The sequence below is a fragment of the Mytilus edulis genome, chromosome 3, assembly GCF_963676685.1.
Source record: "Mytilus edulis chromosome 3, xbMytEdul2.2, whole genome shotgun sequence".
Taxonomy (NCBI): domain Eukaryota; kingdom Metazoa; phylum Mollusca; class Bivalvia; order Mytilida; family Mytilidae; genus Mytilus; species Mytilus edulis.
The window spans coordinates 105251523-105315816 of NC_092346.1; the positions used below are offsets into that span (position 1 = coordinate 105251523).

The window sequence follows — 64294 nt, forward strand, 5'->3', positions numbered from 1 at the left end:
AAATGTACATCTTACAGTCATTTTTTATATGAAAAGTAGTTCATCTATTGATAATAGTATTGGGTAATCACTAGCCCAACCATTCAAACTTTACTTTGGCTAAAGAACCATGCATTAATATTAGATCAAGATCAGAAAATACCTGCTTGACATAAATGTACATCTTACAATCGTTCCATATATCAAAAGTAGTTGACCTATTGATAATAGTATTGGGTAATCATTAGCCCAACCATTCAAACTTTACGTTGGCTAAAGAACCATGCATAAATATTAGATCAAGGTCAGAAAATACCTACTTGACATAAATGTACATCTTACAGTCATTCCATATATCAAAAGTAGTTGACCTATTGATAATAGTATTGGGAATTCACTAGCGCAACCATTCAAACTTTACTTTGGCCTAAAAAAACATGCATTAACTATAGATGGAGTTCAGAAAATACCTGTTTAACATCAATGTACATCTTACAGTCATTCCATATATCAAAAGTAGTTGTCCTATTGATAAAAGCATTAGGTGATCATAAGCGTAATCATACAAACTTAACTTTGGCCAAAGAACCATGCATGAACATTTCATCGAGGTTAGAAAATACCTGATTGACATAAATGTACATCTTAAGTCGTTCCTTATATCAAAAATAGTTGACTTATAAATAATAGGATTGGGAAATTACTAGCGCAACCATTAAAACCTAACTTTGACCAAAGAACCATGCATAAACATAAGATCGAGGTCAGAAAACACCTGATTGACATCAATGTACATCTTACAAGCATTTCTTATATCAAAAGTAGTTGACCTGTAAATAGTTGTATTGGGGAATCACTAGCGCAACCATTCAAACGTAACTTTGGCCAAAGAACCATGCATAAACATTAAATTGAGGTCAGAAAATACCTGTTTGACATAAATGTACATCTTACAGTCATTCTTTATATCAAAAGTAGCTGACCGATTGATCATAGTATTGGGAAATCACTAGCCCAACCATTCAAACTTAACTTTGGCCAAAGAACCATGCATGAACATTAGAGCGAGGTCAGAAAATACCTGTTTGACATAAATCTACATCTTACAATCGTTCCATATATCAAATGTAGTTCACCTATTGATAATAGTATTGGGTAATCACTAGCCCAACCATTCAAACTTTACTTTGGCTAAAGAACCATGCATAAATATTAGATCAAAGTCAGAAAATACCCGCTTGACATAAATCTACATCTTACAATCGTTCCACATATCCAAAGTAGTTGACCTATTGATAATAGTATTGGGTAATCATTAGTCCAACCATTCAAACTTTACTTTGGCCAAAAAAACATGCATTAACTATAGATAGAGGTCAGAAATTACCTGCTTAACATCAATGTACATCTTACAGTCATTCCATATATCAAAAGTAGTCGTCCTATTGATAAAAGCATCAGGTGATCACAAGCGTAACCAAACAAACTTAACTTTGGCGAAAGAACCAGGGATGAACATTTCATCGAGGTCAGAAAATAACTGATTGACATAAATGTACATCTTAAGTCGTTCCTTATATCAAAAGTAGTTGACCTATAAAATATAGTATTGGGAATTCACTAGCGCAACCATTCAAACTTAATTTTGGCCAAAGAACCATGCATAAACATTAGATCGAGGTCAGAAAATACTTGCTTGACTTAAATGTACATCTTACAGTCATTTTTATATGAAAAGTAGTTCTCCTATTGATAATAGTATTGGATAATCACTAGCCCAACCATTCAAACTTTACTTTGGCTAAAGAACCATGCATAAATATTAGATCAAGATCAGAAAATACCTGCTTGACATAAATGTACATCTTACAATCGTTCCATATATCAAAAGTAGTTGACCTATTGATAATAGTATTGAGTAATCATTAGCCCAACCATTCAAACTTTACTTTGGCCAAAAAACATGCATTAACTTTAGATGGAGTTCAGAAAATACCTGCTTAACATCAATGTACATCTTACAGTCATTCTTTATATCAAAAGTAGTTGACCTATAAATAATAGTATTGGGAATTCACTAGCGCAACCATTCAAACTTTACTTTGGCCAAAAAAACATGCATTAACTATAGATGGAGTTCAGAAAATACCTGCTTAACATCAATGTACATCTTACAGTCATTCCATATATCAAAAGTAGTTGTCCTATTGATAAAAGCATTAGGTGATCATAAGCGTAACCATACAAACTTAACTTTGGCCAAAGAACCATGCATGAACATTTCATCGAGGTCAGAAAATACCTGATTGACATAAATGTACATCTTAAGTCGTTCCTTATATCAAAAATAGTTGACTTAAACATAATAGGATTGGGAAATTACTAGCGCAACCATTAAAACCTAACTTTAGCCAAAGAACCATGCATAAACATAAGATCGAGGTCAGAAAACACATGATTGACATAAAAGTACATCTTACAAGCATTTCTTATATCACAAGTAGTTGACCTGTAAATAGTTGTATTGGGGAATCACTAGCGCAACCATTCAAACGTAACTTTGGCCAAAGAACCATGCATAAACATTAAATTGAGGTCAGAAAATACCTGTTTGACATAAATGTACATCTTACAGTCATTCTTTATATCAAAAGTAGCTGACCGATTGATCATAGTATTGGGAAATCACTAGCCCAACCATTCAAACTTAACTTTGGCCAAAGAACCATGCATAAACATTAGATCGAGGTCAGACAATACTTGCTTGACTTAAATGTACATCTTACAGTCATTCTTTATAGGAAAAGTAGTTGACCTATTGATAATAGTATTGGGTAATCACTAGCCCAACCATTCAAACTTTACTTTGGCTTAAGAACCATGCAGATATAACGGGGCTTTCTTGTGTGTGCTCTTAGAACTATGTCATTCTTTCGGATCTACATATCCGGGATCGTAATCCATGTTGCCCGTTAATTTAGGGAACTAGCTATTGTATATATGCCACCATAAAGTCACTTTTAGAATTGAACTAAGTGCTATAAACACATGTTCTTAATTTATGCAAGCAAAGGCATTGATTAATGGTCTTAGATTATTTGGATAAACTATTGAAGTTCAACTGTGCAACTAATGTATCGTATAAAGTGTCACATTAAACAAGATGAAAGATCATTAAACTGATTAAGAACTGACCATCAAATCTTAGATGGAATTGATTACGCCACATCACTCCCCGCTAAACAAAATTCGTCTTCACTCGAATTAAAAAAATTCATACCAAAAATATTACACAAAGTAAAAAGATAAGGGGAGGAAATGTGAACATTAAAAAATAAACTTTTTCTTTAACTAAAACTACTTAAAAAAATCTAAACTAATAATAATGAAAAAAAATAATGATAATTGCTATACCATGTAATTTATCAATTTACGTCGTGAATAGTTGTGGAAAACTTGCAAAAAGATTAATCTTAAAATCTAAATTTACAATTATCCTTTCAACTTCAAACTCTTGATATTTATAACTACAAAAGAGGCACTAAACAAAAATCATAAAAATATATAAAAATCATAAAAATATATAACACAAGTTTGAGAATTATTAATCTATTCAAATACATTATGGTAAGGTATAATCGCGAATTTTGACCGTTAACCCAAGCGTAAACAAAATGATTAAATAATTAAAAGCATCAATTAAAATCAACTAATCATTATCTCTGGGCAATCCAATACAGAAAATCAGCACTAATTAGCTGCAATTTTCACTTCTATGTGACCGTATCACCATAGAACTACAAACACTGTAAATCATCTTCACATGGACACTCCCATGAACCTCCAACTAGTATAAGCAATCCTTCTCGGTTAACTTAACTACACCTAATACGCCCACTCTCGTAATAACAAGAGATTAAAAATTAGCTTAATCAAACATATGTAATACAAAATAAAATCGTAAAAAAAATTATACAATAAAATACTAAACCTAGGCATACTACATTCTGAATGGATAAAAACATTTATGAAAACTTAAAGTTATTTACAAACATGAAAATATTGTCCACATGACTTCTTCCGTTTGAACGTGCGGAGCCACTTCTTCGCATCTTTCATCAGGAACTTGTCATTTATAACGGTTCTTTGCCGGTTTCGGATTGACGGATACGCCAGTCTACTCTGTTATTTACATTGTACATATGTACATTGTTACCAACACAAAGGTTTCGATATACACGTTACTGCTAGTCTGTTGTAACATCTCAGAGTCATCTAAGGTTTCTAGCTATAGTCATCGAAATTGTTCTCGAGTGTCTTCTCCATATGGTCTTCTCTAATGTTCTTCAATATAATACTCTCGCGTATAAACGTTAACATCCATGTTTGGTAAAAGCGTATCCACAAAACAAAAAAAAACAAATAGACTGACACAAAAGTTCACAAATATTTACAGCAAGTACTTACATTAATATGTATACAAAGTCATCCTAACTCAATTCTCCGTGGCATACATTTCTCACTTCTGTTATCCTATAGTTTCTCTTGAACGGAAGCCCAAATTGCTTCTGTTTTCGGCACACGCCATAACACATGATAACTTTGTAATTCGTCCAGATTTCAGACACATCATAACTCCGGTTACTGACATATTGACCACGGGTACCTCCACCAGATATGACGGGGCTTTCTTGTGTGTGCTCTTAGAACTATGTCATTCTTTCGGATCTACATATCCGGGATCGTAATCCATGTTGCCCGTTAATTTAGGGAACTAGCTATTGTATATATGCCACCATAAAGTCACTGTTAGAATTGAACTAAGTCTCCTTAATGTTCACATGTTTAATCTTATAAAAGTACATGTATATATAATATATATTTGAAGGTTCACAATTATAACTTCCAATACACAACGTTACTAAATTCTAGCTCTATAAAACAATATGTTACTTCAAGCTACTACTCCAATATAACTGACCAATACATAAAGTTTCTCACAAGATCCAGCTATAAACACATGTTCTTAATTTATGCAAGCAAAGGCATTGATTAATGGTCTTAGATTATTTGGATAAACTATTGCAGTTCAACTGTGCAACTAATGTATCGTATAAAGTGTCACATTAAACAAGATGAAAGATCATTAAACTGATTAAAAACTGACCATCAAATCTTAGATGGAATTGATAACGCCACACATAAATATTACATCAAGGTCAGAAAATACCCGCTTGACATAAATGTACATCTTACAATCGTTCCATATATCAAAAGTAGTTGACCTATTGATAATAGTATTGGGTAATCATTAGCCCAACCATTCAAACTTTACTTTGGCCAAAAAAACATGCATTAACTATAGATGGAGGTCAGCAAATACCTGCTTAACATCAATGTACATCTTACAGTCATTCCATATATCAAAAGTAGTTGTCCTATTGATAAAAGCATTATGTGATCACAAGCGTAACCATACAAACTTAACTTTGGCCAAAGAACCATGCATGAACATTTCATCGAGGTCAGAAAATACCTGATTGACATAAATGTACATCTTAAGTCATTCCTTATATCAAAAGTAGTTGACCTATAAATAATAGTATTGGGAAATCACTAGCGCAACCATTCGAACTTAACTTTGGCCAAAGAACCATGCATGAACATTAGATCGAGGTCAGAATATACCTACTTGACATAAATGTACATCTTACAGTCGTTCCATATATTAAACGAAGTTAAACTAATGATACTAATATTGGGAAATCACAAGCCCAATCATTCAAACGTAATTTGGCCAAAAAACCATGCATGAATATACCTACTTGACATAAATGTACATCTTACAGTCATTCTTTATATGAAAAGTAGTTTACCTTTTGATAACAGTATTGGGTAATCACTAGCCCAACCATTCAAACTTTACTTTGGCTAAAGAACCATGCATAAATATTAGATCAAGGTCAGAAAATACCCGCTTGACATAAATGTACATCTTACAATCGTTCCATATATCAAAAGTAGTTGACCTATTAATAATAGTATTGGGTAATCATTAGCCCAACCATTCAAACTTTACTTTGGCCAAAACAACATGCATTAACTTTAGATGGAGTTCAGAAAATACCTGCTTAACATCAATGTACATCTTACAGTCATTCCATATATCAAAAGTAGTTGTCGTATTGATAAAAGCATTAGGTGATCACAAGCGTAAACATACAAACTTAACTTTGGCCAAAGAACCATGCATGAACATTTCATCGAGGTCAGAAAATACCTGATTGACATAAATGTACATCTTAAGTCGTTCCTTATATCAAAAGTAGTTGACTTATAAATAATAGTATTGGGAAATCACTAGCGCAACCATTGAAACTTAACTTTGGCCAAAGAACCATGCATAAACATTAGATCGAGGTCAGAAAACACCTAATTGACATAATTGTACATCTTACAAACATTTCTTATATCAAAAGTAGTTGACCTGAAAATAGTTGTATTGGGGAATCACTAGCGCAACCATTTCAATTTATCTTTGGCCAAAGAACCATGCATAAACATTAAATTGAGGTCAGAAATACCTGTTTTACATAAATGTACATCTTACAGTCATTCTTTATATCAAAAGTAGTTGACCGATTGATCATAGTGTTGGGAATCACTAGCCCAACCATTTAAACGTAACTTTTGGCAAAGAACCATGCATAAACATTAGATCGAGGTCAGAAAATACTTGCTTGACTTAAATGTACATCTTACAGTCATTCTTTATATGAAAAGTAGTTCACCTATTGATAATAGTATTGGGTAATCACTAGCCCAACCATTCAAACTTTACTTTGGCTAAAGAACCATGCATAAGTATTCGATCAAGGTCAGAAAATACCCGCTTGACATAAATGTACATCTTACAATCGTTCCATATATCAAAAGTAGTTGACCTATTGATAATAGTATTGGGTAATGCATTAGCCCAATCATTCAAACGTAATTTGGCCAAAGAACCATGCATGAACATTAGATCGATGTCTGAAAACACCTGATTGACATAAATGTACATCTTACAAGCATTCCTTATATCAAAAGTAGTTGACCTATAAATAATAGTATTGGGAATTCACTAGCGCAACCATTCAAACTTAAATTTGGCCAAAGAACCATGCATAACCATTAGATCGAGGTCAGAAAATACCTGTTTGACATAAATGTACATCTTACAGTCATTCTTTATATCAAAGTAGTTGACCGATTGATCATAGTATTGGGAAAATCACTAGCCCAACCATTCAAACGTAACTTTTGGCAAAGAACCATGCATAAACATTAGATCGAGGTCAGAAAATACCTGTTTGACATAAATGTACATCTTACAGTCATTCTTTATATCAAAAGTAGTTGACCGATTGATCATAGTATTGGGAAATCACTAGCCCAACCATTCAAACTTTACTTTGGCTAAAGAACCATGCATAAACATTAGATCGAGGTCAGAAAATACCTGTTTGACATAAATGTACATCTTACAGTCATTCTTTATATCAAAAGTAGTTGACCGATTGATCATAGTATTGGGAAATCACTAGCCCAACCATTCAAACGTAACTTTTGGCAAAGAACCATGCATGAACATTAGATCGAGGTCAGAAAATACCTGTTTGACATAAATGTACATCTTACAGTCATTCTTTATATCAAAAGTAGTTGACCGATTGATCATAGTATTGGGAAATCACTAGCCCAACCATTCAAACGTAACTTTTGGCCAAAGAACCATGCATAAACATTAGATCGAGGTCAGAAAATATCTGCTTGACATAAAAGTACATCTTACAGTCATTCCATATATATATAAAGTAGTTGACCTATTGATACTAGTATTGGGAAACCACTAGCCCAACCATTCAAACTTATCTTTGACCAAGGTACTATGCATGAACATTAGATCGAAGTAAGAAAATACCTGCTTGACATAAATGTACATCTTACAGTCATTCCATATATCAAATGTAGTTGACCTATTGATACTAGTATTGGGAAATCACTAGCCCAACCATTCGATTTTGCTAAGAACCATGTATGAACATTAGATGATCTGAGATGGACGTCAGTAAATACCTGCTTCGTGTTGAAGGCCGTACATTGACCTATAATGGTTTACTTTTTTGATTGAAAGTTGTATCATTGGCACTCACACCACATCTTCCTATATCTATTGACATAAATGTACATCTTACAGTCATTCCATATACCAAAAGTAGTTCACATATTGCTTACAATATCTAAGAAACAGACTTATTAACCATGAATACTCGACATTGACCAATAAATCTTGAAAATGAGGTTCGCGTTAAATTAACCCTCCCAGACAGATATGTAGTAAAAATATTGCTTACAGTAAGAAAAACTTTCACTTTTACACATGAATTGTAAATAAAGCTGTATGGAAAGATTCAATGTTAACAATATATATGAAAGGAAATTTTAAATCTACATACATGTATGAAGCGTAAAATAAGAGCGCACAGGCTGACAATTTTTACCTGGTTAACTGACCATGGTTATTGTTATGTTGGACGTTGAAAGATAAATGTGGACTTACAATAATAACATACACTAAACATTAGCAATGACCCAATGTAAATGAGATCAAGGTCAAATTATTTCTCAGACGGACACGTCTATGATTATAGTTTATGTGCACCCAAAAAGTTAGTGTGTCTGTCAGTGATTTTATAGTTTACAATCATTCCATAAAATAAATAAAGTTGTAAACTACTTATAAAATACCTATCCACGAAAACTTAACTGATTGATCAATGAACCTCGAATTGGATACCTTCCGGACAGACATTACGCTTTACAGTCGTTCTATCGACTAACGTTAGTTGGGTTATTGTTTATGATATTGGGGGAAAACTAACCAAACTTTGGCCAAAGAACCATGCATGAAGATGGGATCGTGGTAAAACAAATATCTGCTTGACATAAATGTACATCTTACAGTCATTCATAGTTCAAAAGTAGTTAACATATCACTTTAATACAGTATCTGAGAAACAAACTTAACCAGGAATTCTCGACATTGACCAATAAACCTTGAAAATGAGATTAACACTCCCAGACAGATATGTATACATAGTAAAGTTGACATATTGCTTATAGTATCTTGGAAAATTACTGACCTACATAAACTTGACACTGACATTTGAACATTGTACATGAAGCCAAGATCATATGCTGGCTGCCAGAAAGACATGTATAGATGCAGCTTACAATCATTCCTTATACAAAAAAGAAGACGTTGTATGTTTGACAATTTGACAACTCTCCTGTATTTATAAGAGATCAATTAATGTCTCGGTCAGTGATTTTTACAGCGGATGACCGTGAGCTCGAGGTCATTCCGGTGTATTGCTGTCGCCTAGATTTTCATTACGAAACTTTCATGTTGAGTTTTTAACCAATCTATAAATATGATAAATACGCAGAAATCATAAAACTTGAGTATACTGATTTGTGTCACTACAATATAAATGTTATTACTGTGAGGTTGAATTCCCTGTCATTAATTTATCATACACGCGTGCACTTGTCTCAGAAAAAAATATATCTGTACATTAACCTCACATTAACTAATAACTTGATATGGAAAAGAGTTATCCTTACAACTGCACTTTATGGATGTGAAACTTGGGGTCAGCTACCCTACCGTGAAACTGAAATGTTGGAAATAACTCAAAGATATTTCGTCAGATTTATTCTTGTATTAGTAATGTTGGTTTGTGGTCTGTCGAAGGATATACTGATAAAATGAAACTTTTGTTTTTTGGGAGACTGTGTCGTGCAAAATCGACAACAATACATAAACGGATGTTTAATTTTCGTATGGGACAAATATTAACCGGTGAGACCAGTCAAATATCATTGACTTACGATTATATCAAAATATGAATTTGATGTTTTTGTTGAAAACTTTGTGGCTGAAATTTTTTTTCCAGACAAGCTACTGTGGAGCAAAATTGTAAAACAGACTTTAGACATATACGAAGAAAACAAATGGAAACACTCAGTTGAACGGCGACCAGAACTTAAGCGGTACCATAAAATACATACATGTTTAACGGAGCATCGTTTGTTACGACTAGCGGTAACTTATCCATCTCTAAATTCAAAATTTATGACGCTTGTGAAATTAGGATCCATAGCTATACAAACAGGCAAATGCCCCTTGTGTAACTTATATAATACGGATATACTTATGCATTATATACTTTGCTGTACATCTCTTTTACAAATTCGGACAGAAATGTTCTACAAAATTGTTGATATTCTTGACGTAGAAGATTCCGTTCGTTTCTTTAATCAAGATGATGACGAAATTATCGAGTCGTTTCTTGGAAGTATGAATCATACCATGCAAACTATAAATGCTGATGTATGGAGCCTCTTGATGTGCCACATAGCAGATTATAAGTATAAACTATATCAGGTCTTCAATTATGATCTTTATAGTCACATATTTGATCTTAACTGATGTTGTTCTTGTGTGAAATTGGTGAATTATAGACGTTTTGTTTTCGACTCTATTTCATATGTAATTATGTAACTACCTATAGACTTTTTTTTATTGCTGTTTATATACTTTGATGTTGTTTAGAATATGTAAATATGTAAGTGTTATGTTCTTGATTCTGTTCTTATAATATAAATTGTAAAATCTTCATATATGGAGGAAATAAAGATAATCAATCAATCAATCATTCTGGTATAGAGTTGTGATATTTTTTTCTGAGACAAGTGCTTGTCAGACCATACACAAGAACTTGCGGTCATCCGATGTTCAGTACTTCAGTACTTTGATTATAGGTTACAATCATTTCATACAATAAATATAGTTGTACCCCTGCTAAAACGAGTTAATCAGGTATTTATATTGTGAAGAGTTGTCGAAATCCGGATATGGTGTACAGATTTTAGTTTGTTTATGGTTTACCATCTTTGATGTAAGTTTACTGTTTTTGTTTTCCATTTTGTATTAAATTGATATAAAGAAAGATCCACTTTGTTACATCTAGTGATCTATTTATTTGGCATTTGTCAATGGCAGTCTGCAGGGTCTAAGAGCATAAGTTGTTCGACCTCTTAGTCAAATGCGTTTTGATAAAATATTCTTTTTCACTTTTTTGGTCTTTTTTTTTTGTGCTGTATTTAGACCCCTCTACAATGAAATTTGTTTTATATTTACACGTATAAAATTGTTTTTATCCAACGCAATTATATGTTTGAACGTTGTTTTCAATTTAGATTTGTATATATCTTCAACGCAATCATAGGTTTAAACGTAGTTTTCAATTTAGACTTGTTTATTTTTTTTTCGTTTGGGCTTGTATCATATTTTCCCTCCGGTTTATATGATCCGTTCATCTGATTTGGACTCTAATATTCAAGAGTCTATCCGAAATTGAGATAAATTATATGGCCTTCCAAGTACCGTTTCGATCCCTAACCAGGGGCGGATCCAGGATTTTGGAAAGGGGGGGCGAAGGTGTTTAAATTCGCCGATGTGAAACTGATGTGTTTTGAGTCTGTGTTATTGAGAAAAAATATATTTTAGAAAAAAAATTGGGACTTTTTTTGGCTAAAAAAACATGAAATAAGTGTAATATGCACTTTTAAAACGATTCGTGGCGTGGAGCATGTATATTTTGTAGTTCCTGAAAAGTGTAAGGGTTGGACATTTTCGATGCTGTATTCTCCCTATTAATTGTCTATCATAAAATGATAGTACGTATTGAAAGCTATTTTCTGATAAATTTGATGTGTGACTTTTCTGTAAAAAAAAAAAGACATGGAAAATTCTCGCTGCCTGGTTTGTTGTAAGTTAAGTTATCATAACCCCACAGATTTCTTGTTGTAAACAAGATATAAGTCGGGCTATTCGATGAAATTTACAATACGACGGACACGAGCTAAAAAAGACAAACAAGCAATATTTATCCAAATGATTGGTTGATATGTTTCACCCAACAAAATTAAGGGATGTGAGGAATTCCAAATCAATCAAAAGCTACGAAAGAGTCTGATATCATCGGACAACGAATTTATGAATAAAGGTAGAAAAATGTAGACATAAAGGCTACTATCAGCAGGCAGGTTGCAGTCTGGTCTTGAAAAAAGTATTCAATATATCAGTTCGGCGAAACAGACATTCCGGTCAGACATGGAAACCTCCGCACCCCCCCCCCCCTCCCCCCCCCAAAAAAAAAAAATTACGCCCGTTTTTTATTCATCATGTTCATTTAATGCTTAATAATTCTGTTGTATATTCGTTTCTAATAGCAAAAAAAAGGACAAGATTATTGTTTTCAATCCAGATACGGCCAGAATTTTTGTTAAATGCAAAAATCAGGGTCAATTTTTTATCTCTCAAATATCTCAGACTGCCTCCTCAAATCAAATGGTTCGTACCTTAGACTTTAAATCTATCTAGAGCTTATACTGACTGGGGATCATTATTCAGCTGCTATTTTAAAATAGGATGCCGATCATGGGGCGTTACGAGTTTAACATGGTTTCGTAGGTAAATATTATAATATTGCTGAGGAACTTTTTTTCATGAGAGTGTACTAATTTAGAGTATTACTGTTTGGTGGACTAATGAAATAGAAGTCAATATGTTCTTGCTCAATCCCGTGTCGCCTTGAAGGTGTTAAGATTGTCATGTTCAACCTAAGCAATTTGTGACAGTAATTTAAATTTCAAAATGACTGAGTGACGTTTTTTCGACGCACTGGTCAACTCCACCATATGAATCACATGACTTTCAGTTAGTATATACCAGCTAAAAATATCTTTATAAGTAAAGAATTGTCACATCTATAAAATAAATACACAGGAAATGGCAAAGTTTGATTAATCATTTTCACAAATAAAAAAAAAAGTCCAAGCAAAATTCGAAATTACGTTTACGGAAATCACTGCAGATGAGAAAATACATAGCAGCAAAATCGCGGGTGCGGGCAATTTCACAACAAATGAATATCTTTTTGGTGTTTTCGCTATTTTTGTTTCGTGTTTGTTTCCGCTTCTTGTTTTCAGTCTTATTCTTGTTTTTCCTGTGTTGACTTGTCCTCACCATTAATTGGACAATTTTTCACTGTGCATTTTTAAAATCTTGAATTTTATAAAAAAAAAAAAAATACCAACTATTAGTTCATTGTATTTTAAAACTCCTTCAGTTTCGGGGATACTCAACCGTAAAAAAATTTACCCGGGGCATATTTACGTTGCTTAGATTCTCTAATTTGATTGGTTAATGAAATGATTTTGTCACGCATGTCAAACTTAACTCTGTCCCTTTATTCGAGAAATATTGAGTAAGTTTGACGTGTTTTAAGTTTGAAGTAAGAATTAAGAATTTAAATGATGGCAAATACTGACATTGAATTGACGATGAAATAGTTTATAAAAAACACCCATCATTTAAATTTAATACAATAAATTTATGAGTGGGTAAAAATATCATAATCTAGAGTACACATCCTTGATAAAAAGAGTGTAATTATGTATTCCAACTTTTCCTATGGATTTTATATTACTGTCGATGTCAATCTCTGAATATGGTATAAGAAATCACCACTGGAATACATACTTGATGAGTGATAAATTACCCAATAAACGTAAACATGCTAATGTCAGAAAAAAATAAAATGGCCGACTCTATTACAGAAATCTTATATTTGATTGTTGGTACGAATTAATCATATTTAAGGCACTAAAGGTGGAATTTTACTGCTATAAAGCCCTCGTTTTACAGTCAATTTCAATGTGTGAGAAAATCCGTCAAATAGAATAAACCGGACCTTGAAAGATGATTTGGGTGTGCTTGATTACTTTTTTCTTACAAGGTACCACAGGCACTTGCCTCAGAAAAAAAAACCTATATACATTCTCTACCTTAGTATAACACGTAATATTATGGTATGTAGTGGAAAAAAATCTAAGACGAGTGCCTGTGCAAGGTACCCAACAATTTTGACTAAAATGGATTTGGCTTATTTATTTCCCGTAGGCACTGTCTCAGAATTTGTTTTTCCTATATACCTTTATATAACACAAGCAGTTATATTAAGGTATATAGGACATTTTTTTCTGAGACAAGTGCCTGTGTTATTTCCAAAAAAATTTGACAAACATGTCTACTTTGACCTGTTGACAAATATAAGAATTATTCAAGAATATTCATTATTAATCCACACAATTATTTCTCTTTAATATTAGTATGCAATAAAACTTTCAGCTTATATTTCAAGTCAATTTCCCTAGGCAGAGGTGGATTAAGGGTAAAGCCCAGGGTGGCCATCCCTGCCCACTGTTTGTGGGGGAAATTTGGTTGAAATGAAGCACCCCTCTTAAGCAGTCGGTGGTACCCCCTTATGAAAATTCCTGGATCAGCCACTGCTTGGTCTAACCCCTTGAAAGTCCAGTGGCAAATATTTTCTGTATATTCAGAACATAATATTGAATTAAGGGGCAGTTGTATCACTTGTTTAGTTAAGTTAAATCTGATATGGTCACATCATGGTTTTGATATATGTATTGTATTTCATAGTTTGATATTGACAGTGTGTCTTGTGATTCTATTATCCTTAGGCTAAGTTTAAGTACATGACTTGATATATTTTCTAAATTTGTACAGTTTGCTTGATTTCCATTATATGCCGTCCATTTTAACCCCAAAAAACAAGTTACTTTGGATATAATGTTTTTGACTAATCAGTCCTGTTACTGTCATCACAACTTCTCTGAAACTACAATTAAACAGAATTTCATGCAACTTTTTCTTGGAGTTCTGTCCCTTGGAACTAAGATTTTTTGCATAAATTTACTATTGCAGATGTTTTTCATTGTAACTATTTTGAATGTGAACTACAGAATATTCCCTCCAATTGATAGCAATTTCAAGGTATCCAAACTGCTAAGAGTGAATGATAAGAAATGATGAAACACTATGCAGTCTATCAAACTGCTATTAAATGGACTGCTGAGAACCGCTAACAAACTGCTTAAAATATGACAAGCCGGTAAAAAAAACTGCTAATATTTATTAGCAGATTAATAAAACTTGGGGTTAAGTCACTGTTGTATCTGCAACTTTCCTTAAAACTCTGCAATGTTTCATGCCTCTGTCCCTTAAGGCAAAAGGTGTGTTACAAGTTACCTTTGAGTCTGACAGTCCTGTCTGCCTCACATTGGTTTCCTTTCTCTTACTTAAGTTTGCCCAACTTTGGTTTTGGTTGAGAATATAGTAAAATTGAATAGTTAGTAAACCTTTGCATAGCAAAAGTTGTGATAATTGGTCTGTTGTATGCTTGAAATCTCGTGCATTGCATTGATAAAATGTATCAAAGTTGCTAGCTGTTACACACTGATTACACTGTAATACTGTATTGATATGTAAAAAAGAAAGTTTGAAATGATCATAATGTAAAGAAGAAAATGCCAATAATAAATAAAAATATATCCAGAGCTCCTGATAAGCTGTGTTTTTGCATAAATTACGCAATTAAAACGATAGAAAACCCAATTCAATTTTCCTCAGCGTTTGAAAAATCCAATTTGAAGGAAAACCAAATTATTTATTAAAAAACTATGCCTTACCAACCCTATTAAGTGTCAAGTGCTTTATTTACCGAAAATAATGATTTATTTTGCATAATTTACTAATTTATTGTTCAATTTGTAATTTTAAGGAAGAAACTTTCGCATTAAAAAAGAGCATCAATCAAAATGCAATAGTAACTACTGGGGCATTCTAGGTCACTTACATTAACGTTAATGTAACCAAAGCAATGGGTCAAGATTTTACAAATGGCAGAACTGAGTCCTTGTAAGAATCTTTAAATTATTTATCCCTTACTAAAAAAAATTTTAACTTATTCTGAGGAATGGAGAATCGTCACCCATATTATTGAATCAATCATGGAGAAAGCAATCTCAAATAACTCTGTGTGCAATGATACTGGTCATTAAATAACTGCCCATCTTCGTGATCATATATTTAAGGGGGCTCACAGGTCTAAATCACTTTTTTTTTAAATATAGCATTTCGCTATTTTTTTCTATAAATAAACTTTATCCTTTACTTAATGGAAAAGTTGAATAAAAATATGGGGTCACCGTTTATTTAAGCTCACAATCCACCTTTGAAAGAAGCATGTATTTTTGTTGAGGTACTTTTTTTTCTGTCTAACAAATAGGGGGAAAAAAGGTAAAATGGAAATAAAAAAAGAACTAAATTACAGAAATTGCTTAAATTTTGCAATAGTTTAGTTCATTTGAAAAAAAATAATAAGAAAACAAAGGTCACTGATGAGTTTAAAAAGTTATTTCAATTTTTATGCCAAAAATGGCATTTTTTTTTCAGGGAGATAATTTGGAGCTTTTTCAATGATATAATCATTTTAAAAGTCATCATGGACCAAAACGAATTGATTTTTTGGGTTGATTTTTGTACCACACCATAAAGTAACAGCTAATAGAGTAATAGTGTAATAAATACAATTTGTAATGAAAAAACAAATGTTTTTATTTTTGCTGATTTTTTTGTACCCTTGAGCTTCTTATGGTAGATTTATGGTATACCACCATCTTGGATTGTACAATCACAGTACAAAATCGGTCTAGTTATTTGCCCAAATCAGCAAATTTGAAAACAGATTTGCAATTTAATGGTTAGACTGTTTATTTATATAAAGAAAACTTGTTAATGTATTGTATTATTTAAAATATTTTAACAAATATCAACCTTTTTGGTTTTTAAATCATTTTTTTTTTTTAATGAGCCATTTAAGGGGAGATAACTCTTTTAGTACAAAATTGATACTGGGCTAATAGGGAAATTTTTTATTTTTACTTGTGGCAAGAAAACATTTAATGTTCGGTGACACCATATTTTCTTTTTATTTTCTTAAAACATATTATAAAACCTATCTTCTCACAATTTATTTCAAAATTTTATTTCATGGAATTTTTTTATGCACTGTTATTTGTTTTTTTTAATGAACAAACTAACCAAATTTAGGCAGTTTTCAAAGACTCATTGCTTGAAAAATAACACGGTGACCCATACTTTTTATTATATTTTTGAAAAAAGCATAGGAAAATCTTCATTTTGTCAAATTATAAGAAAATTCTGTCTCAAAAAACATTTACTCATGATCTACCTTAAAGGGACTGTTTGCTGTTTAAATGGACAATATTTTGGTTTATGTCACTACAATTGGGTGATTAAAATAACTTTCCATGTATCCATGTTAAATTGTTTTAACATATTTACAGAACTATAATATTGCTACATCATACACATGACAATGAATCAATTTTACCCAAACAGAGTAAATGTCTCAATTTGAAAACCATGAGGGAAAAAACCCAATACATTCAGGAATAATTGGAGTGAAAAACAAAATTTCCTTCTAAATACTAGCTTTTGATCATAGACAAGCTTCTGTCCAAGTTTGTTAGAAATAACTAAAACGGAAGCTCTGCATGAAATCCAATTAGCCAGTGTTCAAAGTGTTAATGCAGAAATATTGTATACAATGGGAGATTACTCCATCTAATTAAAATGATATTAAAATTGTCTCCCTTGTATATTGTCTTGATCAAATTATGTAACCAATAATATCTATCAATAACTTTGATATTTAAGCAAAAACCAATTGCTTAAGTTCAGTTATATTAAGTCATAAGAAACCTAAAAAAATATAATGCATATGTTTTTTTATTTATATAACTCAATGGATAGTTTTCATTACAAAACTTATGTACATTTTTTCTGAAGAAAATTCTTTATTTTTTTCATATTTAGAAGAAGTTTACTTTATTTTAATTGCTTCCTTGCAGGATGCAATTCCCCGACATATTTTCTGTATGCAAAGTGACCTCAGTGTGACCAATCTCGTAAAAATCCGGTGATCGCAATACGCATGGATGTCCTTAAAATAAACTATTATCTGATTGTACATATAAAATACATGCTCAATATCCATGCTTTTTTGTTGATTGTTGACAAACAGGTGACAATTTTTAAACTTGGACTTCAAAATACAAACTTTAATTACATGTACCTGCCATTTTTTCACAACAACACTAACTGATTGAAAAAAAAATTGACGATAATAAGAAAGAATGATAAAATCGTGCACAGAAGACTAAGTTTATGATGTTTCTATGCATTGGTTCAAGAATTGGAATAACATAATTTTTCACCGGTCACTTGTTTCATATATACTGTTTTACCTCTGTCTGTCCTTCCGTCAGTCCGTCTGTCCCATGAATATTTTTTCGTCACATTTTACTCAGGAACTACACTACCAGGATTTCTGAAATTTGGTTTCAGGCTTGATATAAGTCAGCTATACTGTGTGATGCGTTTTCAGATTCATCACTCGACAGCTTCCTGTTTACCGAACACTTGTATCATTTTTACACCTGATAGCCAAGTTGAAAAATTTTTCGTCACATTTTTCTCAGGACTGCACTACCAGGATTTCTAATATTTGGTTTCAGACTTGATATAAGTCAGCTATACCGTGTGATGCATTTTCAGATTCATCACTTGACAACTTCCTGTTTACCGAACACTTGTATTATTTTACACATGATAACCAAGTTGAAAATTTTTGTCACATTTTTCTCAGGAACTACAATACAAGGATTTCTGAATTTGGTTTCAGGGTTTATATAAGTCTGCAACACTGTGTGATGCGTTTTCAGATTCATCACTTGACAACTTCTTGTTTACCGAACACTTGTATGATTTTACATATGATAGCCAAGTTGAAAATTTTTGTCACATTTTCTCAGGAATTACCATACAAGAATTTCTGAAATTTGGTTTCAGGATTTATACAAGTCGGCTATACCGTGTAATGGGTTTTCAGATTCATCACTGAACAACTTCCTGTTTACCGAACACTTGCATATTTTTACACTATTAAAATTATCCACTTGCGGCGGGGGTATCATCAGTGAGCAGTAGCTCGCAGTTTCACTTGTTCTTTCTCAATTTTTATTGCCTTTAAATGATGATTTTGACCCCTTTTTGCATTTCTTTGGGGAAAACTTGTGTAAAAGAGGGACGAAAGATACCAAAGGGACAGTCAAACTCATAAATCTAAAACAAACTGACAACGCCATGGCTAAAAATAAAAAGACAAACAGAAAAACAATAGTACACACGACACAACATAGAAAACTAAAGAATAAACAACACGAAGTTGAGTCAGAATATTTTAATTGTAAAAATATTGAACAATAATATGATTCTTTTACAAATTTTTAGCACTTTTCCAACCACTGTGGACAACCACAAGAACAATACTTACACAGTTAGCTATAAGCTATATAACTTTTCTAAAAATTCAAACTAAATGCAAACATATACATGAGGTGGTAATGCCCTTTACCGTCGGTACCATTGACATCATTTTGCAAGAGTTTTTAATGTCGAGCCTGCAACAAGCTCGATATAGGGATAGTGATACGGCGGCGGCTCACTTCTTAAAAACTTTATATTTTAAAGGGTGGAAGACCAGGATGCTACATACTTTGTATATAGATGCCTCATGTTACGAAGTTTCTGTCAATGTCCTTGACCTCATTTTCATGGTTCAGTGACCACTTGAAAAAAAAAATCAGATTCTTTGTAATGTTGAATTCTCTCTTATAAATAATAGGATAACTATATTTGGTATGTGCCTACCTTGCAAGGTCCTCATGCCCGTCAGACAGTTTTCACTTGACCTCGACCTCATTTCATGGCTCAGTGAACAAGGTTAAGTTTTGGTGTTCAAGTCCATATCTCAGATACTATAAGCAATAGGGCTAGTATATTCGGTGTATGGAAGGACTGTAAGGTGTACATGTCCAACTTGCAGGTGTCATCTGACCTTGACCTCATTTTCATGGTTCAGTGGTTATAGTTAAGTTTTTGTGTTTTGGTCTGTTTTTCTCATACTTTATGCAATAGATCTACTATATTTGTTGTATGGAATGATTGTAAGATGTACATGTCTAGCGGGCAGATGTCATCTGACCTTGACCTCATTTTCATGGTTGTGGTCAAAGTTAAGTTTTTGAGTTTTGGTCTTTTTATCTAATACTATATGCCATAGGTCAACTATATTTGGTGTATGGAAATATTTTATGATCTTTATGTCAGTCCCGCAGGTTTTATTTGACCTTGACCTCATTTTCACGGTTCATTGCTCAGTGTTAAGTTTTTGTGTTTTGGTCTATTTTTCTTAAACTATAAGTAATAGGTCAACTATATTTGTTGTATGGAAGCATTGTTAGCTGTACATGTCTGCCTGGCATGGTTCATCTGACCTTGACCTCATTTTCATGGTTCATTGGTCTTTGTTTAGTTATCTTGGTTAATGCTAAGTTTATGTGACAGTTTTTAATAAAGCTTTATACTTTAATAGGACTATCAACATAATATTAATAATTAGCAAAGAAGTCGAGACATTTCAGCGTGTGCACTCTTGTTGGTTTAGGGAGAAATTCTCAAGGCGTATAGTTTTCTGTCTGAAACCAGCAGGAAACTTTTTAGTAAGATACGATGGGGCATCATTTTTGATTCACTTACATTTTTGTAAATGTCATCACAAACTTGTGATATTTTATTCTCTGTTCAACTGTCATCCAGTACAAGCTTTTGAATAATGGGTTGGAAGGAACAAAAGGGTATGTTTCTAGCATTAATCTAGCAGTTCTCTTTTGTACTTTTAATATCCTATTTAAACCCTCACTACTGCAACTACCCCGCACTGAACAACAATAATCAATTAGTGGCTAAATACAATGTATAACCATTATAGAATAATTTTCAGCAGTCTAGATTTAATGCAGTGGAGTTGGATGACATAAATGAGACAAAATTTGTCAGGATTATTAACCCTTTCCTCCATAAGGGACTTATCATTTCTTATTTGGGAGGGGGGACTGGTCATAAAAAAGGGGGTTCAATTTTGTTTATAAATTCAAAAGGGGGGATCAATATTTTTTGACATGGAAATAAGTATTTAACATTCTTCAAGAGACAAAATGTCGAGAATAACATCAAAACAGTCAAATGGAAATATACGTTTACCACTATTCATATACAATAAAGTAAAACAACACAGGAATTTGGTGATGTAGGAAGCTGCCATTTTTTTGTCATTTTGTCCCTTATAAAATGCATATATAAGTGCTTCAAGGTTCATAATCTAAATAATCCAGTCGCTGTATGTTTCACTCAATTTGATCACTTCATTGACAAGCATTACTGCCAAGTTTTGTTATAACCAGCTTAATAGTTTGAGAGAAATTAAGTATAAATTAAAAAACGAAATCTGGACAGGAATTTGTGCAAAATTTTGTAAAAAATTCTAATCACGCTGCATCATGAAAGAATATAGTGTACAGTAATCAATTCTCCAATAAATGATTAAATATTCATACAATATACTGATCAATCTGCATACAAACAGTTGAATATTGATACAAAAGATAATACTCAGATGATGAACACCAATAATGTACCCTTTTGTTTTTGTTATAAGATACTTTTGGGTCCATGTATACCTCTTATTTCTCAAAATTTGTACTTTTAGGTTTTTTAATAAATCAAAAATTTTGGGTTACTATCACAAATTTAAGAATGAAATGTGACAATAAATGAGTAATTGAATTGTTCATGCTGAAAGCATGAACTATCCATATACAAGTTTATTGACTCAATGGAGGTTTCACCAAAGCCTAACGTAAAACATATAATAGATTCCTCTGAGTAAATTATGTGTTATTACTGTTTCCTTTTTTTATAGAGTTACATAGAAGCAAGTTTTCTGTAATAGCCCAAACAGAAAATTAGAAAAAAAAGTAAGAAAAAGCTTCACAAAGATTTGACTTGCTCTACCTACTTTAGTCACGGAAGAGTCCTATTTCAAGGCAAATTCGGTTTTTGGACATAATCCAAAAGATTTGCAATATTTCCATGAAGTAACATTTTGATAAGTGTTTTGCATGTTAAAATTTTGGCATGATTAATAAAAGGGGGATCATATTTTTTAAATATTTTCACGGGGGGGGGGGGGGGGGGGTGGTGTCACATAGAAATAGTGAAATATTATGGGGGGATCAAGAAAATTTTATGTTTGATTTCAAAATGACCAGCCCCCACTCCCAGGTAAAAAATGATAAGTCCCTAATGAAGCCTTTTGACGCCACACTTTTTCCTCCATAATGACGCCTTTTGACGCCACCCCCTTTACTCCATAATGATGCCTTTTGACACCTGTGTAGTGTCTCAGTTGAAATGTCTCACTTATTGAAAAAAATAACAGACTTAGTAAAATTTGTATCTAATATAAAAAGGATATTTAGAATCTATGACTGAAATTTCATTGATGAAATCTTCATTTTCACAATAGATATGCATTCATACTTTAAATCTGATGAATTTTTTTTATTGAAAAAATCCTATGCTAATCAAGTATTTTAAAAAAAAATTATCCATGCCATTTCATGTTATTTGTTGTATCTATGAATTTTGTTAGTTTCAAACATTTATAAAAAGGGAATATTGATTAATAATAATAAATTCCACCTCATTTAGGTCCATAACATGCAACCTTTGATCAGTTAGTTGCCTATGAGTGTGAAGTGCTTGGTTAAGTGCATGAAATGGATGTCATCTAAAAAAGTAGGGAAGAAAGGAAGCAATATGAAGATCTTTAACTGTGATATATGAATCAAATTGAAAAAAAGTGACCTAACTAATAAGTCAGTTTAGAGAGTTTTATTTTGCCATTTAAAAAAATACAATTCCAAATGACATTGAATGCTATTTTTTTTTTGGCCGCAATTTTTTTTTATGGTATCATGTTGTATGCGTTTTTATGGTCCTGCAAAGAAGTTGTCAATTCTATATAGTTTTACTCTTGTCCGAAAGTCTGTAATTCCGTCATTCCGCAAAAAACCATTATACTGAGGTTTTTTCTCAACGCCTTCAGTATGTGAGTTAAATCATGAGTTACAGATCAATTTTAAGTTTTGTTCCACTCGCCTAAATTTTGCCGAAATTACGCGCTTTGGACTTTGACAAATTGATGAAAATCAGTTATACAGACCTTTTTTTCTAAATGCTTTCAGATATTGTGATGATTTTTGGCATGTGAGTTAACCAAGACGAGTTACAGATCAAGTTTAAGTTTTGTTCCTCACTGCTAATTTTTGCCAAAATTACAGGCTATGGACTTTGATAAATTGTTTAAAATCATAGTTATACAGACTTTTTTTCAAAATGCTTTCAGATATTGGACTGATTTTTGGTATGTGAGTTATTCATGATGAGTTACAGATCAAGTTAAAGTTTCATTCTGCTCTGCTAAATTTTGCCAAAATTAAGGGTTTACAACTTTGAAAATTGTTGAAAATCACAGTTATACAGACTTTTCTTCTATATGCCTCCAGATTCTGAGCTGATTTTTGTTGAGCCTTTGACTTTTTTCGAAAAAAGCGAGAATAAGCGATCCTACATTCCATCGTCATCGTCGGCCGCGTCCACAAATATTCACTCTGCACATGGTTAAAGTTTTTGAAATTTTAATAACTTTCTTAAACCATACTGGATTTCTACCAAACTTGGACAGAAGCTTGTTTATGATCATAAGATGGTATCCAGAAGTAAATTTTGTGAAAATGATATTCCATTTTTTCTGTATTTTACTTATATATGGACAAAGTTTTTCTGCGGGAAAACATTACATTCCCTCTGTGGTTAAAGTTTTAAAAATTTTAATAACATTCTTAAACTATACTTGATTAATTTCTACCAGACTTGGACAGAAGCTTGTTTATGATCATAAGATAGTATCCAGAAGTAAATTTTGTAACACATAAATCCATTTTTCCGTATTTGACTTAAAATGGGCATAATTTTCTGCCAGGAAACTACACATTTACTCTGTGGTTAAATTTTTTTTATACTTTCTTATACTATTTTTAATTTGCACCAAACTTGGACAGAAGCTTGTTTACAATCATAAGCTAGTATCTAGAAGGAAATTTTGTTAATATTTTGTACCTGTGTATCTGTATTTCACTTATGAATGGACTTAGTTTTTCTTCCAGTTAACATTACATCCAGTCTGCGGTTAAAGTTTTTAAAACATTTATTAGATTCATAAACTATCCTAGATTTTTACCAAACTTGGACAGAAGCTTCCTACTATCAAAAGATATAGTATCAAGCAGAATATTTTTAATGATTTTTTCCCTCATTTTTGTTGAGCCTGCAATTTACAGCAAAAGTAGGCGAGCCACTGGGTTCTGCGGAACTCTTCCAAATTTTTTATATGTGAGATTACCATCATGTTTGTGTCCACATGTGTTCTTGAAATTTCAGATTTTTCAACTTTTTGAGACGGGGGCATTCTTGTCACTTTGACACATCTAGTTTCCGAAATTGATTATATTTCTTGTTTGTATATTAAAGCAAAGAATACTGATATGACAGGAGATGTGTAAACTATTATATAAAGTATTGTGCAATTGCAGGAAAACTTCAATTTCATAGTATTGCACCAAAGCAAGCAATCTTCAATTGCACAGTATTGCACAATAGCAAGAATTCTTCAAATGAAAGTAAATACAAATATTTTTACCCATTTCATTTTTTTTTAAAGATATTTCACCACATTTATTTTTTGTGAGAAACCTATATATTACATCTTCGCTAGCCAAGGGTAACGATCCACTCCCGCTCTCTTCACCCTTGGCAGATTGAGCCAACATTTGTGATATCCATGTCGCGCCATCTATTGGAAGATTTAAGTCGCCCCCATTCTGAATACATTATTCTTGACCAATGGTAGCACTTGAACTCTTCAATTTGGAGGTAAAAACACGGTAGTGTCTAGATTCTACCCACTTGGTAAAGCCGGAAACGAAAATATACGTCAACATCCATGCATTTGTGCATGAAACATACATAGGAACTTCTATTTGTTGATTAAAAACATTCACGTTGTCACTAAATATAGTCGTATGTTTAGTGATGTAAAGACTTGTTTACAAACACTTTCTACATTAACACATGATCATGTTATAGGCTCTTTTTTATTGGATGCAGCGAGTTTCTACTGCAACCAATAAAAATCCTTACCTTGTGTCTCCGAAATATTATCTCAATCCGCCAAGGGTGAAGAGAGCCGGAGTGGATCGTAACCCTTGGCTAGTGAAGATGATATATTATGTCAAAAATTTGATCGCAATCTAGATTCAAACAGTATCAAGCTTGAATGTTGTGTCCAAACTTGCAAACTGTTCAGGGTTCAACTACTGCAGTCGTATCAGGCTGCACTCAGCGAAGCTATTAATTAACAAACATCACTAAGATCCTTTTACTTTTCTGTATTTTCAGACAAAACAACAAAAAAAGCAAGAAAATGATTGGTATACTATGTATAGTGAGAGAGTTTGTAGACTTTGTAGGTCTGTGTCCGTATGGTCCTTCGGTTAGACCATGTGATGAGCCAGAGAGGTCACCCCAGGTTCAAGGTTTGTGTCGTGATGTTCCTTCCCCTGTGGTAGAGTCTCCTGAGCTACCAAGGGCTGCTGACCCGGAGCAGTGTTTGGTGGAAGCACCCCGTGTTGCCTTGTTTTCAGCAATGCCATTTGAGGTAGAAATCATTTCTACTTTGGATGACACTGTTGAAAATGATACAGCGGTGTTTGAGGAGGTAGAGGAACATGAGTTGGTTTTCGATACAGATGATGCTGACCTTTTCTCAACCTGGGATGAGGAGCAGCAGCAGGCTGATGAGTGGTGGGAGGATCTGGAAAGGAGGGTTATTGAGGTATCAGAGGAGGTGGAGGCCCTATCCGAGGATTATAGTGAGGTAAAACAAAGGTTGGAGAGTGATGATGAGACTCTGCAGATGTTTGGCGCAAACTTGGAAAGTGAGGGTCGAAATCTGCAGATGCAGTATGTAATCTCCAGGGTTTTACCTTGCTGTAGTCCTGTGGATTTAGAAGAAGGTGTAAGTGATGTGGAGGAGCTGTCTCTGGAGGATGACGAGGTCTTTACTGATGAGCATGATAGAGTTGTGATTTGGGACGAGGAAGGCAGAGCAGCTATGAGGAGAGTTTGGTTCAGGAGGCATTTCATGAAGAGTCATTGTCTGAATGGTTTTTGGAGGACCTTTAGAGGGTACAGTTTGAGGTGTCGGATGTTTCAGCTTAGTATTGTGTGTCGTTGAGAGGAGAAGGTTCAATTTGTATTTTTGTTAGTTTTGTCCCTTTTAGCCAGTTGCCCCCAGATTACCTGACAAGTAATAAATGAATGATTGATGGTATTGATTGATCGGTTGGTTGATGTTTTATTGATGATTGTATCTTGAACACTTCATTGACAGTTTGGTCTTTTAATAGGTCATAACAGGTTAGGAATTCTCTGGCAAAAATAAAAACTATAAAAAGATATGAGTAAACCTGCCCTTAGTCTTACTCCCCGAGTTCCCCACTTCCTGTTCAGTATTATCCCAAACCCCAAGTACTCTACCCGTACTTTCTTTGTATATATATTTATATATGTAAATAAAAGCATGATTGTTTAATACAATTTTTATTTAAGTCAGACATTGTATGTTACCAAAAGGTAAATGTACAATGTTGTTGTAGTATGTTATCATCATTAGGATATCAGAGACCTTCATATGTACAGTAATCATAGAAATAGGGTATTAATTTTGTACAGTATTTTGGTGGGAATTCAGAATTTTACTTTACCCAAGGTAAAATTTGTAAATATCACATGACATCATCATTGAACTGAACACACCTGACTTTATCAGTAACACACACCTTTAAATTTGATATGGATCAGATTTTGAAAACAAAACACAGAAGAAATTTGGTACCGATCATCAACCTTGTCAGTCAACATTTTTTGGAGTTGTTTCCCTTTTAATGACCTTTTTTTTTACCATATTTTGGACATATACTATTTATAGATAGAAAAAACTATGAATTATAAATAGATAGAAAAAACTAGATTATAGAGAGAGAAAAATTTAAAAACTATATTATAATGAGAGAAAAAATTTAAAACTATATTATAGAGAGAGAAAAATTTAAAAACTATTATAGAGAGAGAAAAATTTAAAAACTATATTATAGAGAGATAGAATAAAAACTATATTATAGAGAGAGAAAAATTTGAAAAGAATTTAAAAATTATCAGCAAGACAAGATCTGTTTTGTGGGATAAAACCAACTATATAGAAGATGTCGAGACGAATGTACAACTGAAACGAATCAGTAAATCACTGAGATCAGAAAAGTTTCAAATTCCCAAGGTCTTAGAAATGAGATTTAGAAAGGTCAGAAGCTTATGGTTGCCATCTTACAATATCTTTTTCTTTTTGATAAACATGACTTGTTTTAATTTGGATTTTTTCTAAACTTTTTTGTAAAATGTAAAATAAAATAACACCTTTCCTGGAAACCTGGTAAATGAAACTTCTTGTTTAATCATCCCTCCATGTCTGGTACATCAATATAAAACCATTTTATTCACAAAGTATCAAGAACTTAAACCTGGGTGGGATAACTAACATGATACTTCCTAAATAGGTCGTCTGGAAGATGTGTGAATGAATGAATGAGATAATAATAGAGAGCAGAGAGACAGATATCTTAAGGGTATTGTGTACTGTTCTATGGAGGGAAGTTATTTAGGAATGTTTATAATTCTAGTAATTTTCAGAACAGTTTGGTATTTCTGAGCTACTAGAAATTTACTATTTAAAGAAAAATTGGTTAATGTCAATTAAATTTAGAGTCAGATTGAATGTATAACTGTTCCAATAGATTTTAAAGTCAATATTAATGAATTTATTCAATTTTTGTTTTGTCTTTGGCTTTCATAATTTTATTTTTTTTAATTTTTATAACTTTTTTCTTCAGACCAGTTGTTTATAAAAATTTTACAACATTCAAATTTTTGTTTTTATTTTAGTATAGATGCTGTATTATGAACATCGTTCTGAAGGGCATGACTCTGACCTTGACATCCTTGATCAACCTTGAGGGTCTCCTCTTTGAATATGACCTTAAAAATCATTCCATAGTGCCATATCTATTTGCATAGACTTCATGGTAAATTCAAAAAGGGGGAATCTATAAAACCTGGTTAAGTGGAATGGTCCACTCCATTATGACAACCTGAACAAATTGAAAACCGGTGGTATTTGCCTTACTTGTTTCTTTTTATTGACATAATTGGTTACAATTACAATAATTACGACGGAGGAGCCAAAATTGGGTAAACATACAACACAACTGACTTAAAAATTCACACACTAAAAATTCACACACAACGAATTCACACGCAAAAAAATCACACGTAAAAAATTCACACACAAAAAAAATCACACAAAGACAGTCACCAACAAAAAAAGTTCTTGGAGTTGCAGTATATAGTAAAACAAAATGACATACACTGGTAAAAAAATAAAATTTCCTACAGTTGGCGCAGTAGATACCTCTGCTTTATCTGACTGCATGACGTCCATACTCGTTTTATTTTAGAACTCACAATTGTCCAGTGAAGGTTATAGTTGTAGAGGTGTTTAGATCTCTTGTAAGTACAAGTTTCAGTACTTATCTGTCACTAGTAATACTGAGAATAAATGTCACTACAACTGAGCTTTTCCTGCATACGATTGGTTTCCTCACATTACTTGGTATTTTATGCAAAAGTCTATACTTTTTTAATATTTTGGTCTGTAGTTTTTTCCCTGAAAGTTAAAAGTAACATTTCATTGAGATATTTTATTGGGACTGATTCAAACACAAAACATTGCAGATTTGTGATAAAAAAAAATCATGTTTATTATAATTAATATCAAAAGTAACCTGCAATATATTTAATTTTAATTTGAAGTAATGTGTTGGAAAGATGGTCTCTGATAATTTAGTGGTGACAAACATTCTACTTTTACAAAAAAAAAAAAAAAAAAAAAAAAAAAAAAAAAAAATACACTGTAATATCTATGCATAATAATTAATAGTTTTTTTTCAGGTATTTTAATCCTTTCTTCAGTTTAATTTCAGAATGTTTCTGATAGACTGGATAGTGGTTGAGAAACACAGAACATCTTCCGGATTTTGATGAAATCGTGTCGTGATGGAAGTAATGGATACATTATTTTCATGGGAAGGCGGAATTGAATTATGTCGTGATGGAAGTAATGGATATATTATTTTCATGGGAAGGCCGAATTGAATTATGTCGTGATGGAAGTAATGGATACATTATTTTCATGGGAAGACCGAATTGAATTATGTCGTGATGGAAGTAATGGATACATTATTTTCATGGGAAGACCGAATTGAATTATGTCGTGATGGAAGTAATGGATACATTATTTTCATGGGAAGGCCGAATTGAATTATGTCGTGATGGAAGTAATGGATACATTATTTTCATGGGAAGGCCGAATTGAATTGTCGTGATGGAAGTAATGGATACATATTTTATGGGAAGGCCGAATTGAATTATGTCGTGATGGAAGTAATGGATACATTATTTTCATTGGAAGGCCGAATTGAATTATGTCGTGATGGAAGTAATGGATACATTATTTTCATGGGAAGGCCGAATTGAATTATGTCGTGATGGAAGTAATGGCTGATACATTATTTTTACGGGAATTTTCCTTTTAAATATTTTGAATAAAAACATCAAAATTTATTTAATTTTAACGATAAAAACAAAAGATTTTAGATTAACAAAATTTAGCAATATTTTTTTTTTTTTTATTAAATTTCAAACAAATCACTTAAATTTATTAAAGAAGCATTAAAATATATCCATGTAATTGTTGAGTAAAAATGCTTTTTTAAAGTAATTATCTTTTTCTGAATTAAGATAAATAACTGTTAATTTTTTCCAAATTTGAATAAATAACCATTCCATTTCCTAAATTTAGATATCAAAATTTAGCTCACAATAACTAAATTAGTTTGAAAATTTTAATGTTTCACTGAGATTTGGACTTCCAACAACTTGAATTTAACAATACTGTATTATTATAGCGTCTGATTGCAACATGAATACATTACTTACTTTTTTTTAAATTGTTTAAAAATTGAACACTAGCAAGTCAGTAGAACATTACCTATAAACTAGACATGAAACCCAATCAACATACCCCATCACTATACCCAATCACCAAACCCAATCACTATACCCCATCACTATACTCCATCACTATACCCCATCACTATACCCATCACTATACCCAATCACCTTACCCAATCACAATATGGATAGAATAAAAGGTAAAGGTTATACTGGCTTGCTGATGTTTTCTTCTTCGTTTTCTTTAATTATCCCCTCGACCCACATAGCAACAGCTTTATATATAGTTGACCTGGGACTGAGCTTTGGAGCAGGTTGGGTGGAATAAGGCAACATCCAGGAACTATAATTTAAGAGCTCAAAGGTCTTGGAGGAGAGGCCTAGGGGTCGGATGAAAGGGAGAGTGAAACTCCAGACACTTGTATTTAAGGGCAACAGGGTAGGGGATAGTTAACCCAAAACAAATCCAGGGACTTATTTTTAAGGGCATGGGGGTCGGGGAGGGTTATCCCATGGGGGTCCAGGGACTTGTTTGTAAGGGCTTGGGGGTCCGGGAGGGTTACCCCATGGGTGTCCAGGAACTTGTTTTTATGGGATTAGGGGTCAGGGAGGATTACCCCATGGGAGTCCAGGATCTTGTTTTTAAGGGATGGGGATTGGGGAGGGTTAACCCATGGGAGTCCAAGGACTTGTTTTTAAGGGATTGGGGGTCAGGGAGGGTTACCCCATGGGAGTCCATGCAGGGACTTGTTTTTAAGGGATGGGGGTCGGGAAGGGTTACCCCATGGAAGTCCAGGGACTTGTTTTTAAGGGATTGGGGGTCGGGGAGTGTTACCCCATGGAAATCCAGGGACTTGTTTTTAAGGGCTTTGGGTCGGGGAGGGTTATCCCATGGGAGTCGGGGACTTGTTTTTAAGGGTTTTTGGGTCAGGGAGGATTACCCCATGGAAATCCAGGGACTTGTTTTTAAGGGCTTGGGGTCGTGGTGGGTTAACCCATGAGAGTCCAGTCTATGTGAGGGCTTGGAGGTTGGGGAGGGCTACTCCATGGCCTAGTGTAATAGAGAGTTGCTGGGTAAGGAGGGGAAGAAAGTAATGTGTTGGTGTTGTAATTTCACACTGTTGAGTGTTCTGATACTGTTTAGTTGCTTTAAAGTTTGTGAAGTACAAATAACCCTGTAATTTTGGATGAAATGCATTATAAATTTCAAAATAATGAACACTTTCGTTTTTGAATTTAAATACATAACACTTTCTTTTCTAGATTTTAAAGAAATAACTTCTTTTCTGAATTAAAATAAATAACACTTTCTTTTCTGGATTTTAAATAATTCCTTTTCTAGTTTTTAAATAAATAACCATTCCTTTTTCTAAATTTAAATAAATAAACCTTCCTTTTTAAAAATTTAAATAAATAATCCTTCCTTTTTTAAAATACATAAATAAATGAACCTTACTTTTTATTAGATTTCAATAAATAACCATTTCTTTTTTTAAATTTGAATAAATAACAATTTCTTTTTTTAAATTTGAATAAATAACAATTTCTTTTTCTTAATTTAAATAAATAAACCTTCTTTTTTCTAAATTTGAAATAATGACCCCTTTTTTTTTGTGTGCTGGTGGTGTTACCACAGGTTTGTGTATGCGTCTAGTGTGGTTGGGAGTCATAGACTCTTAAACTGCCGCTGGATAGCTTATATTCATAGGTGAAAGGAAAGCTGAGTCTGTAAGTCTTTCCTTCCAGTACATAGCCTCTACACTAACAAGACTTCTACAGTGCCTCCCCGTGACAGCACATGGTAACTAGGATCTAGTGTCCTAGGCTTTACTGTAGAGGATCTCGGAGTAGCAAGGTCCCTAGAGATAAAGTGTGTAGGCTGATCGACATGCGGACATCCCTACACTCATCAACCTTGCCCCAGTTATGGGTTAAATAGCCCGCTGGATAATGGTCATGACCGCCTTCAAAGGATGTCTAGGAGAAGAAAACTCTGATATGAAATTTTTGGTAGATTTGACTCTTCAGCCTTGGTCTGCAAATTGATCTAAATGAAATAAAGCTTGAGTAAACATTCTCTGGTTCTTCAGGTTTGGGATTGAGAGATATGCCAACAACCTATCCTTGTAAAAAGGAAGAATGATTATATACTGATTAATCTCCCAGATGAGGAACATCACAACTGGGTCTGCATGAAGCTTTAACATTCGAAAGACAAGGTAAATATGCATAAGGTACATGTAGTAGATGTCTAGTCATTTCATTTCAGCAGCTATGAACAAGTTCGCATTTTAGTGTAAAAAAGGGAGAAATTTCTAAGGGAGAAATCTGACACTGAACCAGAAAACCAGATTGAGTAACTAACCCAATAAAATAGAGAATTTTAAAAACATTGGTGCTCCTGAAAGAAAAGCAAGGGTACAGTTCCTGTACCACAGATCACAATTAACAGTTATGACCAAAATACGTATTACATACATTATGTAAATACTTTACATTTAATATTATACATGTTATAAATGAAAATGCTGTATTTACTATACTAAAATAAAATTCAATGTATTGAAAACTCACCACACTATTCTCTCTCTCTCTCTTTCTCTTTCTATATATCTTCCTCTCTCTCTTTCCAGTGTTCAAACTGCTCTTCTTATATTTGTATTTAAAAAAAAAATTGCTTCCTATTATTGAAAGATGTATTGATAAGATAATATCTATATGTTTATATATTATATATTGCAATAATATTTGTGTATCATCACATACATCTAAACAATTACATGTATATTCATAACAATTTGATATTTACACCTGGCCCATTGGACCTATATGTCACTTTAGCAATAGTATATCTTATTTATCTGTATTAACTGCTATGATTAGATGTTGATAAAATTGACTAAATTTCATATACATGTATAAATATCGAAATAAGATGTGGTAATTAATTGTCAATGAGACAACTGACTCCACCAGAGACTAAAAGATATACAAGTTAACAACTATTGGTCAACATACAGCCTTCAATAAGTGTTTTTACTACCATCACAGTTAAGGATTCAGTTTTTTTTCCAGTTATCCTGGATATTTATTGAAGTAAAATCTAAGGAAAGTAGGACCTGGATGTAAAATAATATCAACTTTGAGGTATGTATGTTGACGGTAACAAAATCCTTGTTTCAAGGTAACATTAAAGATAATGAACGGTTCTAGTTTATTGCTTCTATAATAATACAATACCTAATTACAGATATAGAAATATGAAGATGTGGTATGATTGCATTTTAGAAACTCTCCAAAAAACCAAATGACATATAAATTATAGCTATAGGTCACAATTCTGCCTTCAAAAATGAGTAAAACCCATACCACATACATGTTACGTTAGCTATAAATTGGCCAAAAAATGAAAATTGTAAAAAAATTCAGTCGAGAAAACAAACTGCCTAATTCATGTCCAAAATAATGAACAAAACAAATATGTTACACAGCAACAAACATTAACCACTGAATAACTGGCACATACAGAGTGTGGCAGGGTTAAACTAGTTTGAAGGCGTATTGTCCTTATCCATCAAATCTTTGGTTGAATGAAAATTTTTAATCCATGGTGCCTGAAAAAATTGACATGTTTATTTTAAACAAATCTGAAGCAAAATATAAGTACAATGGTGGCATTTCATACTTAAGGTGGTATAGGTCTAAAATAAAAATGATAGAATTTGTTCATACTTTGCCAAAACGTTGTATCTATTGATACATGTTGAAAAATATAATAAAAATGGTAGGTCACCGCGCATTTTCTCAAGCTACAGGACGGGACAAAATCACACATTTTGTATGGATTATACAGGAAAAAACACCATTTTGTGATTAGAAACTAAACAAAATGATAGAATTGTTAAATACTTCAGGAAAAGATAGCTTTCAGACACTGCTTTGAGAATATCAAAAGAAAAGATAGGGTCACCGTACGTTTTTTCCGGCTAAAATACAAAATAGGAAAATTCCATACAGAATCCTTCAGAAAATGCACTTTTTTAGAGTTACCTCCCCTTAAAATGCCAATTTAAAAAAAAAATAAAAACAACCAAAAATAATTAACATTTGCAAAAATATCAATATTTAGAAGTTATATTCTTATAAATTGGTACTTTTAAATGAAAATGTACATTAAACATCTGCATTCCTGCATCAAATTTTGCTAACTTGATGGAAAATCTGGACCCTTGATTCTCTGTTTTTTACAATCCAAGATGGAGGAAGACACCCATACCACCTTAAGATGCCATAAGATTTGATACAATTCTGAACTGCTTTATATGAAGAATTTCTTCAGCCTCTGTCTCCTGGTTACTCCATATATGGATACAATGTAAATTTCTTCTGACATCAACATTATATATATATAATTTTTTGTGAATTTTAGTTTACATGTTTTGAATGAAATTTTATTTTCTATTTGTAGACAAAGCGTGCTTGTTAATTTAAAAATCAACTGAAGCAGAAGAATGGATTCTGTTGATCTGAGGAACTTGGAAACACTTATTGACAAAAAAATATGTAGTAATACAATTATGTTTACTCTGAGAGATAGAAAGAGGGGGAGAGCCAGTTGTAAAGATTTATTCTTTTAAACCAGATATATTGATTACTTTCGAATTTCATAGGCCTACAGTTCCCCCTAAATAGTCTTAATTAATACATGTACTAGGTGTTTTTAATGTAAGACTTTGATGTGACTTGTGAGAACAACCAGCTGCCATTGGTAAAAATTAATTTTTATGCCCTTTAAGTTGGGGGGGGGGGCATATTGTTTTACTCCTGTTCTAACTTCCTACTGTCCTATTATGAGTAAATAAATATAAGAAGATGTGAAATGTTGACAATGAGACAACTCTTCATCCAAATCACTACAGATAATTCCAGATAACTACTCCTAGAGTTTAATGAGTTATCTCCCATATTTGAAGGTACTTTTGGTAACAGTATTTTGTGATAAGGCTGATGCAAATAGGAGACAACTCTTAATTTTTTTATAAAAAGATTTTAACTTGTTTTTGAATTTAACAAACTAAGCATAAGTTGTGAGAAGTGGAAACTAGCAGGCTGAGATTTAGGGTTAAGGGGTGGGAATACACTGCTTACAATGCTTATCTCTTCATATGAGCTAGTTTGTTCACTGCATGGAAGGCCTGCAATAAATAAGAATGTATTGGTTTACTTATAATTGTTATATATTTTATGTTAAATATGTTATATCAGATGTAAATAAAGTAAGATGACAGTATTATTTAGAGCTCTCTGAATAAAATCAGCTTGTAAACATAAGTCTAGATAATGCATTAAGTGGTTTGGTCTGACATGGTGATTTCAAATTATATTTACGTCATCATCATCTCCAAAGTGTTTCCATTCTCAATTTTATCTGATATTAAACGCTCCTTCCTCACAATCATGACTTCATTTTTAAGTTTAATGAGTTATCTCCCATATTTGTAGGTACTTTTGGTAATAGTATTTCATGATAAGGCTTATGCAAATAGGAAACAACTCTTATTTTTTGTAGAAAAGATTTTTTTAACTTGTTTATGAATTTAATGGTAAATCTTGTGACTTTGTAAATTTTATCTCAGCTTTAAAACAATATCTAACACCCTGCCCATGAAATTGAATGTTGCTCCTCGTGATTTTAGCCAGTGAATTCTTTTGCAATAGTTTAAAAGAAATGTCAAATAGTATTTCATAATGCATTTAAAAGAATGGTATATTTTATAGAATGCTAATATTGTTTTACTTGTATGTTTAGTAGTCACAAAAAAATGTAATATATTTATATATATCATTGTTTGTATTGTATTATGAAAAAATTATTGATGTTGTAATGTTTATGCCCTTTGGGGCCCATAATTGGAAAATAAAGTATCTTATCTTATCTTATCTTATCTTATCTTATATTTGTTTTACTTTTTTCAAAAAAATGATTGCTACATTAATCATTTCTCATTTTAATAAATAACATTAATTTGAACTTTTTTTTGTTTCTTTAAAATGATATTTAGAACAGCTTTTTAAAAATAAGCTTGTTTCAGTTATTTTGAGTTTTCATCCCTGGCTGGGTCAGACCACACAAGACGAAAAGCTGGTATTTGCTATGTATCTGCTTGGTACACAAAATTTAGGAGCAATACATACTTAAGAGACTGGTTGGCTTGTAATAATATATCTGGGTATATTGATTCCTTCAGAATAATATTTTAGTGTATATTGATTCTATAGATATAAGAAGATGTGGTATGAGTGTCAATGAGACAACTCTCCATCTGCTGAATTATGTTTTGGGGTATGGTGATTCCTGTCGGTTTTGAGGTTCACTTTAAATTCAATGGTAATCATTTCGAATTGTTTTTTGCTTGTTTTTTTTTTTACATAGATCAGGCCATAATGGATTCTGCATTTGAAATTGTATCATGTTTTGTTATATTGGCCCCTTTTAAAACTTGCTTGCAGTTACCTTTTAACACCTACATCATGAAATAAGTACCTACTAATTTGTACTACTAGTACATAGTAATAACACTGTCTGTCATCTGACTCTTGTGTAACCTCGGATCAAGAAGATCGTGACCTGTTATGTTTTGTGCACAGTATACCTTTAAAATGAAGGTACATTATCATTAGACAATAATCAACATTTGATAGTTATTTCAAAGCTATATGGAGGTAATCTGACTAGCATTTGTATGACATAAATGTGTCATTTTTCATACAAAGACTTGCAAGGCAAAAAGAAGAACCATATTGCATTAGATACCATAATCGTTTATTGGGAAAGACTGTACTTTGACATTTTCATAGCTTTCTTTTGGTTTTACTCTATTGTTGAGTTACTGTCGCATTGTATTTACCCAAACGGTGACATATTCTTGGATCCTTTTGAAAACCTTCAAGGAAACCAACTAAAACTGGACTACTGAGTACATTTGGACTTTAATCAAAAAAATATATCACTTCTTACCACAGGAAACTTGGATGCAATGTTTTTATTTTAATTATTGTGGTAGGTTTTTCAGTAGTTATTTTATAAACATAACATATCAGTAATAGCATTGGATACTTGATTACATGTATGGGAAGTTAAGTCGCCATCTGTGTTGCGGGTTCACAGATACTATACCTTCCATTTAGGTATAGTAACGTCCCCACCATACATATCAAGTATCTGCTAATACTGATATGAACTGAGTGAGATAGATCACTCAGTTGGACCGTGACCAAGTCTGTTGACTTGGTCAGACAGCGACCGAGTCGTGGTCTAATCCTTTCCTTTGTACCATGCATGAACTGAGTGAGCTCGATCACTCAGTTCGATTTTAATTGGGGATGTTTTTAATTTTTATCCAAATTTTAATCGGGGATGTTTTAAATTTTTATCCATATTTTAATTGGGGATGTTTTTAACTTTTTATCCATATTTTAATCAGGAATGTTTTAAATTTTTATCCATATTTTAATTGGGGATGTTTTTAACTTTTTATCCATATTTTAATCAGGAATGTTTTAAATTTTTATCCATATTTTAATTGGGGATGTTTTTAACTTTTTATCCAAATTTTAATCAGGAATTTTTTTAATTTTTATTCATATTTTAATTGGGGATGTTTATAATTTTATCCAAATTTTAATCGGGATGTTTTAAATTTTTATCCATATTTTAATTGGGGATGTTTTAAATTTTTATCCATATTTTAATTGGGGATGTTTTTAATTTTTATCCAAATTTTAATTGGGAATGTTTTAAATTTTTATCCATATTTTAATTGGGGATGTTTTTAACTTTTATCCAAATTTAATTGCGGAAGTTTTTATCTTTTGGGAATGTTTTTAATTTTTATCCAAATTTTAATCGGGGATGTTTTAAATTTTTATCCATATTTTAATTGGGGATGTTTTTAACTTTTTATCCAAATTTAATTGCGAAAGTGTTTATCTTTTGGGAATGTTTTTAAAAGATTATTGGGGATGTATTTAACTTTTTATCTAAATTTTAATTGGGGATGGGCTTTTTAATTTGTTAACTGGGTCAGGTTTTTTTTATATTGGCTGTATAAGTCATGCTTTAGTCAAATCAGAGACTCTAAAATTGGTACTCCAAAAGGAAGAGACTGGTGGTCACTGCGGCCATTTGTTTCGGTGAACTAGCACCTAAAAGTCCAGATAACCCTCAGGCGAGCTGGCTAGTACATTAGCAGACAGGTACTTTTGTACCATTTGGCATTTTTTAAACTTTTGGCAATTTTTAATTTAGACTATTTTCTTTCATTTATTTTAAAATATTGTTTACACCTTTTGATTAAATATATATATTTTGGCTTCAAAATGGTTATCCAAGGATAATTTCTTTAATTAAAATTTACATCACACATTTTGGCTTATTGTAACTTTGGCTGTTACCTTAATTTTCAAAATAATGATAACCATTTAATATTGAAATAAAAACTACAACTCCAAATTTGCTCAATATTAAAAAAAATAATGTATATGTTGAAAAGTTTAGATCTTCTTTTCGGTGTTGATTTTTTTCATTCTTCCATGCCTTGTACTTCATGATTAAAATCTTTTCCATCAACTAACACAATTTCATGGGGATATTTAACACACAGAGTAGGCTAACATAGGTGGTTAAGGTTGGTATGGATATGAGAGAAATGGAGGAAGGGTGAGGGTAAATAATGAGAGTGGTATGTATGGATATATATGTTCTATAGGGAGAAAAAGGAAAATTGAGTAGATGAGGGTAATATTGAGAGTTGTATGTAAAGTAGTTGGGGACAGAATGTTAATTTCTTTATAAGGGCTTGATGTACTGGTCTAATGGAAGTGCAGTTTTCTTTGTTCTCTTGTGTAGTTCTTATTTTCTTAAAAAATCTGGAGTAAACATTTTAACTTCTTAAAGTACTGCTGTCAAAAATTAACAAGTTAACAGCCTTTCTTGTTACTGATTATGTGCTGCTTATAAATTAACAGTGTAGCACTTCTCAGTGACTAGATAGGGTTGCAGCTTTTCATCAATTTTAGCAGCATTATCTAACAGTTATAGATGCAGTGATCAACACACTTAACACCTGATTAATGTTTCTTTCATTCTGAGAAAATTTGCTTTCCAGTCTTTTATAAATTTCTTGGTCTAATGTTTCTTCTGTATCTTTGCTGTTAAGTTTGTAGTTCATTCTCATCATATGTGATTTTTATCAGTCTTAGAAGGCAGTAATAGTGAGTAGGGTGTATGTATCTAACATTTCATGGTTAATTTTCAACAGTCAAATCAAGTCTGTAAGCATATGCTTTATTATACCAATTACAAGCAAAATACAAAATGGGTCACTAAGACATTCTACATTGGCATTCATCATTTTACATCCAAGCCTCTTTTAAACTTTTCAAAAACAGCATCGGTACTCCTGTCAGTGTTTGAAACAAAGCAAAGTGGAACTAGCTTACAGTGACCTTTTAACACCTACATCATGAAATAAGTACCTACTAATTTGTACTACTAGTACATAGTAATAACACTGTCTGTCATCTGACTCTTGTGTAACCTCAGATCAAGAATATCGTGACCTGTTATGTTTTGTGCACAGTATACCTTTAAAATGAAGGTACATTATCATTAGACAATAATCAACATTTGATAGTTATTTCAAAGCTATATGGAGGTAATCTGACTAGCATTTGTATGACATAAATGTGTCATTTTTCATGCAAAGACTTGCAAGGCAAAAAGAAGAACCATATTGCATTAGATACCATAATCGTTTATTGGGAAAGACTGTACTTTGACATTTTCATAGCTTTCTTTTGGTTTTACTCTATTGTTGAGTTACTGTCGCATTGTATGTACCCAAACGGTGACATATTCTTGGATCCTTTTGAAAACCTTCAAGGAAACCAACTAAAACTGGACTACTGAGTTTTGTACTTTAATAAAAAAAAATATTTCACTTCTTACCACAGGAAACTTGGATGCAATGTTTTTATTTTAATTATTGTGGTAGGTTTTTCAGTAGTTATTTTATAAACATAACATATCAGTAATAGCATTGGATACTTGATTACATGTATGGGAAGTTAAGTCGCCATCTGTGTTGCGGGTTCACAGATACTATACCTTCCATTTAGGTATAGTAACGTCCCCACCATACATATCAAGTATCTGCTAATACTGATATGAACTGAGTGAGATAGATCACTCAGTTGGACCGTGACCAAGTCTGTTGACTTGGTCAGACAGCGACCGAGTCGTGGTCTAATCCTTTCCTTTGTACCATGCATGAACTGAGTGAGCTCGATCACTCAGTTCGATTTTAATTGGGGATGTTTTTAATTTTTATCCAAATTTTAATCGGGGATGTTTTAAATTTTTATCCATATTTTAATTGGGGATGTTTTTAACTTTTTATCCAAATTTTAATCGGGAATGTTTTAAATTTTTATCCATATTTTAATTGGGGATGTTTTTAATTTTATCCAAATTTTAATTGGGGATGTTTTAAATTTTTATCCATATTTTAATTGGGGATGTTTTTAATTTTTATCCAAATTTTAATTGGGAATGTTTTTAATTTTTATCGATAGTTTAATTGGGGATGTTTTTAACTTTTATCCAAATTTAATTGCGGAAGTTTTTATCTTTTGGGGATGTTTTTAATTTTTATTCAAATTTTAATCGGGGATGTTTTAAATTTTTATCCATATTTTAAATGATGATGTTTTTAACTTTTTTCCAAATTTAATTGCGGAAGTGTTTATCTTTTGGGGATGTTTTTAAAAGATAATTGGGGATACATGTATTTAACTTTTTATCTAAATTTTAATTGGGGATGGGCTTTTTAATTTTTTAACGGGGTCAGGTTTTTTTTATATTGGCTGTATAAGTCATGCTTTAGTCAAATCAGAGACTCTAAAATTGGTACTTCAAAAGGAAGAGACTGGTGGTCACTGCGGCCATTTGTTTCGGTGAACTAGCACCTTAAAGTCCAGATAACCCTCAGGCCAACTGGCTAGTACATTAGCAGACAGGTACTTTTGTGCCATTTGGCATTTTTTAAACTTTTGGCAATTTTTAATTTAGACTATTTCCTTTTTATTTTAAAATATTTTTTAAACCTTTTGATTAAATAGATATATTTTGGCTTCAAAATGGTTATCCAAGGATAATTTCTTTAATTAAAATTTACATCACACATTTTGGCTTATTGTAACTTTGGCTGTTACCTTTATTTTCAAAATAATGATAACCATTTAATATTGAAATAAAAACTACAACTCCAAATTGGCTCAATATTAAAAAAAAATAATGTATATGTTGAAAAGTTTAGATCTTCTTTTCAGTGTTGATTTTTTTCATTCTTCCATGCCTTGTACTTCATGATTAAAATCTTTTCATCAACTAACACAATTTCATGGGGATATTTAACACACAGAGTAGGCTAACATAGGTGGTTAAGGTTGGTATGGATATGAGAGAAATGGAGGAAGGGTGAGGGTAAATAATGAGAGTGGCATGTATGGATATATGTTCTATAGGGAGAAAAAGGAAAATTGAGTAGATGAGGGTAATATTGAGAGTTGTATGTAAAGTAGTTGGGGACAGAATGTTAATTTCTTTATAAGGGCTTGATGTACTGGTCTAATGGAAGTGCAGTTTTCTTTTTTCTCTTGTGTAGTTCTTATTTTCTTAAAAAATCTGGAGTAAACATTTTAACTTCTTAAAGTACTGCTGTCAAAAATTAACAAGTTAACAGCCTTTCTTGTTACTGATTATGTGCTGCTTATAAATTAACAGTGTAGCACTTCTCAGTGACTAGATAGGGTTGCAGCTTTTCATCAATTTTAGCAGCATTATCTAACAGTTATAGATGCAGTGATCAACACACTTAACACCTGATTAATGTTTCTTTCATATGAAATACTAAAGACTGATCAACACGATCCCAACAAAGAAATACTAAAGCCTGATCAATATGATCCCAACAAAGAAATACTAAAGAATACGATCCAAACAAAGAAATACTAATTAAAAGACTGATCAGCACGATCCCAACAAAGAAATACTAAAGACTGATCAACACGATCCCAACAAAGAAATACTGAAGACTGATCAATACGATCCCAACAAAGAAATACTAAAGACTGATCAATACGATCCCAACAAAGAAATACTAAAGACTGATCAACACGATCCCAACAAAGAAATACTAAAGACTGATCAACACGATCCCAACAAAGAAATACTAATGTCTGATCAACACGATCCCAACAAAGAAATACTAAAGACTGATCAACACGATCCCAACAAAGAAATACTAAAGACTGATCAACACGATCCCAACAAAGAAATACTAAAGACTGATCCATACGATCCCAACAAAGAAATACTAATGACTGATCCATACGATCCCAACAAAGAAATACTAATGTCTGATCAACACGATCCCAACAAAGAAATACTAAAGCCTGATCAACACGATCCCAACAAAGAACTACTAAAGACTGATCAACACGATCCCAACAAAGAAATACTAAAGACTGATCCATACGATCCCAACAAAGAAATACTAAAGACTGATCAACACGATCCCAACAAAGAAATACTAATGTCTGATCAACACGATCCCAACAAAGAAATACTAATGTCTGATCAACACGATCCCAACAAAGAAATACTAAAGACTGATCAACACGATCCCAACAAAGAAATACTAAAGACTGATCAACACGATCCCAACAAAGAAATACTAAAGACTGATCCATACGATCCCAACAAAGAAATACTAAAGACTGATCAACACGATCCCAACAAAGAAATACTAAAGACTGATCAACACGATCCCAACAAAGAAATACTAAAGACTGATCAACACGATCCCAACAAAGAAATACTAATGTCTGATCAACACGATCCCAACAAAGAAATACTAAAGACCGATCAACACGATCCCAACAAAGAAATACTAAAGACTGATCAACACGATCCCAACAAAGAAATACTAAAGACTGATCCATTCGATCCCAACAAAGAAATACTAAAGACTGATCAACACGATCCCAACAAAGAAATACTAAAGACTGATCCATACGATCCCAACAAAAAATACTAAAGACTGATCAATACGATCCCAACAAAGAAATACTAAAGACTGATCAATACGATCCCAACAAAGAAATACTAAAGACTGATCAATACGATCCCAACAAAGAAATACTAAAGACTGATCAATACGATCCCAACAAAGAAATACTAAAGACTGATCCATACGATCCCAAGAAAGAAATACTAAAGACTGATCCATACGATCCCAACAAAGAAATACTAAAGACTGATCAATACGATCCCCAACAAAGAAATACTAAAGACTGATCAATACGATCCCAACAAAGAAATACTAAAGACTGATCAACACGATCCCAACAAAGAAATACTAAAGACTGATCAACACGATCCCAACAAAGAAATACTAAAGACTGATCAACACGATCCCAACAAAGAAATACTAAAGACTGATCCATACGATCCCAACAAAGAAATACTAAAGACCGATCAACACGATCCCAACAAAGAAATACTAAAGACTGATCAACACGATCCCAACAAAGAAATACTAAAGACTGATCCACACGATCCCAACAAAGAAATACTAAAGACTGATCAACACGATCCCAACAAGAAATACTAATGTCTGATCAACACGATCCCAACAAAGAAATACTGAAGACTGATCAATACGATCCCAACAAAGAAATACTAAAGACTGATCAATACGATCCCAACAAACAACACGGGGTGATCTCAAATGCTTTAGAAGTGTAATCAGATACTGCTTAACATATGGCACCCGTCTTGAATAAAATAATGAATTGACAAGAAAAGGAGCACAGTGGGTTCCAATGGGAATGTCGATTGAAATCGCTTTCTCCTAATATTATAAAGATATCGAATATATTGAATATATCAAAAAGCAAAACACAAAAATACTGAACTACGAATAATATTTCTAATCGAATGGCGAAATCAAAAGCTAAAACACATCAAACGAATGGATATCAACTGTCATATTCCTGACTTTGACCAAGAATTTTCATACTTCGAATATGGGGAATTCAACCTGGTGGTGTAACTAGCTTAACTTCTCCTTTGTGTGACAGTCGCATCATATTGCATTTTATTGACACTGATGCGTGAACAAAACAAACAGACTAATACTGTAGGTAAAAATGTACAATGCAGGGGTACAGCAGTCAACATTGTGTTATAATCTTAATCACAATACAAACAAACAAATATGTAACAAAGAAGCACAAAAAGGCATGTATCAAATTAAACAAACTCATTCATTGAACAGAATATAGTCTATAGTTCTTTTAGGCATAATTATCCTCTGCATTTTAATTTTACTCCGGTTTAAAGAGGCATAAGATATCAAAAGGAGATTACAAACTCATTAGTTGAAAATAAACTAACAAAACTTTGTCAATAAGACCAAAACACAAACAACAGTATACAAAACACAACCTAGAAATTTAGAGACTAAGCAACACAAACTGCACCCAAAACGGGAATGTAATCGAAAATCCAGAATGGTGAGCAGAATCTGCTCCACATGTGGCAACTGTAGTGATGTTTATGTATGTATATATTCTGTGGTAAGTCTCGTTCAGTGACGTCACATTCGAATAAAAGTGGAGAGGATTGTGGTTACAAAATTTGGGACAAATCCTAGGAATGACTAGATAATCCATAACGCTCATCCGTCAACTCTTACAGGCGTCTATACTTTAGAGGGGATATATGTTTATCTTATTCTTTAAAGTCTAAAATTTGTTATTGGTAGTCTTTTGTAATATCTGGCATAAAGAATATAATTGTCCATATTCAAAAGTAAAAAAAAAACAATTTTAGTTTGTCTTTCCTATGGACAGAGAATTGAAGCTATTATTTATTTTTACTTGAATTTTTTCTTGATTTTGGCAGGTTTTAAAAGCATCCATCTGTTACACGAAACAATTCAAAGGTATTGTGATTTATAGAATACTTCATTCAATTCAATTTAGTAAAATATTGGTTTTTAAATGATTATTATTGACATAAGTATAATCTGCCTTCTTTAACACGATAAAATTGTCTCGAGTTATATGATAGGATCGGTACATCCCTTTTATTGCATGTGAATATTGTGTTTATTCTGTAAAAGTTGATGAAACCAGGGCGTGGCACCAATCTTATTAGCAGTAAGCATTTTCAATTTCTGTCACATTTTGTCTACCTTTTAATAAGACATCAAGCTATTTCATCAATTTACAATTGGAGTTCCGTTTGATCAACTGTACAGATCAGAAACCATATTTGTGGTATGTATAAGGCTTCAATAAAAATTAATATATTTCATTCTGCATAAATATGCATTCATTTAAGTTCATATCGTTTGTATGGAGTATAATTTCTTTGTGTTATTGTTATTTTTTTTATCTTTTTTTTTTTTATATCTTTTTATTAAATTATTTTCTTATTGTTACTCGTAACTTCATTGTTACATATTTTGATATTACTCGAAATTAAAAGGGTAGGTTAGAGATATAAGAGATTTTTATAAAAATAACCACACGTTAATGTGTGTGATGGTAAAGTCACAAGTCCCATTAGTAGATTGATATGTTATGTTATATTTTCATGCTTTTTTAATCAATTTGAGGAAATTTTGTAAATCTATACACAACTTTTCCAGACTATCTTTGTCTTACGATTTATTTCTTGTTTTAATGGAGACACTGCTGTTATTTTATTACTGACGGATATATCATGAGTTCTATCTGCCTTAGTTTTTGGTTGTTTTTTATGACGTAGGGTTGCTGTCTCATTGGCATGATGATATAAGTGAGATTCTGGTTTAGTTTTGTCTAAAATTACAAATTGTAAATGAAATTTGATCAAATATGTCTACTCTATCAAATTTATTGGACGACGTAAATAGTGACATTGCACGAGCCGTTTTTTAATGAATAGAAGCAACAAAATTATTCTTTTCTTTTAATTTCCATTTATAGAATAAAATCACTTATTCATTGCCCTATTGTTTTCTATGATAAATTCTGCTATTTTAAGCATTCGTAGCTATTTTGTCTTAAATTCAAAAAAAGAGACGGTCATTTCATGTCAAGACGATGCCTTATTTTGTATATTAGAGCGCCAGATCCCGGAATTTTGGTAGTACAATATAATGCACTTATCGTAGCAACATATTTTCTCCTATACAAGTTTCATAATTTGTTTTATTATTCAAAAAAACATTTCAACAATGGTTTTTTAGTGATCTCAACTCATTATGCTTTAGTTTGAAATATATATGGAATTTTTACTTTAATTCACTTGAATCAGTGTTTATGTGAATGTCACGTAACATTAAAATTAACTTAAAATATGCATAACTGTAATTTGAAAGCCATGCACTAGAAGACAGTCCAAATGCAGGCTTTTCAAAATTCGCTGTGGTCATCTTGCGAAGAGTTTTTAATGCTTCCCCGTTTTCTATATGTATGTTGTGGTGTCTGGCTGTTTCGCAATGATGTTAATTTGTAACAATTTCATACGTCCAGTAACAATTTACTTACATAGTGAACGAACATTTACATAAATCTGTAAATTAAATATTCATATCAGAACGTCAAGTTATTATATGTATTAGTGTTATTTTGGTCAAATCTCATTACATTTGGGTTTGATGTGTGAAATTTGTTTTTACTGTAATTTATATCTTTCTTCCAGAAAACAAAGTTTTCACATAAAACCGAAAAGGTTGTCGAAAAGGACTGTCTGGTATTCTTTCTTTAAACTCTTCCCCAAATAACCCAGACTATAATGGATGAAAATTAAGCTTCACGTATTAGAGTCATACCTATTAATTTAATCTGGTAGCAGGGAAGCGACACACAATCTCACTTCCAAGCGTCACAGGTGGAGCAGATATTTTAAACGTTGTTTTTATTTAGATAGAATGCGATAGAGCAATATTTGACTTTCTTCGTTTTTAGTTTAGGTATTTTTGATTTTGTTATTATAGGTACATGTATGGATATACCACGAATGAAACGATCAGATAAAAAAAATGTAAAAGCCAACAAGCTATAATAGGTCGTATCAATGATATGCACATCTGTTGAGCAAGACTATTACACGCCGTGGGTTATCTTTTATCACTCATTATCCTGAGTAAATAAAGCGAAAATATATAAACTTTTTAAATGATAAAATCAATCTGTGTAGTTATGGAACATATTTTCTCATTGAAAAATAGGCGTAGCATCTAAAGAAAAGATTATATAGTGTTGCACACAATTGAATTTATTATCTTCATCAAAGGTTTTAAAGGTCTATTCACTTAGTCACTCAGCCAATATCACCTTACGAAGTCCAGACAACACGCGTGTCTATTGAAATATCAGCTACCGATATATATTCAGACATTCATTTGGCAAAACTATAGTCGATAGAGAGTATCTTAAATAGTAAACAGCTAGAACTATTAACGAGACAATAATATCATAATTCAATAGGCTGACAATATCAGTTGACTTATTACAGAAGTTTTATAGATGATTATTTTGAACGACTATTTTTATACATCTTATATATATTATCTATATAAACTATTAAAGAAACTCTAACCCTCCAAGAGAATTGAGTGTATGTGTGTTTAACTTTCAAACTAAAGAACAGAAACGTGCACCCCTCCCCCGACTATGAGAATTTAGTTTTTGTGAAGGACGTTTAACAATCAGACTTACTAACAGAAACTTTTGATTTGGAAAATTTGTTAGCTTAGAAAGATATAATGATAAATATGAATGATCGAAATCATCAGTGGATTATTTATTAGGAATTATGGTCCTTCAATTACCATTTTTTGTATTTTTGAGTAGAACTACTGTAGTATGTAGAGAAAAACTATAGGCAGCAAAGAAAATCACCAAAATAAAATCTGCAAATACGTCAACATGGATCCACTCTATATATGAACTAGTATACCTAAATGTATTCTTATTAATCAACTTAATAGGTGAGCGATTCAGTCTCCTGGGAATCTGAAGTTAGTTCTCTAAAAACCGATGTCTATGAAACTAAATGATAATATCATTATATTATGTCGCTTCTCAGTCTTCCGTGTCAAACTAATCACCATGGCTCTCTATCATACATGTCAAACTAATCAACATGGCTCTCTATCATACATGTCAAACTAATCATCATGGCACTCTATCATACATGTCAAACTAATCACCATGGCTCTCTATCATACATGTCAAACTAATCACCATGGCTCTCTACCATACATGTCAAACTAATCACCATGGCTCTCTACCATACATGTCAAACTAATCACCATGGCTCTCTATCATACATGTCAAACTCATCACCATGGCTCTATACCATACAGGTAAAATGCAAATTGTAGTTAGCTATTCTTTTTTGGTTAGAAGGGAGAAATGACTTGCATGATTTTTTTAATTTAGTACATTTATAAGTGTTGGAGTTTAGTATGGCCTCCATTATTACTAAACTAGTACATATTTTGTTAAGGGTCCAGCCGAAGCACGCCTACAGGTGCGGACCAATTGTTGGACTTCGGGGTTTTTTTACACTTCGGTCGGGTTGTTGACTCGTTAACACATTCCCATATCCATTCTCAATGTTATTACATCATTCACCCTAAAAAAATAAGATGAATTGGATTTCTACAATATGTATGCATTGTATTTATTTATGATTACAGATAGAAAATGAAAATGTTATTGGTTCTGACGATGTTCTGTATGGTAATACTCGGTAAGTATAAAATTATCGTCTACTTATCTATAGATAACGGCTTTCAACAATGAGCAAAACCACATAGTCTCCTTTAAAAGTCCGCGACTGTCAAAACTAATGTTAAACAATTCAATGAGAAGACAGTTTGATTAAGGTAAAAATAATGAACGAAAATTAGATATGGTTTACAACACACGACAACCTGAATTAAAGGCACTTGACTTGGGACAGGCACATACAGAAAGTTGTGATATTAGACTAGTTTGACAGTAAAAAATAAGAACAAACTTAAGAGCTTAAATCATCAGATCGATACAAAGCATAAATACATCTAACAAAAACACAGACCGGACGTTGCAAGGTACTTATACATTCCCATAACGAAAACGACACGAAGTACAGATCTGGGAGTACTCGCAATTACTGGCAGCTAGTTCAATGTCAATAACGACAATTAAAAAAACATGCATCTTAGATTAAACTGTCAGAAAACATCCAATGAATTTAGTGTAGACATCATTCACTTGTTCAATGCAAAGATATAGGAATCGACAGATTGTTGTATCAATTAATATCATTTGAGTATACAAATAATATTTAGTTTGATTTCAATTCACTGATTACAAAATCAATATTTTTACCAATAAACATAAAACTCAAAAATCAAATTACACAGTTGAATTGGTAATCTTTTAGAATAAGTTTATTTAAAGGATCTATAAGTTTACCCGGGTCGTAACTAAATTTCCGGGCTCCGTAAACAATATCTCATGTAATAAAATTTAGGCTGTGTTATCCCGTTTGAAATTTTTTAACTGCAGGCACAACCAAACTTCATAACTGAATATAAGTGCCTATGGAAGAATTTAGTAAAGGTTTTAAGTAATTGATGGTAACGAAATTTCTGACTTAATAATTTACCAGCAACACGTGGACTACATTGATATTATCGAAAATAACACACAAAAGATACTTACGCGACACCGTTAAACATCAATTGTATTATAATCAGTTTTATTTAGTTTTATTGCTTTTATCATATTTAATTATTTATAAACAGAGTAGGTCAGACACATGTATTGCTACTTTGTGGTTTGTGAATGTCTATATTTGATCTTATGTCTAATCCAAAGGTACAAGTTCTCAGTATTTGACAAGTGAGTACTGCCAGGGTATCTATTGTGGAGATATGCAATCGTCAACAAAATGTAACAGCTGTTGTCAAGACACAGGATTTAGTCGAGGTGGAGAGTGTTCTTATGACAAGTGTTTATGTTACCTTAACAAGGGGTAAGTGTTGTTTAACATTAATACGTTCTTATGACAAGTATTTATGTTACCTTAACAAGGGGTACGTGTTGTTTAACATTATTACGCTCTCATGACAAATGTTTATGTTACCTTAACCAAGGGGTACGTGTTGTTTAAAATTATTATGTTCTTATGACAAGTGTTTATGTTACCTTCACGAAGGTACGTGTTGTTTAACATTATAACGTTCTTATGACAAGTTTTTATGTTACCTTAACGAGGGGTATGTGTTGTTTAACATTATAACGTTCTTATGACAACTGTGTATGCTACCTTAACAAGGGGTACGTGTTGTTTAACATTATAACGTTCGTATGACAAGTGTTTATGTTACCTTAACGAGGGTTACGTGTTGTTTAACATTATAACGTTCTTATGACAAGTGTTTATGTTACCTTAACGAGGGGTACGTGTTGTTTAACACTTATACGTTCTTATGACAAGTGTTTATGTTACCTTAACGAGGGATACGTGTTGTTTAACATTATTACGCTCTCATGGCAAATGTTTATGTTACCTTAACCAAGGGGTACGTGTTGTTTAACATTATTATGTTCTTATGACAAGTGTTTATGTTACCTTAACGAAGGTACGTGTTGTTTAACATTATAACGTCCTTATGACAAGTATTTATGTTACCTTAACGAGGGGTACGTGTTGTTTATATTATTATGTTCTTATGACAAGTGGTTATGTTACATTAAAGAGAGGTACGTGTTGTTTAATATCATTACGTTCTTATTACAAGTATTTATGTAAGCTTAACGAAGGTACGTGTTCTTTAACATTATAAAGTTCTTATGACTAGTATTTATGTTACCTTAACGAGGGGTATGTGTTGTTTAACATTATTACGTTCCTATGACAAGTATTTATGTTACCTTAACGAGGGGTACGTGTTGTTTAACATTATTACGTTCTTAAGACAAGTGTTTATGTTACTTTAATGAGGGGTAAGTGTTGTTTAATATTATTAAGTTCTTATGATAAGTGTTTATGTTACCTTAACGAAGGTACGTGTTGTTTAATATTATAACGTTCTTATGACAAGTGTTTATGTTACCTTAACGAGGGGTACGTGTTGTTTAGTATTATTACGTTCTTATGACAAGTATTTATGTTACCTTAACAAGGGTACATGTTGTTTAACATTATAACGTTCTTATGACAAGTATTTATGTTACCTTACGAGGGGTATGTGTTGTTTAACATTATAACGTTCTTACGACAAGTATTTATGTTACCTTAACGAGGGTACGTGTTGTTTAATATTATTACGTTCGTATGACAAGTGTTTATGTTACCTAAACGAGGGGTACGTGTTGTTTTAGGTTATTACGCAATGTAATGTGTATTTATAAATACTTACTTCCTACTCTAAGTAGATAGTTGACAAACATTCTTAAGCTGACTTAATCAAAAAGGACAAGCAATCAAAGCTGTGTAATTTTAATACAAAACTAGAAACAATTTTCACACTTGAAAATAGTACTGCTGTAAAAAAATCGACACCGCGAACTTCAAAGACAAGCATATTTTATAGAACATAGGCACATATTTTATTTCAGAAAAATAAAACTTAAGCTGTAGGAATACATCTACGATATAAGTAATGCTGTATAATTGATATGGCGAGTAAGAGAAACATTCGAGATAACTATACTGATGTCATTTCGGAAATGATTTAAAGTTAACTAAGTAAGTTCATGAACATTTTCAGTCTCTAGAAAGCAGATATCCTAACGTGTGTTTTCAGATATACTGTTGACCTATAAGACTGCACCAAAGACCGATTTACTTGTTTATTATATTTATCATTCATATATATTTTTGCAGATAACATCAACCATTGGTCGTCCAAGAAGACACAGGACAGTTACACTTCATGAATGAATAACTGTTACTCTTACATTGTTATTTGAATTCTTTTTCTTAAGCCTCCAAATTCATGACTCTTCTAACATTTGGGGGGTTTTTTTCTGGTAAAAGGAGAGCAACAATATCGGTATGCAAACTCATAATACGTTCTCCTATTTATTTGTATTGTAGTCCTGTAATATTATGTTGTCATTTCAATGTTATATTTAACATTGCCATTAAAGTGCGAGGTTTTGGCATGCCACAAAACCAGGTTCAACCCACCATTTTTTCCCTTTAAAAATGTCCTGTACCAAGTCAGGAATATGGCCATTGTTATATTATTGTTCGTTTCTGTGTGTGTTACATTTTAACGTTGCGTCGTTTGTTTTCTCTTATTTTTTAGTGTAATTTCACATTGCGGTAAGACGTGCCACGGTACTTGTCTATCCCAAATTCATGTATTTGGTTTTGATGTTATATTTGTTATTCTCGTGGAATTTTTTCTGATGCTTGGTCCGTTTCTGTGTGTGTTACATTTTAGTGTTGTGTCGTTGTTCTCTTCTTATATTTAATGCGTTTCCCTCGGTTTTAGTTTGTTACCCCGGTTTTGTTTTTTGTCCTTGGATTTATGAGTTTTGAACAGCGGTATACTACTGTTGCCTTTATTCATAACAAATACAGTGAAGTACGTAAATAAAGTATGTTTTTCTGTTTACACCTTGTCATATGATATAACATCAGTATACTTTTCTGTGCTGACTACAGGGCTGGTGATACCCTCGGGGAATTCAAACTCCACCAGCAGTGGCATCGACCCAGTGGTTGTAAATAAAATCATCATATAAATCAGGATTAAATTTTGTATTTACGCCAGACGCGCGTTTCGTCTACACAATACTCATCAGTAAGGCTCGAATCCAAAAAGGTTAAAAAGGCCAAATAAAGTACGAAATTGAAGAGCATTGAAGACCAAAAGTCCTAAAGGTTTTACCAAATACAGCTATGGTAATCTATTCTTGATGTATAAAAGCCTTTAATAGTAATTCAGAAATTTAAAAGTTTTGCAAACAGTTAATTCATAAATATGACAATATCAATGATAAAAGAGGGACGAAAGATGCCAGAGGGACAGTCAAACTCATAAATCGAAAATAAACTGGCAACACCATTGCTAAAAATGAACAGGACAAACAGACAAACAATAGTACACATGATACAACATAGAAAACTAAAGAATAAACAACACGAACCCCACCAAAAACTAGTGGTGATCTCAGGATAATTCATGTTAGCAGAGCATAGAAGTGCTGACTGCTGGGCTGGTGATACCCTCGGGGAATTAAAACTCCACCAGCAGTGTCATCGACCCAGTGGCTGTAAATGAACTCATCATAGATACCAGGATTAAATGTTGTATTTACGCCAGACGCGCGTTTCGTCTACAAAAGACTCATCAGTGACGCTCGAATCCAAAAAAGTTAAAGATACAGTGGACATAAATAAAGTATGTGTGTCTGTCTACACCTTGTCATATGATATAACATCCGTTTACTGGCTACAGATTCATAACAAATAGTGTGTACCTAGTGTGGTGCTCGTGTTGATGCGTGCAATTTTCATCCTGATATCGATCCGATACGCGTCCTGATGCATGTTATAATATCTCTGATTTATGCCATACTCGTCCTGCTGTATGCGTTACTCGTTTTGATGCGTGCGATACTCGCCTTTATGCTTGCTATACTCGCCTTTATACATACCATATTTTTCCTAATGCATGCGGTACTCATCCAATTCTCGTCCAGTAATATTTTGTCCTTAATAGTGAATCATGATAAATGTGCAAATCATTACGCATAATATATCCCATATCTACTGTGGCATAATCATCTAAAAACGATAAAACTATTCGTTATATTTGAATTCATTTTGAAGTTTCGCGGGTTTTTTTTAATTTAGTTTCCTGATTACGATGATAAAATTCTTCTCATACACATGACTCGTTTATTTTTTCATATCAAAGGTGATTGCAAGAGAGTCTTCTATCAGGAGCCTGTATGAAAACATAATTCCAAATATATCTGTAATTGTTTGGCTTTATAACTATTTTGATCTGAGCGTCACTGATGAGTCTTATGTAGACGAAACGCACATCTGGCGTATTGAATTAGAACCCTGGTACCTTTGATTACTATTTACACCACTGGGTCGATGCCACAGGTGCTCCGGAAAGGTAAGCATTTTCTGCACCGTATACGACACCCGTCGTGTTATGTCTTTGTTCAGTTCGGTAATGATGGAAGGTTATGACTGAGGAAGAATATCAGATATGATTTCTGACACACTTTTGCAATAATGGACAATCAGCTCATGATGGCGACCGTAAAATTTCTTGAGTGATGACCTTAATTTAATGGATTCATAGCCCTGTCTTAGCAACTTTTGATAAAGCAGTATTCCTCGTTTGAAACAAAATCAACGTACTTTGAGCTAACTCTAGAGTAACGTATCAATTGAGACACATATAATCCATATACTGGTGCCGCTGGGATATTGCTACTCACAAATGAAAAATTGACTATAGGAAAATTAAAATCATAGCGTTTGTCAAAAATGTTGGTATTCAACCTACCATCAGTAGTCATTTCGAGAAAAAGGTCTAAATATGAAGCAGATTTATCTGTGTCGGTAGTATCTTTAATTTCAAGTTCACTTACTATTGTGATCTGAGCGTCACCGATGAGTCTTATGTAGACGAAACGCGCGTCTGGCGTATAAACATAATAATCCTGGTACCTTTGATTACTTTTTACTCCACTGGATCGATGCCACTACTGGGTATCACCAGCCCAGTTGTCAGCACTTCGGTGTTGACACGAATATCAATTATATGGTCATTTTTATAAATTTCCTTTTACAAAACTTTGAATTTTTCGAAAAACTAAGGATTTTCTTATTTCAGGAATAGAAATACCTTAGCCGTATTTGGCACAATTTTTTTGGAATTTTGGGTCCTCAATGCTCTTCAACTCTGTACTTGTTTGGCTTTATAACTATTGTAATATGAGCGTCACTGATGAGTCTTATGTATAGACGAAACGCGCGTCTGGCATATTAAATTTAAATCCTGGTACCTCTGATTACTTTTTACTCCACTGGGTCGATACCACTGCTGGTGCACGTTTCGACCCCCAGGGTATCATTAGCCCAGTCGTCAGCACTTCGGTGCTGACCTGAATATCAATTATATGGTCATTTTTATAAATTTCCTGTTACAAAACATTGAATTTTTCGAAAGGTTTAGGATTTTCTTATCTCAGGAATAGATTACCTTAGCCGTATTTGGCACAACTTATTACTGTATCACCTTTTCCCTCATAATCATTTTGGATTATTGAATTCATGTTTTATTAAAACTTTACAAAAAACCCAGAACTTTACTACAATTAAAACGTGACTATATCTTATTCTAATTAGACATATGGGCATAATTGGAAGACTTAAATCATATCAGAATTAATGTGTTTAATTGTTATTCCATATGGAAGATATAAATTCGACTTTCACGTACAAAAATGTTGTACTTTCAAGGCCAGTGTCGCATCAAAAGATGTCATCATGTACTGCCCCCCAAACACAAGTATTAACTAGTTCTGGTACACCTACATGCGTCTGTTGTAACCACAATGTATGTCGGTGAATCCGTATTACTAAGAATTAACAAGACAGAGGTCGGCAGGTCATCTTTTAATTATTCTGATTGGTTTGAATATTGAATGAAATGATTTGTATCGACATTTATGTCCGTATTTGTCATAAGATGATGAAACACACCCTCCCGAGTTAATTCTTAAATTGCAATATGGTCATGTGGTTGACTGTGTGGTTTCCATTTTTGTAGCAGCTCGTCTTTGGACTCAAAGTAAGTTATTATTAATCATAATCAACTGTATTCAGTTAACAAAAGAACAGCTTTTTATCAATGCGTTAAGGCAAAAGTTACCAAACTAAAAGGATATTAACGAGAAACAAAAAACTGAATTTATAAAACTGTACTAGGTAAAATCAATGCTATAGAACTGACATACAGAGTTTAGGTGAAAGAGATAATGGCTACGATTTGACCAAAAATAAAGGATGCGTTTGTTGATTTGAATTATAAAAATCACAACTTCGTATATCTATATAAGCGGACATTTGCTATAGTTATTTACTTTCAGTACCAGTTTGGCTAAGTTTTGTAAAATTAAGTGTATGACGCATCGCTGGTGCATATGTGTCTTGCAAGACAATAATTCGACCTCATTTGGGTCCGTTGGAGGCAATGTTTTATTTGGCCCCTAGTTGGAGATTCACACAAAGCCGAAAAAGTAATAAAAAAAGGAGATAACACCAGAAAGACAAACAATGTTGATTGATTCGATAGAGAAAATTAGTTTCATGCAATTTATAGTTAAATTATTTAAATTGAAAAAAAAATGTAAGCAGGAACTTTCTACAAAGAATACATCTTCTCATTTCAGACATGATTTCAATGCTGATGCTAGTGACCATTTGTTATCAACTGATATTGAGTAACATAGCACTCTACCCGGGTAAGAATAAAGTAAATTCTTCATATTGGCCCAGTCCAAACCATACGTCAATGTTTTAACCTAACAGAATCAGTACTTGGTTTTTCGTACATAGAAATAACAAGATGTGGTGTGAGAATCAATGACAGAGACTAAATGATGTTACGTCGTAGAAGTTTTAACTACCATAGGTCACAGTACAAAATGTCTGTTTATTTGGGTTTTTTGTTTATGTAATGTGTGCATAAGTAAATGCTATGAGTAAATCACATTTTATGCATATATTGTTGTCAGAGTTTTGGTATTCACATGATTTCTAATACTAAGTATTCTCCATTGCTAAATTCAGATATGGTCTCAACACCTTCAGACAAAATTTAAAATAAACTTTAGCTATCTGCTTTAGGTCCTTTATGTCATATAGCTTACATACACATTTAGGTCTTATACATTCTAGTCTTTCAAATGTTTGGAATTTAAGCATTCTTGGTAGGTAATTCCTGTTTAGTGTTTCCAGACACTTCAAAGTGATAAAGTGTTATTTTCAAATAAACTGTAATTGCTGAGTTTATTTTTTGCAGGAATAAATGGCCAGAGCCAACATGTTATTGAAACAATTACACTTCCCTGGGACATTAATAGACAAGACAAACATAGACCTAAGTCTTTTGAGGAACCAACACCTGGCCATACTGGACGAAGAGACCACGATCTTTCAGGACAGCCTACCATGAATCCTTTAGGAGAAACAATAGATATTGTAGATGAATCGATGGTGAAGCGAATTCCTGATAACATGACTCACAAAAACGTTTTTGACCTTCTGAATTCGCCTAATAGAAACGATCATAATACCCAACAACGTGTTAGTAAAAATGCGTCAGATGTGGCTAGGATACCTAACATACAACCGATTGATCACTTTTCTAAAGCAGCACATAGTGCGGGGTTAATAAACAATAAATTACAAAAAAATAAGTCATTTGCAAGACATATTGCACATCGTCTAGCGAATCAAACAATTTCAATAAAGCCGAATGAATCTATAATGAAAAGCGAAATGAAAATAAGCAAACTAGGTGCAAACAAACCAATAGTTATAGCAGCTTCTTTGGATAAGATACAAGATTCTGTTCTCCAAAATAAAAACTCTGAGCATGTAGTTTTAGCACCAGATAATAAAACTGTGAATAAATCTTTAAGTAAGAAAAACTCAATCAGTAATATCCCAAACCAAATTAACGACAATAGTGCTTCCCTCTTGAAGACTAATTCGCCAAATTTCTTCTCGAAACATTCACAGCAAGGTTTACCGATGCAAATATTTACTGTGCCGTCAGAAGTGTCTGGTGATCTTCCTTTTAAGTATAATTTTTCCAACACTCATACAAACAGCCAGTCTTCTAATTATAATATGTCTTGGGATGCAGACGGCGTGGAATTTCATTCTTCTGATAAGAGCCACCAGCAAGAAAGACATGGACGGCATCGTACTGTCAATACAGGAAAAGATGTTCTCACGTTTTCTGATAAGTCAGAGCATTCTAATGATAAACAGAGGACGAAAAGTCTCCACCAAACCTCCGGTGCTATCCAACTGTTCGCGAGGAACCGCTCTGTTCTGTTTAACACTAACGAACGTACTAGGCGCGTTTTGTCGAGCGATGTGCAGTCAATCATTCGACATAATGAAACAGATCAAACGAATGAGGCTGAAAAAGTTGAATTTGTTAAAAAAGAAAGTAGCAAGCCATCAATAAGTCATTCAAAAGAGTTCAAAACCTCGCACAACACTGGAGTGTCCGTTGAAAGGTCAATTCCAGTTCTTCAAACACATCGAAAGGTCAATGGGAGACTAAGTCGACAAATATTTGGCGAACGGAATTTGAAAAAGACAGAAAAACAACTCCCACCTTCGGAAATAGTTACTCGTTTTCAGGTAAAGCGGCCTTCTGGGAAAACAACAAACGTAAGACAAGCACATCAACAAAACATCGAAAGAAATCAAGCATCCAGGAATGCAACAGGCATTAATAATGTTAATACTGAGATCCGAACTACAGGTGCACACAATATTAATCAGTGGAAAACAAAACCACCATTTTCCCTTGATATATCCAAAAAAGATCATTCTGTACTCGGACATAATAATGTCGATAACATCCTCAATGTCGACTGGAAAAAGACGTTTCTAGGTGATACCCTTATAGATAATAATAATCAACACAAAGTAAATGAAATAGGATGGGGAAAACATGCAAGTCAACTTCGAAAGATACACACTAATTTAAACAATAAAAAGCCTCAAAATTTCCAAAGCTCTTGGCATAATTCCTGGTGGACAACATAGAATTGATAACTAATATACATTATTAATACTTGTCGTTGTATAAGTATCTTCGACACAACTTGGTTATGAAGCCTCACAGGCTGATAAAAAAAAACGATATTTGTAAAGATTTCATAGTAAATATGACAACTGAAATGACAGCTTAAATTGATGAACAAAAAAGGTCATTGAAACAATGATACAGTATTCGCAATATTTTGGAGATATCATACTGGATAGTGTTATTATTGTGTCTTTCTCCTAGAATAAAACTGTAATTGAAGGTCGGGCCAGACCAGTTTGTCACCCCTTGTCACTGACCTTTTGTCACTACCAAGTAAATTGAAACAACTAAGATGTATGGATGTGTACAGACAGACATACGTGAAGCGTAGAGGCAAATAACTCTCAATTTGTTTCACTCGCAGGTTAAACATTGGTTGATGATTTTTTTAACTAATAATTGAAAAGTTTGTATGTTTCATCAAGATATATAAGTGTTATAACAGTTGAAAATGACCCTAGTGTTGAAATAATTTAGGTAATTTTGGGGGGTCATAAATAAATGTGCTATATCAAAATAAAAATAAAGATGGTCCTAGTACACAGTTATTTCGTAGTGCATTTCTTTTAGACAATAAATGAAAATTAAAAAAATCCCACCTGCGCTTTCTCAATATTTTTACAGTGTGTTGTACTACTTTTGGGACAAATTATATCAAAATTATAGAAAACTTCATCAGCTCTAACTCAAAATATGGACAATTTTATGTTAAGGGGGTCTTGAAATCTTTTGACAGCTTCTGAAGTGCTAATTTTTTACCTTTTTCAGCTGGACCTAATCACTACTTTACATTAAAATTTATGACCCAAATTTTTTTACAGTGTCATTTCACCCCCAACTTGCTATATGAGGCATAAAACATGGAGAAATAAATTTGGAAGGGGTATAACAAAAATTGGCAAGTAACACACTGTCCACACTAAGTACTATGCCATTTTGTGAAATCTTTGGGTTTGGTGCTTTTTGAAAAAGTCACGTTTTCTCCTGCAACAATTCTGTCCTACATTGTTTTTTTTTACAACTAACTGAGTTTATGAAGCAAAATAAAGATAATGTTCGTTTACAATGGAGGTAGCAATGGACAACCCTGTATAGTATACACAATGAAATATATATGAAACATGTATTTTATATGTGAATCATTATGTATGTAGCGTCACATGACCGTTGATAATTGTATATATGATGTTAATTCAACCGTATTTAATGTACATTTTGTATTTATTTGTGATATTTCCGTCTTTAATGTAATAAATTGTCGTAAAAGAAATAAAATTAAACATAACAGGACGACTATGTTAACTGTGTAAGGTAAGTTTACATATGTGTGTTGTTTTCAAAAAACAAATGTTCTATATAAATATTCAAAGATGAATAAGTAATACGTAAAAGGTGCAAATTTTCTCTTTTTTTTTCATTCATCGTTTTAGATGATGATGATTAGAAAATTAGTTTGCAATATTCACTGTGTATCATCGCCACCGGAAATTGGGTACTAACGAAGCGGAGAGAAATAGAAAAAAAAGTAAACAAGTTAAGAATTCATCCAATTTAAAGCATTTCTACTCATTTGATGAGGATGCCGCTTAAGAATTGATTTTCTGATATATAATTCTTTAAATTATTAAGCCGATAAGTACAAAATTAATACAAGATTTTGTGTAATACTCCAAAACTTGCCACTTAGTACCGGAAAATTTCGAGGTCGATCGTCCTCTGTCGCCCCATTCTCAAGATATTGAACTGTTTTTCATTATTTTTCCAAACACGTTTTTAGATTATTATAGTGTGGCATCATATTTACTGAAATTTGTTGTCAAAAAGATGTATTTTAAAGAATATAGACCATAAGAAATAAAGTCTAGTGTACGGCAACTTGCTCGTGTTGACAAATTTACTGTATGGCAACTTGTTTTCAACTGTATGGCAACTTGCTAATTATAGAATAGTTATTTACCGTCCTTTCAAAGAAAATGAAGTATTAAGTTCAAATATTTAAGGGGGGTGGGGTACCCTTTTATGTTCAACTGTTTTTGTCCTTTTCAAGGTTTTAATTTGTTTTAAATTGTTATTTCACTGATAAATTTTAAAAACTGTTAACTGTTTTTAACCAACTGTTTGTAATCTGTTTTGTTAAAATTTGCAATGTTGTTAACTGTTTATTTGTTAACTGTTATTTACAAGAATCACATTAAAATTTGCTGTCCATCTCTGTTGCTTTCACAAAGGAGTGACAAACAGCATATATGTAACTGTACATATCTTTAAAAAATATTTGAGTATAGTAAATCCTTGATAAAATTGAGAATGGAAATGAGGAAAATGTCAGATAAACAGAAGCCCGACCAAATATATAGAAGAAACAACCTAACGCAACGAGAAAATTATGCACTAGGGTGTGGTGTTAATTCACAGATAGGACAAAAAACTTAGAATTAACACTCATAATTTTTAAACACCCTCTTTCCCTTCCTTCCTAATAAATAAGGCTTACTATTTGAGTTATGCATGTGTATATTTATGGAAAGAGAATCGTCCATAAATTTGATTTCCAATAGTAATAATGGTGAAATATAATCTTTTTTTTTGTGTAACCATGGCAACAACCAGCATTTATTTGATACCAAATATTGCAAAATAGGGGGTTGAACATGTCACAAAGATCTCAAAAATTTGGTCCGAAGGAAAATTTCAATCAATAAGAGTGATACCTTTCCTGAAACCATAGACATATATCTATCAAAAGGTAAAAAAAAAAATCATATGCATTTCTGCTGTTTTTTCCATAAAATTGAATTGAAAAGATCGAGCGTCAAATCTTTGTTGAAAAACAATACAAAATTTCTAAATCTATGGCGGTACGGATAGGAACGTATGGACGTTCAAACTGAAAAATGGCTTATAAAACATGCTAAAAACAATCTAAATGTTCATATAAACCCACTAGGAAGGATATACTATTATCCAAATATCCAAAATCAATTCAATTGTACAAAAACTTTCATATTTAGAAAATTCACCATGGCTATAATGCGAAACTAAACTTGTACTTGTGTATTGATATACCTGAAGCTGTCTCCTAAGTGAGCAATCATTTAACTACAAAAAGGGGGTAGAAGTTCAATGTTTGTTCTTGAAACATATAAATGACCCAAAATTTAAAAAATGAAATAAATACAAGACTATATACAAATGTAGCAAAGGTTACGGACATGCAGGTGCAACAAATGCGGCAGTGTTAAACATGTTTAGGGATATCTCATGCCCCTCTTTATACGTCTAACCAATGTAGTTATATCTGGCTTCTATTTGTAATGTATCCAAAACGTTAAAAGGAAAGGCCACTTCTTATCCAGCTGAAACCCTGGTCAGTCCTATGATGAAAATAATTGAGATGTATATGAAATGTTTGATAAGTTATATTGACCCAGAGTACCTGGACGGAATTGTGAAAAATAAAGTACCTTTTCAATTTGCAATTCGTAAAATAACTGAACAGTGTGGCCTGGTAGAAGAGGCCGAAAAATGAGGACTTGGTTCTCAAATTGATGTCAAATTGCTAGTCTAAGACTTCAGAAATGTAAAGATGGAGATTTTTATTTCAGCTCACAGTTCTTAATTAGGACTTGGAGATGTAATTCCTTTTAATAAAATCATGTAAGCAATGAGTCGTATGAAAAACCCTGACTGAGATGTAACCATAATTTATAAGAGCCCCGCCCTATAGTATTCACTCATTCTGTGTGTTTTACTTTCCTACGTCATGACGATAACCGAAGTTGCTACGACTGATTGACATAAAACATTTACTCAACAATATACATAACCAGAAGAAGCCTCCCTTTTGATTTTTGAAGCATTTTCGATTATTCATGACATAGTCCTTTTTCTTGGAGCCAATCACTCCGTCTGTTTTTCCATCCGTTCAATTGTCTGTCCATGTGTCTATAAAAAAAATATGGTACTTGCGTGTGTCTTCTGAAAATTAGTCAGCTTTATATAAGATTCCTTATGGAGCTTGGCATTTCTGCGACTTTGTACAGTGGTTTTCAAACTTTTGTATACATTGAAAATATATGCACTTCCCCTTTTCATTGCTTTTGAGTTCGTTTGGAAAAAGTAAATTAAAGTTGCTGTTAACTCTTATCAGCATTTAAAATTTGTTGTTAACAGTTTTTGCCAAAATCGAGGTGTTGTTAACATGTTAACGGACCCCTCCCCCCCCCCCCCCCCCCATCTAATTATGCATTAGATAAAATGCATTAGATAGAAATACCATTTGCTTCACAGCATTTAAGATGTATACAAATTATATATTTTCAAAAAGAAACAGACAAGAAAATTAATTCGAAATGCAATTCACGATTTTTTTTCTCCTTACTTTCGATGAAAACAAAGTATTTTCTTAATTTTGTCTGTCCGAATTTTCGATCCTGTGGTTCGGTGATTTTCGTTCCTTCATCTCTATCTTATTTGTTGTTTTCATAAATTGTTTCAGTGTTACACTGTATATAAGTAAGGCCGTTAGTTTTCTTGTTGAGTCCTTCAACATTTTTCTGTCAGTGCTTTTTATAGCCGACTACAAGCTGAGACTACAAGCTGAGACTACTATAACTGTTATAGTAGTCTCAGCTATATAAGGTACGAGTTTTCGTAGGAGTTTTCGTTGTTGAAGGCCGTACGATAGCATATACTTTATTTTATCCTGATGGATAGTTATCTTATTTGCTATCATACCACATCTCCACTGTTTTTTTTAAAGCTAGCACCAACAAACGATGAATGGACGGTTTATTTTATTGGATTTACACTAAAACAAAAAGACAACAGTCGCTAGCAGTATAACAATATATAAATGTATTTAGGATAATATGGTTGAAAAAACCTTTTTGTACAAAATCGAAAAGCGGTACGCAACAGAGGCCTTCTGAACTGAATTAACGACATGTATTTAATAATATTTGATAAGTTAGACATTTTGTATATTTATAAGCCTGTAAAGCTTTGATATCAACAAAATATCGTCACTTGATTTTATCTAAACAGTGATTAATTTCCTCTTAAAAATATGATATATTGCAAGACGCCGTACACACAAAAGTTGTTATTTTGC

The 64294-nt window shown here is 32.6% G+C and overlaps 2 protein-coding genes and 1 long non-coding RNA gene across 5 annotated transcripts; all 3 read left to right on the plus strand.

Moving 5' to 3' along the window:
• The first annotated feature begins 25465 nt into the window (after nucleotides 1-25465).
• On the plus strand, nucleotides 25466-35477 carry LOC139514725 (uncharacterized). Of its 2 annotated transcripts, none has more exons than XM_071304331.1 (3): nucleotides 25466-32418; nucleotides 33260-33331; nucleotides 34653-35477. In XM_071304331.1, the coding sequence occupies exon 1, from the start codon at nucleotides 25485-25487 to the stop codon at nucleotides 26295-26297; it is 813 nt and encodes a 270-aa protein (XP_071160432.1). In that variant the 5' UTR covers nucleotides 25466-25484; the 3' UTR covers nucleotides 26298-32418; nucleotides 33260-33331; nucleotides 34653-35477. The 2 variants fall into 2 exon arrangements, with proteins under 2 accessions (XP_071160432.1, XP_071160431.1); XM_071304330.1 differs by having other exon boundaries at nucleotides 25466-32403.
• Nucleotides 35478-45446: 9969 nt separating this feature from the next.
• Nucleotides 45447-52263, plus strand: LOC139518096 (uncharacterized). Its single transcript, XR_011663297.1, has 4 exons — nucleotides 45447-45592; nucleotides 49009-49061; nucleotides 50177-50333; nucleotides 52191-52263. It is a non-coding gene; the product is annotated as an uncharacterized lncRNA (long non-coding RNA).
• Nucleotides 52264-56711: 4448 nt separating this feature from the next.
• LOC139518097 (uncharacterized) lies at nucleotides 56712-60466 on the plus strand. 2 transcript variants are annotated; one of them, XR_011663298.1, is made up of 3 exons: nucleotides 56712-56809; nucleotides 57370-59718; nucleotides 60106-60466. XR_011663298.1 is itself a non-coding variant. In XM_071309760.1 (2 exons), exons 1-2 carry the CDS (start codon nucleotides 56740-56742, stop codon nucleotides 59136-59138), a joined length of 1839 nt encoding a protein of 612 aa, XP_071165861.1. In that variant the 5' UTR covers nucleotides 56712-56739; the 3' UTR covers nucleotides 59139-60466. The 2 variants fall into 2 exon arrangements, 1 of the variants encoding a protein (XP_071165861.1); XM_071309760.1 differs by having other exon boundaries at nucleotides 57370-60466.
• The last annotated feature ends 3828 nt before the right edge of the window (nucleotides 60467-64294 follow it).

Coding starts and splice junctions, on each gene's coding strand:
- LOC139518097 (XM_071309760.1), top strand. CDS start 56,740: ATGATTTCAATGCTGATGCTAGTGACCATTTGTTATCAACTGATATTG. Junction 56,810..57,369: donor TAACATAGCACTCTACCCGG/GTAAGAATAAAG, acceptor TATTTTTTGCAG/GAATAAATGGCCAGAGCCAA.
- LOC139514725 (XM_071304331.1), top strand. CDS start 25,485: ATGATTGGTATACTATGTATAGTGAGAGAGTTTGTAGACTTTGTAGGT.